Source organism: Panulirus ornatus, chromosome 24, assembly GCF_036320965.1.
Source record: "Panulirus ornatus isolate Po-2019 chromosome 24, ASM3632096v1, whole genome shotgun sequence".
Lineage (NCBI taxonomy): Eukaryota > Metazoa > Arthropoda > Malacostraca > Decapoda > Palinuridae > Panulirus > Panulirus ornatus.
In genome coordinates, this window is record NC_092247.1 from 13799508 (window position 1) to 13871596 (window position 72089).

At 41.2% G+C, this 72089-nt stretch overlaps 1 pseudogene; it reads left to right on the forward strand.

Annotated features, from left to right (window-relative positions):
* Positions 1-41924: 41924 nt before the first annotated feature.
* LOC139756982 (solute carrier family 35 member C2 pseudogene) lies at positions 41925-42778 on the forward strand (annotated as a pseudogene).
* Positions 42779-72089: the final 29311 nt, after the last annotated feature.

The following is a 72089-nucleotide window of genomic DNA, read 5'->3' on the forward strand; positions in this document are numbered from 1 at the left end:
GATGGCTATATCTTGGCAGAGCAGACAAGAAGCTTACCTTCGAGAGGCCACACAGGTGTCAGAAGCACTAAGAGGTCAGGTCACAGACGGTATGTAGCCACCAGCAAGCAGGTGATACACACCCGGCCAGCTTACAGTAGACCCTATGCCAACTGGTTCATTCGATACGTTTCCATATCTAGTCATACCAGTATAGAAACTGACTTTGGCAAAGAGGAAAATTTACTTCGTGTCACCAAGGCTTACAGCTGATACCTTCCTCCGGGATCGATATTCACCCAACTTCTATGATTGCAGCAGTGGTTTGTTATGTAAGGGAAAACATTTAGCAATGCTAGTAGTGTTAATTGTGTGGGCGTGATCGCTAAGTCCATTATGGTGCCTCCCTGGAGAATCAACAGGGTTGTTCACTGGTGTGAGACCAAATTTAGTGGATATCTGACGTAAAGATTGAAGCTGTCCTTCCAATGAGATTACTGTCAGTTGCTCAGTGAGATAAATACAGTATACAAGGTGCTGAACCCGTGATTGTGTGCTTTCACCGAGTGAAAGTGTGATTTCATAATCCAACGCTGGAGAATTATGTCGTGACTGAGAGGAAACAGATAGCGCCACTACACTCTATTCTGTGACCTGGTGTACTGCCTGTGTGCTGGAGATTGGAACCGTCTGATTTGGTGAGTGCTACCTTGTGCGCTGCTTCCTGTTGCCGTCTGCTGGTAATGTGTATGGTAACATCGTACCGTCTTTGTTTGATATTACTTCCATTGATGTGTGGTACTCTGTCAGCGTTGGTTGCTAGCTAAGTTCTATCTGCATTATCTATGGTCTTGTCAGCATTAGTACCTAGTCTGCTTTTCATAAGTTAAAGTCATGATGGCATCTTCTTTTGTTCATGTTGGTGCCTGAGTACTCTCTGGCTTTGTTGTTACCTATGCAAAGTGCCTGATGTTAGCTATGTTGGTGTCTGGTATCCTTTACGGTTTAAGGACGGTAGCTAAATGTCGCTATACACACCCCCTACAAGAGCTCTCTGCCAGCGACCTAAAATGATGGCGAAATCAGTTACAGCTCACGCACACCTGGCCATTGCAATTGGTCCACCGCAAACATATAAAATATATAACCTTTCAAGTTATATTCAATGACACGAGTAGGTAGACGACACTGATCAACACAATGAGAGGTGTAGCCACGTCGGACTTCGGCTCAGCAAATCACGGATGATCAATGATGCTACACAGGTAATGGCATTATCAAGGCCTCTCCTATTCGGCAAGGGCCTAGCGTACGGCTCATCGTTATGGGCTTTGTAATCACGCCCATAAGATTAACACTACTGACATGGTCGACCCATCTTGCACCATTTATACCCAAGCATCTCTGAAGAAAGTTAGTCAAGTGCGTCACTGGTGCCTGACTGAACGCTTATTGGTCATATGACTTCAGGGTCCGTGAACCAGTTAGATTTTCTCCATTATCATTAGCATCCTCCACCCCACTCCACCCTCAAGGTGACGAGGATCCAATGAATAACGCCTTCTGCTGCAGTTCCCTCAGAGCCTCAGCTATACCTCTCCCCGGCCACTATCGTGTATTCTCTGAACAATAGAACCTCAACCGCTTCTCATCCACCAAACTGGCAGCAAAGCTAAGTGACCTCGGTAACTTCTCTTTCCTTCTGCTGCAGAACTTCGGGACTTCGGCTCACCGCCTCTCCAGTAATTACACCAAGAGACCCAGGCAACAACCACTTCCACAGCGGGACTCCTATACCACACTTGTTCCACCAACAGTGCTACGGGATTTTTGCCTGCGTATATAAGCATACATTACCTCACCTCTTTACCAGACCCTCTATCTGTTTATATCAGCTTGTCACCTGTATACTTGACCAGTAAATCATTGTGTTTTTACCCGCGTTTCCGTATCCTAATCTCAATCCTCAACATTACAAAAGAAATTAGGCACAATCGGAGCTTCTCCTAATGAATTATGAGCTGTAGCATCACTCACCTCCTTCACTTTACCACAGCAGATTAAACAAAAAATCCAGTGACACACCCTCGTGTGATGACGCAGGTCGTCCTTCTACTAACTCCGAGTGTTCCTGAGCTCCAGATATCAATGACAATAATGTGATTTGCATATCTACTGTCACCTCCCCCTTGTCTGGCTATTCATTCGTTCTCCGAATGTGAAAATCATGAGTCACGATAGTTAAAGCAGGGCTGGTGTTGGCTCGCACACAACCCCAAAAGTGAGGTTAAAGCATGTGCTGACTGTTTACAGTACAATCCCCGAGCCTTTTATGAGGCTGTGTCGAGAGATCAACATTACGTGAGGCATTCCTTTAAGAGCGAATATCTTCGCAAAGCCCCAACCATAAACACGACCTTTGGAAGTAGAGAAAGAAGAGTGTTGATGCTCCCGCTGACTCACAGTTATCTACGTTCCCGGTGACAGGGACTGAGAGAACCGACTACATGCCAGTTAGGCTCGTCGCTGTTGACTTTAGATTACCCGCTGGGTAATGTGTTGTCGCTTGCTGTCCTTGGCTGCCATGAAGGTTGAGGAGTAAGAAACAAACTCTACCTGCTTGGTTGTGTTGGTTGTTGGTCCTTGTTGTTGTCTGTGTCACATCTTGTCTCTTCTATAACGTACTAGAGCGCATCATCCTCAACAGACTCACGCACATCTCTATACCCTCACCTCTCTGGTTACCAGCCAGGTAAGGGTCCACACCACACACAGCCTCCACACACCTCAAGTCTGCCTTTGATACGGCGAATAGGGACATAAGGACACAGGGACTTGGACACAAACTGGTAGCCAAACGTTTTACCCCGAATGAGGTGGGGAACGTTTTCCTCAGCAGAACTGTTAACATATAGAATGATTTTCCAGTTAGAGCGGATGAGAGCAATACCGTAGATACGTTCAACAATAGGCATGATAAATATTTCGCTTCAAATCGACGACTAACATTATTTGCACCTCCACAATTACATGTAAAGTTTACGATACATCTTTTCCTTCGATATATCTGTATGTCTTTCTCCTTTTACTACACTGATCTATGAGTTTCAGATCTCTTCCTTTGTCACACACACCCTCGAAAAGATCCCAATTGTCTATTAGTATTTCAATTCCTTTGCACTGATCAAGCTGTCATAAGTAGCTCGACCTTCTCCGACTTCAACTATAACCACTACGGCAACTACCACCAAGAGATCCTATACTAATATCCTTGCAGGCTTCGCATACAGGACCACTCCAAACTGATGATGTAAATTGTCATCGGAGTCAGCTCAGTCCTCATACCTTGTAAGACTTAATATGTGAACAGCTAGATCATCACTTCTCAGCCGGATTTGCCCAGCGACCTCCGCGTCCGGGTCTTTGTTCACCGCGACCTACAATCATTCCAACAGGCGTTAACAGACAGGCGTGGGTATTTCTGTCCATAAATAACACTACACAAAGGAGGAGGAAGTCTGAAGATTTCGCCATTTCTATTTCGTTTTTTTAGACACGTTCCTCCTAGATGAAATAGAGTCTCCTAGCTCAGCATGGATCTCATATAAATCATCTGGATTCCTCTTTGTGACCCTCCTGAAAGGGAGGCGACCTCCTGCTTGGGAAACATGCAACTAGATCGCGTGCCAACCAACATGCCTAACAATACACTGCTTCGGTTTATACGATAATAACCTCATTCACTCTCAAGCAAGAAAAACTCAGCTCTACCCACAACAAACCATATTAGCAATCTCGAGGCACTGAGAACATCTTATCCTGTACCGAGCTACCTCCTGCAACACTGGAGATACTGACCCATAAGAAACTATCCCTTCCATCACTCACCTCCTGCTTACTGAAGCCTACACCAGTGGTCCTACATACTTCCATGTGCTGGATATGATTATCATAACGATGTAGATAGCCTCACTACACACACCTGCTTGCTCCCAAGCTCTCACGTCAGACTCGGTCTGTCTCAAAGTATGACCCGTTCCAACCATAATGACTTTGCCCAGGAGGAAGACAACCTCTTGAGAGATGCTGAAACACGAGGCAACAGTGGCACTATTCACCATGATCGTTATAAGGTTAGAGAAACATCAAAATGGAAAACACACTAGCCGCGCTAGACAATGGTATACAGCAACTGATGAGCGCGTCTCCGGCCCACATACATATTGCAAGCCGTGGGAAACTCCATGGTCCTGAACTGTTCAAGCCCCAGCTCTGCTCTGCACCAGGTGGACACAAGATGATACTTTATATACAGCGACCGCCGCAACATAATCGACTTCAGACCTCAATGCCTGATGCTTCCACAACTTTGTGACTATTTTCTGGGTCCTTCATGTCCTCGTTGAAGACAATCTGTTACGATATTCAGAATTTGCCTTGGCCTAAGCCAGACATCATGCACGTCAATCTATTAATCTTATCAATCATCCATAAGTTATGATCAGGAACAAATATGCCATGTAAACTATCCCAGACCCATGATATAAGTCCATGTCAACTGACCCACATTGTTTACCGATGCATCATAACTACACAGTCAGCTAACTCTTGTATATGGACCTCCGTAGTGTAGCAGTCAACGTCACTAAGCGTGACACTTTATCACGGTTCGCCAAGGGTATGGCATAAAGGTTCGAATCCAGGACGGGGCAGCCGGTCCACAGCTGACCATAGCTGTTCATCCTCTGCCTTAGCGTAAGTACAGGCAACTGAGGCTATCCCATTAACGATACATACATACAGATATATATATATATATATATATATATATATATATATATATATATATATATATATATATATATATATATATATATTTATTTATTAATTCATTTATTTATTTATTTTGCTTTGTCGCTCTCTCCCGCGTTTGCGAGGTAGCGCAAGGAAACAGACGAAAGAAATGGCCCAACCCACCCCCATACACATGTATATACATACACGTCCACACACGCAAATATACATACCTATACATCTCAATGTACACATATATATACACACAGACACATACATGTATACCCATGCACACAATTCACACTGTCTGCCTTTATTCATTACCATCGCCACCTCGCCACACATGGAATACCATCCACCTCCCCCCTCATGTGTGCGAGGTAGCGCTAGGAAAAGACAACAAAGGCCCCATTCGTTCACACTCAGTCTCTAGCTGTCATGCAATAATGCCCGAAACCACAGCTCCCTTTCCACATCCAGACCCCACACAGACCCCACACACATATATATATATATATATATATATATATATATATATATATATATATATATATATATATATATATATGTTATAGTTGTGTTACTGGAGTGATAGTTTTCATACATGGTGCTTTGACAAGAAAATAGTGAAATTGGAAAAAATGTAGACATTGAAGCTTATTGATACAGTGGTCAAATTGATGAGAACTACTATTGACGTTTGTGTAAATAAATTATACATTTCCTTTTTCCATAGCCAGAGGTTGAACCATTATGTGACATCCATTTTTTCATTTCATTTCAAGCTAGAAGTTTCAGTTTTCTAAATTGTTTCTTACATTTTTCATATGTATATATATGTATGTGTGTGTGTGTGTGTATATGTGCGTATGTATGTGTGTGTGTGTGTGTGTGTGTGTGTGTATATATATATATATATATATATATATATATATATATATATATATATATATATATATATATATATATATATATTATCCCTGGGGATAGGGGTGAAAGAATACTTCCCACGCATTCCTCGCGTGTCGTAGAAAGCGACTAGAGGGGACGGGAGCGGGGGGCCAGAAATCCTCCCCTCCTTGTATTTTTTTTTTTTTTTAACTTTCTAAAATGGGAAACAGAAGAAGGAGTCACGCGGGGAGTGCTCATCCTCCTCGAAGGCTCAGATTGGGGTGCCTAAATGTGTGTGGATGTAACCAAGATGTGAAAAAAGGAGAGATAGGTAGTATGTTTGAGGAAAGGAACCTGGATGTTTTGGCTCTGAGTGAAACGAAGCTCAAGGGTAAAGGGGAAGAGTGGTTTGGGAATGTCTTGGGAGTAAAGTCAGGGGTTAGTGAGAAGTCAAGAGCAAGGGAAGGAGTAGCAATACTCCTGAAACAGGAGTTGTGGGAGTATGTGATAGAATGTAAGAAAGTAAATTCTCGATTAATATGGGTAAAACTGAAAGTTGATGGAGAGAGATGGGTGATTATTGGTGCATATGCACCTGGGCATGAGAAGAAAGATCATGAGAGGCAAGTGTTTTGGGAGCAGCTGAATGAGTGTGTTAGTGGTTTTGATGCACGAGACCGGGTTATAGTGATGGGTGATTTGAATGCAAAGGTGAGTAATGTGGCAGTTGAGGGAATAATTGGTATACATGGGGTGTTCAGTGTTGTAAATGGAAATGGTGAAGAGCTTGTAGATTTATGTGCTGAAAAAGGACTGATGATTGGGAATACCTGGTTTAAAAAGCGAGATATACATAAGTATACTTATGTAAGTAGGAGAGATGGCCAGAGAGCGTTATTGGATTACGTGTTAATTGACAGGCGCGCGAAAGAGAGACTTTTGGATGTTAATGTGCTGAGAGGTGCAACTGGAGGGATGTCTGATCATTATCTTGTGGAGGCTAAGGTGAAGATTTGTATGGGTTTTCAGAAAAGAAGAGTGAATGTTGGGGTGAAGAGGGTGGTGAGAGTAAGTGAGCTTGGGAAGGAGACTTGTGTGAGGAAGTACCAGGAGAGATTGAGTACAGAATGGAAAAAGGTGAGAACAATGGAAGTAAGGGGAGTGGGGGAGGAATGGGATGTATTTAGGGAATCAGTGATGGATTGCGCAAAAGATGCTTGTGGCATGAGAAGAGCGGGAGGTGGGTTGATTAGAAAGGGTAGTGAATGGTGGGATGAAGAAGTAAGAGTATTAGTGAAAGAGAAGAGAGAGGCATTTGGACGATTTTTGCAGGGAAAAAATGAAATTGAGTGGGAGATGTATAAAAGAAAGAGACAGGAGGTCAAGAGAAAGGTGCAAGAGGTGAAAAAAAGGGCAAATGAGAGTTGGGGTGAGAGAGTATCATTAAATTTTAGGAAGAATAAAAAGATGTTCTGGAAGGAGGTAAATAAAGTGCGTAAGACAAGGGAGCAAATGGGAACTTCAGTGAAGGGCGCAAATGGGGAGGTGATAACAAGTAGTGGTGATGTGAGAAGGAGATGGAGTGAGTATTTTGAAGGTTTGTTGAATGTGTTTGATGATAGAGTGGCAGATATAGGGTGTTTTGGTCGAGGTGGTGTGCAAAGTGAGAGGGTTAGGGAAAATGATTTGGTAAACAGAGAAGAGGTAGTAAAAGCTTTGCGGAAGATGAAAGCCGGCAAGGCAGCAGGTTTGGATGGTATTGCAGTGGAATTTATTAAAAAAGGGGGTGACTGTATTGTTGACTGGTTGGTAAGGTTATTTAATGTATGTATGACTCATGGTGAGGTGCCTGAGGATTGGCGGAATGCGTGCATAGTGCCATTGTACAAAGGCAAAGGGGATAAGAGTGAGTGCTCAAATTACAGAGGTATAAGTTTGTTGAGTATTCCTGGTAAATTATATGGGAGGATATTGATTGAGAGGGTGAAGGCATGTACAGAGCATCAGATTGGGGAAGAGCAGTGTGGTTTCAGAAGTGGTAGAGGATGTGTGGATCAGGTGTTTGCTTTGAAGAATGTATGTGAGAAATACTTAGAAAAGCAAATGGATTTGTATGTAGCATTTATGGATCTGAAGAAGGCATATGATAGAGTTGATAGAGATGCTCTGTGGAAGGTATTAAGAATATATGGTGTGGGAGGCAAGTTGTTAGAAGCAGTGAAAAGTGTTTATCGAGGATGTAAGGCATGTGTACGTGTAGGAAGAGAGGAAAGTGATTGGTTCTCAATGAATGTAGGTTTGCGGCAGGGGTGTGTGATGTCTCCATGGTTGTTTAATTTGTTTATGGATGGGGTTGTTAGGGAGGTGAGTGCAAGAGTTTTGGAAAGAGGGGCAAGTATGAAGTCTGTTGTGGATGAGAGAGCTTGGGAAGTGAGTCAGTTGTTGTTCGCTGATGATACAGCGCTGGTGGCTGATTCATGTGAGAAACTGCAGAAGCTGGTGACTGAGTTTGGTAAAGTGTGTGAAAGAAGAAAGTTAAGAGTAAATGTGAATAAGAGCAAGGTTATTAGGTACAGTAGGGTTGAGGGTCAAGTCAACTGGGAGGTGAATTTGAATGGAGAAAAACTGGAGGAAGTGAAGTGTTTTAGATATCTGGGAGTGGATCTGGCAGCGGATGGAACAATGGAAGCGGAAGTGGATCATAGGGTGGGGGAGGGGGCGAAAATTCTGGGAGCCTTGAAGAATGTGTGGAAGTCGAGAACATTATCTCGGAAAGCAAAAATGGGTATGTTTGAAGGAATAGTTGTTCCAACAATGTTGTATGGTTGCGAGGCGTGGGCTATGGATAGAGTTGTGCGCAGGAGGATGGATGTGCTGGAAATGAGATGTTTGAGGAGAATGTGTGGTGTGAGGTGGTTTGTTCGAGTAAGTAACGTAAGGGTAAGAGAGATGTGTGGAAATAAAAAGAGCGTGGTTGAGAGAGCAGAAGAGGGTGTTTTGAAATGGTTCTGGCACATGGAGAGAATGAGTGAGGAAAGATTGACCAAGAGAATATATGTGTCGGAGGTGGAGGGAACGAGGAGAAGAGGGAGACCAAATTGGAGGTGGAAAGATGGAGTGAAAAAGATTTTGTGTGATCGGGGCCTGAACATGCAGGAGGGTGAAAGGAGGGCAAGGAATAGAGTGAATTGGAGCTATGTGGTATACCGGGGTTGACGTGCTGTCAGTGGATTGAATCAAGGCATGTGAAGCGTCTGGGGTAAACTATGGAAAGCTGTGTAGGTATGTATATTTGCGTGTGTGGACGTATGTATATACATGTGTATGGGGGTGGGTTGGGCCATTTCTTTCGTCTGTTTCCTTGCGCTACCTCGCAAACGCGGGAGACAGCGACAAAGCAAAAAAAAAAAAAAAAAAAAAAATATATATATATATATATATATATAAATTCTATTCATTTATCATAATTAGTCGCTGCCTTCTGCGTTAGCGAGGAAGCGCAAGAATAAAGCATTAAGGGCAAAACAAAAGAGGAAAAACGAAGATCAATCTAAATTTTCTAAAAGGAAGAAGACCTGTCTTAAAGAAAATGGGTAAGTAGTGAGTGTTGGGATTTGCACGTGAGGGTAAAGTGTTGCCCATCACCTGCTGACCACCACACAGTAATCATACAGCGGCTTGACCAGTGCTCTGTGGTGCAGCTCATGACGGAGACACGCGAGCTGCCAGCTGTTGGGAGGTGGTGGAACAGGAGGGGCAGAAAGCCAACACACATCGCTTCCAAAACCAAACAACACGACCACTTTCACGACTACCACCACCACGACTAACACCACAGCTTCTACCAACACCACAGCTTCTACCACCACCACGACTAACACCACAGCTTCTACCACCACCACGACTAACACCACAGCTTCCTCCAACACCACCCGCCAGCACCATCACCACACCAGAACACCCCAACAACACCATCAACATCTTCCACCACCACCATCCTACTACTACCACAACTACCACCATCACTGCCACCACCAATACTACCACCAACAACCACTACACTACCATCATCATCGCTACCATCATCAACCATAGCAAACACTTCTCACCACCAACGCTGTACCATTGCATGAGTCCTGAGGTAGAGAGAGAGAGAGAGAGAGAGAGAGAGAGAGAGAGAGAGAGATGACGGTAATATGGTGGTTAAAAAAAAAAACTATAATTTTGTTGTCTTTAAGTGAGAGTGGAACTCTCTGCTCCCCTCCCCTCACCACCGTCACTTCTCATTATAAGGGCCTCATGTCTGGTCATGTGTGTGATTACTGTTTGTGTGGTACGGGGAGAGAATCTTACACTCGTGTTGCCCCGTCTCTTAACCTTGTATACACGAACCACGTCTTTATCCCTGTGTATGTACACACGCATACACACCCGCCAGGCACCCATTGATAGACCTGTCCCAGGGGAAGGATGAACAACTTGGACTGGCTGTGAGCCGACTGCCGCGCCCTGGCTTTAGTCCAATGTACTTACTTAATGACTCAATAAAAAGATAAATAAAGATTTATTGAATATAGGCAGCCATTTGGCTGATAAATACACAGTAGAAGTATAACAGATATTACAAGACTGGGAGGGTATGATATTAACTCCTACTCCTTAACTAATCATTTAAGAGCTCAAGATCCAGGTGAGGCTGGGTATATCCATGATCTGGATAAGCACGTGAGTGAGACATGTACACAGTCAGGGTGACATGTATACAGGAATGTTTACACAGTCAATACAACGGTTTATACATTATACACATTAGGCGATGATATACGAGTTGACCTACCACGTAGCCTGATGTTACGTCATGATATAGTATTTGACATACGACGTAGCCTGATATTACGTGATGATATAGTGGTTGACATACAACGTAGCCTGATATTACGTGATGATATAGTGGTTGACATACAACGTAGCCTGATATTACGTAATGATATAGTGGTTGACATACAACGTAGCCTAATATTACGTGATGATATAGTGGTTGACATACAACGTAGCCTAATATGACGTGATGATATAGTGGTTGACATACAACGTAGCCTAGCTACAACAGAAAGCTGAGCTGTTTACTTGTTTAATAATGCACTTCTTCAAGGACTGTATGTGATGTTCACACTGACATATATGGGAATATTCTTACATCGATCTGATCGGGCTCTGATTGGTGCTTATAGCTATTAACGTGTGTGTGTGTGTGTGTGTCTGTCTGTCTGTCTGTCTGTCTGTCTGTGTTCAAAGCAAAAAAAACATGATGTACGTCACATGCAGTGTTTCACACGCGGCACACAACCATAAGAAAATCAATGACAATTCTAAATAAAAGGTGATTTGCACTGACTATTTATCTTACGTTAATATGTTACACTGGAGAATTACGGAGTAAAATTAATTGACTCACTTAAAAAAAAAAAAACAATAGAACTGTTGAAAAACTCACCTGAAATCACATTGGGGTCAAGATTCACCTTAATTTTCAATTGTATCTAACCAGAATATACCAGTAACACTGACGTCACCAACCGTGCGCCATGTTGGTTGCGCGCAATAGTAGTAAGTAAACACAGCCAGCAATCAAATTTCTCAGTGATCAGTTCCAAACGAAAACAAAACATGATACATATCGTTTCCAGATAACATCACAAATACGGCAAACTTAGGTTACTAGAGGAAATTCGGTTGATTTCGTAAGTTCATTGGATTTCTCTTTCATCATCATCATCAATTATTGCAGGAAAAAAGAGATATATTGCAAATCAGTTTCCTCTGGTCTCCATCATTTCTACCAGCATAGCCTCATCAAAACCCGTATGTTGCTTCTATGGTGTCCCTAAATTGAAATTGCCAAAGAAAGGTTTATAGTAATATTCTAGAAAATGTTGTAATAACCAGCATGCAATAGTTCAGTATCATCTGAGACTACCAAGCATATGTTTTGATAAATATTACGACAGTGTCGTTAACTAATAATAGTTACTGTGATATGTCTTACATCTGTGGACTCTTCATAGAACGATATTCTATCTCTTTTGTTTAGTTGAGTTTCTTAAGGCCACTGCGCCTATTAGTGTGCACTGGAGGGGATTTTCACTCTGCTATACGCTGCTGAAGGTGCTCGCTGAATCTTGTGGTAGTTGGATATGCGTTTGCAGGATAATCGATGCGTGCTATCAACGTATTCGCTAAGCTCTGCTTTGGTGATATATTTGATCAGTCAGTACATTTCTTTTTTATTAACTTTATATATATATATATATATATATATATATATATATATATATATATATATTTTTTTTTTTTTTTTTTTTTTTGCCGCTGTCTCCCGCGTTTGCGAGGTAGCGCAAGGAAACAGACGAAAGAAATGGCCCAACCCCCCCCATACACATGTATATACATACGTCCACACACGCAAATATACATACCTACACAGCTTTCCATGGTTTACCCCAGACGCTTCACATGCCTTGATTCAATCCACTGACAGCACGTCAACCCCGGTATACCACATCGCTCCAATTCACTCTATTCCTTGCCCTCCTTTCACCCTCCTGCATGTTCAGGCCCCGATCACACAAAATCTTTTTCACTCCATCTTTCCACCTCCAATTTGGTCTCCCTCTTCTCCTCGTTCCCTCCACCTCCGACACATATATCCTCACTCATTCTCTCCATGTGCCCAAACCATTTCAAAACACCCTCTTCTGCTCTCTCAACCACGCTCTTTTTATTTCCACACATCTCTCTTACCCTTACGTTACTTACTCGATCAAACCACCTCACACCACACATTGTCCTCAAACATCTCATTTCCAGCACATCCATCCTCCTGCGCACAACTCTATCCATTGTCCACGCCTCGCAACCATACAACATTGTTGGAACCACTATTCCTTCAAACATACCCATTTTTGCTTTCCGAGATAATGTTCTCGACTTCCACACATTCTTCAAGGCTCCCAGAATTTTCGCCCCCTCCCCCACCCTATGATCCACTTCCGCTTCCATGGTTCCATCCGCTGCCAGATCCACTCCCAGATATCTAAAACACTTCACTTCCTCCAGTTTTTCTCCATTCAAACTCACCTCCCAATTGACTTGACCCTCAACCCTACTGTACCTAATAACCTTGCTCTTATTCACATTTACTCTTAACTTTCTTCATTCACACACTTTACCAAACTCAGTCACCAGCTTCTGCAGTTTCTCACATGAATCAGCCACCAGCGCTGTATCATCAGCGAACAACAACTAACTCACTTCCCAAGCTCTCTCATCCACAACAGACTGCATACTTGCCCTTCTTTCCAAAACTCTTGCATTTGCTTCCCTAACAACCCCATCCATAAACAAATTACATATATTTTTTTTTTTTTTTTGCTTTGTCGCTGTCTCCCGCGTTTGCGAGGTAGCGCAAGGAAACAGACGAAAGAAATGGCCCAACCCACCCCCATACACATGTATATACATACGTCCACACACGCAAATATACATACCTACACAGCTTTCCATGGTTTACCCCAGACGCTTCACATGCCTTGATTCAATCCACTGACAGCACGTCAACCCCGGTATACCACATCGCTCCAATTCACTCTATTCCTTGCCCTCCTTTCACCCTCCTGCATGTTCAGGCCCCGATCACACAAAATCTTTTTCACTCCATCTTTCCACCTCCAATTTGGTCTCCCTCTTCTCCTCGTTCCCTCCACCTCCGACACATATATCCTCACTCATTCTCTCCATGTGCCCAAACCATTTCAAAACACCCTCTTCTGCTCTCTCAACCACGCTCTTTTTATTTCCACACATCTCTCTTACCCTTACGTTACTTACTCGATCAAACCACCTCACACCACACATTGTACTCAAGCATCTCATTTCCAGCACATCCATCCTCCTCCGCACAACTCTATCCATAGCCCACGCCTCGCAACCATACAACATTGTTGGAACCACTATTCCTTCAAACATACCCATTTTTGCTTTCCGAGATAATGTTCTCGACTTCCACACATTCTTCAAGGCTCCCAGAATTTTCGCCCCCTCCCCCACCCTATGATCCACTTCCGCTTCCATGGTTCCATCCGCTGCCAGATCCACTCCCAGATATCTAAAACACTTTACTTCCTCCAGTTTTTCTCCATTCAAACTTACCTCCCAATTGACTTGACCCTCAACCCTACTGTACCTAATAACCTTGCTCTTATTCACATTTACTCTTAACTTTCTTCTTTCACACACTTTACCAAACTCAGTCACCAGCTTCTGCAGTTTCTCACATGAATCAGCCACCAGCGCTGTATCATCAGCCAACAACAACTGACTCACTTCCCAAGCTCTCTCATCAATAACAGACTTCATATTTGCCCCTCTTTCCAAAACTCTTGCATTCACCTCCCTAACAACCCCATCCATAAACAAATTAAACAACCATGGAGACATCACACACCCCTACCGCAAACCTACATTCACTGAGAACCAATCACTTTCCTCTCTTCCTACACGTACACATGCCTTACATCCTCGATAAAAACTTTTCACTGCTTCTAACAACTTGCCTCCCACACCATATATTCTTAATACCTTCCACAGAGCATCTCTATCAACTCTATCATATGCCTTCTCCACATCCATAAATGCTACATACAAATCCATTTGCTTTTCTAAGTATTTCTCACATGCATTCTTCAAAACAAACACCTGATCCACACATCCTCTACCACTTCTGAAACCACACTGCACTTCCCCAATCTGATGCTCTGTACATGCCTTCACCCTCTCAATCAATACCTTCTCATATAATTTGCCAGGAATACTCAACAAACTTATACCTCTGTAATTTGAGCACTCACTCTTATCCCCTTTGCCTTTGTACAATGGCACTATGCACGCATTTCGCCAATCCTCAGGCACCTCACCATGAGTCATACATACATTAAATAACCTTACCAACCAGTCAATAATATAGTCAGCCCCTTTTTTAATAAATTCCACTGCAATACCATCCAAACCTGCTGCCTTGCCGGCTTTCATCTTCCGCAAAGCTTTTACCACCTCTTCTCTGTTTACCAAATCATTTTCCCTAACCCTCTCACTTTGCACACCACCTCGACCAAGACACCCTATATCTGCCACTCTATCATCAAACACATTCAACAAACCTTCAAAATACTCACTCCATCTCCTTCTCACATCACCACTACTTGTTATCACCTCCCCATTTGCGCCCTTCACTGAGGTTCCCATTTGCTCCCTTGTCTTACGCACTTTATTTACCTCCTTCCAGAACATCTTTTTATTCTCCCTAAAATTTAATGATACTCTCTCACCCCAACTCTCATTTGCCCTCTTTTTCACCTCTTGCACCTTTCTCTTGACCTCCTGTCTCTTTCTTTTATACATCTCCCACTCAATTGCATTCTTTCCCTGCAAAAATCGTCCAAATGCCTCTCTCTTCTCTTTCACTAATAATCTTACTTCTTCATCCCACCACTCACAACCCTTTCTAATCAACCCACCTCCCACTCTTCTCATGTCACAAGCATCTTTTGCGCAAGCCATCACTGATTCCCTAAATACATCCCATTCCTCCCCCACTCCCCTTACTTTCATTGTTCTCACCTTTGTCCATTCTGTACTCAGTCTCTCCTGGTACTTCCTCACACAAGTCTCCTTCCCAAGCGGCAGGGGAGTGTGATGTCTCCATGGTTGTTTAATTTGTTTATGGATGGGGTTGTTAGGGAGGTGAATGCAAGTGTTTTGGAAAGAGGGGCAAGTATGAAGTCTGTTATTGATGAGAGAGCTTGGGAAGTGAGTCAGTTGTTGTTGGCTGATGATGCAGCGCTGGTGGCTGATTCATGTGAGAAACTGCAGAAGCTGGTGACTGAGTTTGGTAAAGTGTGTGAAAGAAGAAAGTTAAGAGTAAATGTAAATAAGAGCAAGGTTATTAGGTATAGTAGGGTAGAGGGTCAAGTCAATTGGGAGGTAAGTTTAAATGGAGAAAAACTGGAGGAAGTAAAGTGTTTTAGATATCTGGGAGTGGATCTGGCAGCGGATGGAACCATGGAAGCGGAGGTGAATCATAGAGTGGGGGAGGGGGCGAAAATCCTGGAGCCTTGAAGAATGTGTGGAAGTTGAGAACATTATCTCGGAAAGCAAAAATGGGTATGTTTGAAGGAATAGTGGTTCCAACAATGTTGCATTGATGCGAGGCGTGGGCTATGGATAGAGTTGTGCGCAGGAGGGTGGATGTGCTGGAAATGAGATGTTTGAGGACATTGTGTGGTGTGAGGTGGTTTGATCGAGTAAGTAACGTAAGGGTAAGAGAGATGTGTGGAAATAAAAAGAACGTGGTTGAGAGAGCAGAAGAGGGTGTTTTGAAATGGTTTGGGCACATGGAGAGAATGAGTGAGGAAAGATTGACCAAGAGGATATATGTGTCGGAGGTGGAGTGAACGAGGAGAAGTGGGAGACCAAATTGGAGGTGGAAAGATGGAGTGAAAAATATTTTGAGTGATCGGGCCCTGAACATGCATGAGGGTGAAAGACGGGCAAGCTATAGAGTGAATTGGATCGATGTGGTATACCGGGGTTGACGTGCTGTCAGTGGATTGAATCAGGGCATGTGAAGCGTCTGGGGTAAACCATGGAAAGTTGTGTGGGGCCTGGATGTGGAAAGGGAGCTGTGGTTTCGGCCATAATTGCATGACAGCTAGAGACTGAGTGTGAACGAATGGGGCCTTTGTTGTCTTTTCCTAGCGCTACCTCGCACACATGAGGGGGGAGGGGGATGGTATTCCATGTGTGGCGAGGTGGCAATGGGAATGAATAAAGGCAGACAGTGTGAATTGTGTGCATGGGTATATATGTATGTGTCTGTATGGGTATATATATATGTGTACATTGAGATGTATAGGTCAGTAAATTTGCGTGTGTGGACGTGTATGTATATACATGTGTATGGGGGTGGGTTGGGCCATCTCTTTCGTCTGTTTCCTTGCGCTTCGCAAACGCGGGAGACAGCGACAAAGCAAAATAGAAAAAAGATAATAATATATATATATATATATATATATATATATATATATATATATATATATATATATATATATATATATATATATTTTTTTTCATACTATTCGCCATTTCCCGCATTAGCGAGGTAGCGTTAAGAACAGAGGACTGGGCCTTTGAGGGAATATCCTCATATGGCCCCCTTCTCTGTTCCTTCTTTTGGAAAATTTAAAAAAAAATGAGAGGGGAGGATTTCTAGCCCCCCGCTCCCTTCCCTTTTAGTCGCCTTCTACGACATGCAGGGAATACGTGGGAAGTATTCTTTCTCCCCTATATATATTTATCTATTTATTCACTTTGCCCCGTCGCCGTCCCCCGCGCCAGCGAGGTAGTGCAAGGAAACAGACGAAAGAATGGCCCAACCCACCCACATACACATGTATATACATACACGTCCACACACACCACATATGCATACCTATACATCTCAACGTATACATATATATACACACACAGACATATACATATATACCCATGTACATAATTCATACTGTCTGCCTTTATTCATTTCCATCGCCACCCCGCCACACATGGAATAACAACATCCTTCCCCCTCATGTGTGTGAGGTAGTGCTAGGAAAAGACAACAAAGGCCCTATTCGTTCACACTCAGTCTCTAGCTGTCATGTAATAATGCACCGAAACCACAGCTCCCTTTCCACATCCAGGCCCCACAGAACTTTCCATGGTTTACCCCAAACGCTTCACATGCCCTGGTTCAATCCATTGACACCATGTCGACCCCAGTATACCACATCGTTCCAATTCACTCTATTCCTTGCACGCCTTTCACCCTCCAGCATGTTCAGGCCCCGATCACTCAAAATCTTTTTCACTCCATCTTTCCCCCTCCAATTTGGTCTCCCACTTCTCCTCGTTCCCTCCATCTTTGACACGTACATCCTCTTTGTTAATCCTCCTTACTCATCCTCACGAGTCCAAATCATTTCAACAAAGCCACTTCTGCTCTCTCAACCACTCTTTTTATTACCACACATATCTTTTACCCTTTCATTACTTAGTCAATCAAACCACATATATTTTATTTCATATATATTTGTCATTTCCCATATTAGTGAGGTAGTGTTAAGAACATGAGGATAGAGGACAAAGAGGATATATGCATCAGAAGTGGAGGGAACAATCACCCCGCCAATTAATACCAATTTCTCAACTGCCCATATCCCATATCTCTTGCACATGCTATCACTGCTTCACTAAATATCTCCCATTCCCCTTGCTTCATTTGCTTACAACTTTAGCTATTCTATACCCAATCTCTTCTAGTATTTCACACACACACACACACACCTCTTTTTTCCAAGCTCATTTCTTTCTCACCCTCTTCTCATTCATATTAGTTTCCCCTCCCAACACATTAACATCTAGGAGTCTATCTTTTGCACACCTATAAATTTGTACAGAGTCCAACACTTCTCTCTGACCAGGTTCCCTACTCACTGATGTATATTTATGCATGTCCCTTTAAAAAAAAAAAAAAAAAAAAAAAAAGGATCACAATTTTCCGCGTGATCAAGATATTCCTATGAGTCCACGGGGAAAATGAAACACGAAAAGTTCCCAAGTGCACTTTCGTGTAATAATCACATCATCAGGGGAGACACAAGAGAGGAATATAACAGTCAGTTGATATACATCGAAGAGACGAAGCTAGGACGCCATTTGGTAAACATGTGATTGTCCAATAGAATACTTCCAATGCATTCCCCGCGAGTTGTAGAAGGCGACTAAAGGACACGGGGGCGGGGGGCTAGAAACCCTCCCCTCCTTGTATTTTAACTTTCTAAAAGGGGAAACAGGAGTCACGGAGGAAGTGCTCGTTCTCCTCGAAGGCTCAGATTGGGGTGTCTAAACGTGTGTGGACGTAACCAATATGAGATAAAAGGAGAGGTAGATAGTATGTTTGAGGAAAGGAACAAGGATGTTTTGGCTCTGAGTGAAATGAAGCTCAAGTGTAAAGAGGAAGAGTGGTTTGGGAATGTCTTGGGAGTAAAGTCAGGGGTTGGTGAGAGGACAAGAGCAAAGGAAGGAGTAGCACTACTCCTGAAGCAGGAGTTGTGGGAATATGTGATACAGCGTAAGAAAATTAACTCTAGATTGATATGGGTAAAACTGAAAGTAGATGGAGAAAGATGAGTGATTATTGGTGCCTATGCACCTGGTCATGAGAAGAAATATTATGAAAGGCAAGTGTTTTGGGAGCAGCTGAGTGAGTGTGTTAGCAGCTCTGATGCACGAGACCGGGTTATAGTGATGGGTGATTTGAATGCAAAGGTGAGTAATGTGGCAGTTGAGGGTATAATCGGTGTACACGGGGTGTTCAGTGGTGTAAATGGAAATGGTGAAGATCATGTACATTTGTGTGCTGAAAAAGGACTGGTGATTTGGAATACCTGGTTTAGAAAGCGAGATATACATAAGTATTCGTATGTAAGTAGAAGAGATGGCCAGAGAGCGTTATTGGATTACGTGTTAATTGATAGGCGTGTGAAAGAGAGACTTTTGGATGTTAATGTGCTGAGAGAGGCAACTGGAGGGATGTCTGATCATTATCTTGTGGAGGCGAAGGTGAAGGTTTGTAGAGGTTTTCAGAAAAGAAGAATTTTAGGGCAAAGAGAGTGGTGAGAGTAAGTGAGCTTGGAAAGGAGACTTGTGTGAGGAAGTACCAGGAGAGATTGAGTACAGAATGGAAAAAGGTAAGTGGCGAAGGAATGGGATGTATTTAGGGAAGCAGTAATGGCTTGTGCGAAAGATGCCTCTGCCTTGCGAAAGGTGGGAGGTGGGCAGATTAGAAAAGGTAATGAATGGTGGGATAACGAAGTAAGACTGTCAGTGAAAGAGAAGAGAGAGGCGTTTGGACGACTTTTGCAGGGAAATAATGCAAATGACTGGGAGATGTAAAAAAAAAAGAAGCAAGAGGTCAAGAGGAAGGTGCAAGAGGTGAAAAAGAGGGTAACTGAGAGTTGGGATGAAAGAGTATCATTAAAATCTAGGGAGAATAAAAAGATGTTATGGGAAGGAGGCAAATAAAGTGCGCAAGACAAGAGAACAAGTAGGAACATCGGTGAAGGGGGTAATGGGGAGGTAATGACAAGTGGTGAAATGAGAAGGAGATGGAGTGAGTATTTTGAAAGTTTGCTGAATGTATTTGATGATAGAGTGACAGATATAGGATGTTTTGGTCGAGGTGGTGTGGGAAGTAAGAGGGTCAGGGAGAATGCTTTGGTAAACAGAAAAGAGGTAGTTAAAATTTTGCGGAAGATGAAAGCCGGCAAGGCAGCGGGTTTAGATGGTATTGCAGTGGAACCTATTAAAAAATGGGGTGACTGTGTTTTTGCCTGGTTGGGAAGGATATTCAGTGTATGTATGGTTCATGGTGATGTGCCTGAGGATCGGCGGAAAGCATGTATAGTGCCATTGTACAAAGGCAAAGGGGATAAAAGCAAGTGTTCAGATTACAGAGGTATAAGTTTGTTGAGTATTCCGGGAAAATTGTATAGGATGGTATTGATTGAGAGGGTAAAGGCATGTATAGAGCATCAGATTGGGGAAGAATAGATTGGTTTCAGAAGTAGTATAGGATGTGTTCATCAGGTGTTTGCTTTGAAGAATATATGTGAGAAATACTTAGAAAAACAGATGGATTTCTAGCATTTATGGATCTGGAGAAGGCATATGATAGAGTTGATAGAGAAGCTCTGTGGAAGGTATGAAGAGTATATGGTGTGGGAGGTAAGTTGCTAGAAGTAGTGAAAAGTTTTTATCAAGGATGTAAGGCATTTGTAAGAGCAGGAAGAGAGGAAATTGACTGGTTCCAGTGAATGTTGCTTTGCGGCAGGGGTTCGTTATGTCTCCATGGTTGTTTAATTTGTTTATGGATGGGGTTGTTAGGGAGGTGAATGCAAGAGTTTTGGAGAGAGGGGCAAGTATGCAGTCTGTTGTGGATGAGAGGGCTGCTGAAGTGAGTCAGTTGTTGTTCGCTGATGATACAGCGCTGGTGGCTGATTCGGGTGAGAAACTACAGAAGTTGTTGACTGAGTTTGGTAAAGTGTGTGAAAGAAGAAAGCTTAGAGTAATTGTGAATAATAGCAAGGTTATTAGGTTCAGTAGGGTTGAGGAACAAGTTAAGTGGGAGGTAAATTTGAATGGAGAAAAATTGGAGGAAGTGAGGTATTTTAGATATCTGGGAGTGGATTTAGCAGCGGATGGAACCATGGAAGCGGAGGTGAATCATAGAGTGGGGGAGGGGGCGAAAATCCTGGAGCCTTGAAGAATGTGTGGAAGTTGAGAACATTATCTCGGAAAGCAAAAATGGGTATGTTTGAAGGAATAGTGGTTCCAACAATGTTGCATTGATGCGAGGCGTGGGCTATGGATAGAGTTGTGCGCAGGAGGGTGGATGTGTTGGAAATGAGATGTTTGAGGATATATGTGTCACAGGTGGTTTGATCGAGTAAGTAACGTAAGGGTAAGAGAGATGTGTGGAAATAAAAAGAGCGTGGTTGAGAGAGCAGAAGAGGGTGTTTTGAAATGGTTTGGGCACATGGAGAGAATGAGTGAGGAAAGATTGACCAAGAGGATATATGTGTCGGAGGTGGAGTGAACGAGGAGAAGTGGGAGACCAAATTGGAGGTGGAAAGATGGAGTGAAAAATATTTTGAGTGATCGGGCCCTGAACATGCATGAGGGTGAAAGACGGGCAAGCTATAGAGTGAATTGGATCGATGTGGTATACCGGGGTTGACGTGCTGTCAGTGGATTGAATCAGGGCATGTGAAGCGTCTGGGGTAAACCATGGAAAGTTGTGTGGGGCCTGGATGTGGAAAGGGAGCTGTGGTTTCGGCCATAATTGCATGACAGCTAGAGACTGAGTGTGAACGAATGGGGCCTTTGTTGTCTTTTCCTAGCGCTACCTCGCACACATGGGGGGGGAGGGGGATGGTATTCCATGTGTGGCGAGGTGGCAATGGGAATGAATAAAGGCAGACAGTGTGAATTGTGTGCATGGGTATATATGTATGTGTCTGTATGGGTATATATATATGTGTACATTGAGATGTATAGGTCAGTAAATTTGCGTGTGTGGACGTGTATGTATATACATGTGTATGGGGGTGGGTTGGGCCATCTCTTTCGTCTGTTTCCTTGCGCTTCGCAAACGCGGGAGACAGCGACAAAGCAAAATAGAAAAAAGATAATAATATATATATATATATATATATATATATATATATATATATATATATATATATATATATATATATATATATATATTTTTTTTCATACTATTCGCCATTTCCCGCATTAGCGAGGTAGCGTTAAGAACAGAGGACTGGGCCTTTGAGGGAATATCCTCATATGGCCCCCTTCTCTGTTCCTTCTTTTGGAAAATTTAAAAAAAAATGAGAGGGGAGGATTTCTAGCCCCCCGCTCCCTTCCCTTTTAGTCGCCTTCTACGACATGCAGGGAATACGTGGGAAGTATTCTTTCTCCCTATATATATTTATCTATTTATTCACTTTGCCCCGTCGCCGTCCCCCGCGCCAGCGAGGTAGTGCAAGGAAACAGACGAAAGAATGGCCCAACCACCCACATACACATGTATATACATACACGTCCACACACACCACATATGCATACCTATACATCTCAACGTATACATATATATACACACACAGACATATACATATATACCCATGTACATAATTCATACTGTCTGCCTTTATTCATTCCATCGCCACCCCGCCACACATGGAATAACAACATCCTTCCCCCTCATGTGTGTGAGGTAGTGCTAGGAAAAGACAACAAAGGCCCTATTCGTTCACACTCAGTCTCTAGCTGTCATGTAATAATGCACCGAAACCACAGCTCCCTTTCCACATCCAGGCCCCACAGAACTTTCCATGGTTTACCCCAAACGCTTCACATGCCCTGGTTCAATCCATTGACACCATGTCGACCCCAGTATACCACATCGTTCCAATTCACTCTATTCCTTGCACGCCTTTCACCCTCCAGCATGTTCAGGCCCCGATCACTCAAAATCTTTTTCACTCCATCTTTCCCCCTCCAATTTGGTCTCCCACTTCTCCTCGTTCCCTCCATCTTTGACACGTACATCCTCTTTGTTAATCCTCCTTACTCATCCTCACGAGTCCAAATCATTTCAACAAAGCCACTTCTGCTCTCTCAACCACTCTTTTTATTACCACACATATCTTTTACCCTTTCATTACTTAGTCAATCAAACCACATATATTTTATTTCATATATATTTGTCATTTCCCATATTAGTGAGGTAGTGTTAAGAACATGAGGATAGAGGACAAAGAGGATATATGCATCAGAAGTGGAGGGAACAATCACCCCGCCAATTAATACCAATTTCTCAACTGCCCATATCCCATATCTCTTGCACATGCTATCACTGCTTCACTAAATATCTCCCATTCCCCTTGCTTCATTTGCTTACAACTTTAGCTATTCTATACCCAATCTCTTCTAGTATTTCACACACACACACACACACCTCTTTTTTCCAAGCTCATTTCTTTCTCACCCTCTTCTCATTCATATTAGTTTCCCCTCCCAACACATTAACATCTAGGAGTCTATCTTTTGCACACCTATAAATTTGTACAGAGTCCAACACTTCTCTCTGACCAGGTTCCCTACTCACTGATGTATATTTATGCATGTCCCTTTAAAAAAAAAAAAAAAAAAAAAAAAAAGGATCACAATTTTCCGCGTGATCAAGATATTCCTATGAGTCCACGGGGAAAATGAAACACGAAAAGTTCCCAAGTGCACTTTCGTGTAATAATCACATCATCAGGGGAGACACAAGAGAGGAATATAACAGTCAGTTGATATACATCGAAGAGACGAAGCTAGGACGCCATTTGGTAAACATGTGATTGTCCAATAGAATACTTCCAATGCATTCCCCGCGAGTTGTAGAAGGCGACTAAAGGACACGGGGGCGGGGGGCTAGAAACCCTCCCCTCCTTGTATTTTAACTTTCTAAAAGGGGAAACAGGAGTCACGGAGGAAGTGCTCGTTCTCCTCGAAGGCTCAGATTGGGGTGTCTAAACGTGTGTGGACGTAACCAATATGAGATAAAAGGAGAGGTAGATAGTATGTTTGAGGAAAGGAACAAGGATGTTTTGGCTCTGAGTGAAATGAAGCTCAAGTGTAAAGAGGAAGAGTGGTTTGGGAATGTCTTGGGAGTAAAGTCAGGGGTTGGTGAGAGGACAAGAGCAAAGGAAGGAGTAGCACTACTCCTGAAGCAGGAGTTGTGGGAATATGTGATACAGCGTAAGAAAATTAACTCTAGATTGATATGGGTAAAACTGAAAGTAGATGGAGAAAGATGAGTGATTATTGGTGCCTATGCACCTGGTCATGAGAAGAAATATTATGAAAGGCAAGTGTTTTGGGAGCAGCTGAGTGAGTGTGTTAGCAGCTCTGATGCACGAGACCGGGTTATAGTGATGGGTGATTTGAATGCAAAGGTGAGTAATGTGGCAGTTGAGGGTATAATCGGTGTACACGGGGTGTTCAGTGGTGTAAATGGAAATGGTGAAGATCATGTACATTTGTGTGCTGAAAAAGGACTGGTGATTTGGAATACCTGGTTTAGAAAGCGAGATATACATAAGTATTCGTATGTAAGTAGAAGAGATGGCCAGAGAGCGTTATTGGATTACGTGTTAATTGATAGGCGTGTGAAAGAGAGACTTTTGGATGTTAATGTGCTGAGAGAGGCAACTGGAGGGATGTCTGATCATTATCTTGTGGAGGCGAAGGTGAAGGTTTGTAGAGGTTTTCAGAAAAGAAGAATTTTAGGGCAAAGAGAGTGGTGAGAGTAAGTGAGCTTGGAAAGGAGACTTGTGTGAGGAAGTACCAGGAGAGATTGAGTACAGAATGGAAAAAGGTAAGTGGCGAAGGAATGGGATGTATTTAGGGAAGCAGTAATGGCTTGTGCGAAAGATGCCTCTGCCTTGCGAAAGGTGGGAGGTGGGCAGATTAGAAAAGGTAATGAATGGTGGGATAACGAAGTAAGACTGTCAGTGAAAGAGAAGAGAGAGGCGTTTGGACGACTTTTGCAGGGAAATAATGCAAATGACTGGGAGATGTAAAAAAAAAAGAAGCAAGAGGTCAAGAGGAAGGTGCAAGAGGTGAAAAAGAGGGTAACTGAGAGTTGGGATGAAAGAGTATCATTAAAATCTAGGGAGAATAAAAAGATGTTATGGGAAGGAGGCAAATAAAGTGCGCAAGACAAGAGAACAAGTAGGAACATCGGTGAAGGGGGTAATGGGGAGGTAATGACAAGTGGTGAAATGAGAAGGAGATGGAGTGAGTATTTTGAAAGTTTGCTGAATGTATTTGATGATAGAGTGACAGATATAGGATGTTTTGGTCGAGGTGGTGTGGGAAGTAAGAGGGTCAGGGAGAATGCTTTGGTAAACAGAAAAGAGGTAGTTAAAATTTTGCGGAAGATGAAAGCCGGCAAGGCAGCGGGTTTAGATGGTATTGCAGTGGAACCTATTAAAAAATGGGGTGACTGTGTTTTTGCCTGGTTGGGAAGGATATTCAGTGTATGTATGGTTCATGGTGATGTGCCTGAGGATCGGCGGAAAGCATGTATAGTGCCATTGTACAAAGGCAAAGGGGATAAAAGCAAGTGTTCAGATTACAGAGGTATAAGTTTGTTGAGTATTCCGGGAAAATTGTATAGGATGGTATTGATTGAGAGGGTAAAGGCATGTATAGAGCATCAGATTGGGGAAGAATAGATTGGTTTCAGAAGTAGTATAGGATGTGTTCATCAGGTGTTTGCTTTGAAGAATATATGTGAGAAATACTTAGAAAAACAGATGGATTTCTAGCATTTATGGATCTGGAGAAGGCATATGATAGAGTTGATAGAGAAGCTCTGTGGAAGGTATGAAGAGTATATGGTGTGGGAGGTAAGTTGCTAGAAGTAGTGAAAAGTTTTTATCAAGGATGTAAGGCATTTGTAAGAGCAGGAAGAGAGGAAATTGACTGGTTCCAGTGAATGTTGCTTTGCGGCAGGGGTTCGTTATGTCTCCATGGTTGTTTAATTTGTTTATGGATGGGGTTGTTAGGGAGGTGAATGCAAGAGTTTTGGAGAGAGGGGCAAGTATGCAGTCTGTTGTGGATGAGAGGGCTGCTGAAGTGAGTCAGTTGTTGTTCGCTGATGATACAGCGCTGGTGGCTGATTCGGGTGAGAAACTACAGAAGTTGTTGACTGAGTTTGGTAAAGTGTGTGAAAGAAGAAAGCTTAGAGTAATTGTGAATAATAGCAAGGTTATTAGGTTCAGTAGGGTTGAGGAACAAGTTAAGTGGGAGGTAAATTTGAATGGAGAAAAATTGGAGGAAGTGAGGTATTTTAGATATCTGGGAGTGGATTTAGCAGCGGATGGAACCATGGAAGCGGAAGTGAGTCATAGGGTGGGGTAAGGGAGCGAAGGTTTTGGGAGCGTTGAAGAATGTGTGGAAAACGAGAACGTTATCCGAGAGAGCAAAAATGGGTGTGTTTGAAGGAACAGTGGTTTCAACAATGTTATATGATTGCAAGGCATGGGCTATAGATAGGGTATTGCGGAGGAGGGTGGATGTGTTGGAAATGAGATGTTTGAGGATATATGTGTCACAGGTGGAGGGATCGAGGAGAAGTGTGAGACCAAACTGGAGGTGGAAAGATGGAGTGAAAAAGATTTTGAGCGATCGAGGCCAAAACATATAGGAGAGTGAAAAGTGTGCAAGGAATAGAGTGAATTGGAACGATGAGATATACCGGGATCGACGTGCTGTCAATGGATTGAACCAAGGCATGTAAAGCGTTTGGGGTAAACCATGGAAAGTTTTTGTGGGGCTTGGATGTAGAAAGGGAGCTGTGGTTTCGGTGCATTACACATGACAGCTAGAGAGTGAGTGTGAACGAATGTGGCCTTTGTTGTCTTTTCCTAGGGCTACCTTGCGCGAGCGGGGTGAGGGTGGGGGTGCCATTTCATGTGTGGCGGGGTGGCGACGGAAATTGATGAAGGCAGCAAATATGAATATGTACATGTGTATATATGTATATGTCTGTGTATATATATGTATGTATACATTGAAATGTATAGGTATGTATATGTGCGTGTGTGGGCGTTTATGTATATACACGTGTATGTGGGTAGGTTGGGCCATTCATTCGTCTGTTTCCTTGCGCTACCTCGTTAACGCGGGAGACAGCGACTGAGTATAATAAATCAATATATATATATATATATATATATATATATATATATATATATATATATATATATATATATATATATATATATATATATATAGATATATATATATATTGCTTTGTCGCTGTCTCCCGCGTTTGCGAGGTAGCGCAAGGAAACAGACGAAAGAAATGGCCCAACCCACCCCCATACACATGTATATACATACCTACACAGCTTTCCATGGTTTACCCCAGACGCTTCACATGCCCTGATTCAATCCACTGACAGCACGTCAACCCCGGTATACCACATCGATCCAATTCACTCTATTCCTTGCCCTCCTTTCACCCTCCTGCATGTTCAGGCCCCGATCACACAAAATCTTTTTCACTCCATCTTTCCACCTCCAATTTGGTCTCCCACTTCTCCTCGTTCCCTCCACCTCCGACACATATATCCTCTTGGTCAATCTTTCCTCACTCATTCTCTCCATGTGCCCAAACCATTTCAAAACACCCTCTTCTGCTCTCTCAACCACGCTCTTTTTATTTCCACACATCTCTCTTACCCTTACGTTACTTACTCGATCAAACCACCTCACACCACACATTGTCCTCAAACATCTCATTTCCAGCACATCCACCCTCCTGCGCACAACTCTATCCATAGCCCATGCCTCGCAACCATACAACATTGTTGTAACCACTATTCCTTCAAACATACCCATTTTTGCTTTCCGAGATAATGTTCTCGACTTCCACGTATTATTCAAGGCTCCCAGGATTTTCGCCCCCTCCCCCACCCTATGATCCACTTCCGCTTCCATGGTTCCATCCGCTGCCAGATCCACTCCCAGATATCTAAAACACTTTACTTCCTCCAGTTTTTCTCCATTCAAACTTACCTCCCAATTGACTTGACCCTCAACCCTACTGTACCTAATAACCTTGCTCTTATTCACATTTACTCTTAACTTTCTTCTTTCACACACTTTACCAAACTCAGTCACCAGCTTCTGCAGTTTCTCACATGAATCAGCCACAAGCGCTGTATCATCAGCCAACAACAACTGACTCACTTCCCAAGCTCTCTCATCCACAACAGACTTCATACTTGCCCCTCTTTCCAAAACTCTTACATTTACCTCCCTAACAACCCCATCCATAAACAAATCAAACAACCATGGAGACATCACACGCCCCTACCGCAAACCTACATTCACTGAGAACCAATCACTTTCCTCTCTTCCTACACGTACACATGCCTTACATCCTCGATAAAAACTTTTCACTGCTTCTAACAACTTGCCTCCCACACCATATATTCTTAATACCTTCCACAGAGCATCTCTATCAACTCTATCATATGCCTTCTCCACATCCATAAATGCTACATACAAATCCATTTGCTTTTCTAAGTATTTCTCACATACATTCTTCAAAGCAAACACCTGATCCACACATCCTCTACCACTTCTGAAACCACACTGCTCTTCCCCAATCTGATGCTCTGTACATGCCTTCACCCTCTCAATCAATACCCTCCCATATAATTTACCAGGAATACTCAACAAACTTATACCTCTGAAATTTGAGCACTCACTCTTATCCCCTTTGCCTTTGTACAATAGCACTATGCACGCATTTCGCCAATCCTCAGGAACCTCACCATGAGTCATACATACATTAAATAACCTTACCAATCAGTCAATAATACAGTCACCCCCTATTTTAATAAATTCCACTTCAATACCATCCAAACCTGCTGCTTTGCCGGCTTTCATCTTCCGCAAAGCTTTTACTACCTCTTCTCTGTTTACCAAATCATTTTCCCTAACCCTCTCACTTTGCACACCACCTCGACCAAAACACCCTATATCTGCCACTCTATCATCAAACACATTCAACAAACCTTCAAAATACTCACTCCATCTCCTTCTCACATCACCACTACTTGTTATCACCTCCCCATTTGCGCCCTTCACTGAAGTTCCCATTTGCTCCCTTGTCTTACGCACTTTATTTACCTCCTTCCAGAACATCTTTCTATTCTCCCTAAAATTTAATGATACTCTCTCACCCCAACTCTCATTTGCCCTCTTTATATATATATGTATATATATACATATATATATATATATATATATATATATATATATATATATATATATATATATATATATATATATATATATATATATATATATATATATATATATATATATATATATATATATGTATATATATATATATATATATATATATATATATATATATATAAATATATATATATATATATATAAAGCGTCAGCGCTTTAACCAGGGTAGCAATTAATCACTGATCACCCAAAAAGTCACAAATATGACAAGACATCTATCAAGAAAATGGAAAAGCCTACACACATAAGATGAAGTAAATTAGGTAAAATAAGAAATTTTACCATGAAAAAGAAAATTATAGAGAGTATATGCAAATCACGGAATTTTGACAATGAAATAGGATATATCCGAGAACAAATATCATATACTTACTAAGTGGTCATGTTTACAGTGTCACATATTGCTTGTTTCGAACATGTACGAACCCCTAGCAATGTAGGTACATGAACTGCAAATATCATAGATACAGTTAACAGATTTGTTCTAAAAACAGTTACAATCTACGAAACAAAATATGATGTAATAAATAAGAGTTGAAACGTTTATATACAGTGTTCAGTGCAGATCGTTTTGCATTCGTTCGAATCATCGGAAACAAGATATTTACATAAACAAGTAGCCTATCACAAGGCTATAAGTTTCATTACCGCTAGCGCATAGTGTTCAATTTCTAAACTAAAATGATAGGCCATTCGGTCATATATCATCAGAAAATGCCTGTGTATTACACAAATAAACTTAACATTATACAAATCATACAGTTACGCTATCAGCTTCATAAACACATTCACTTTGTCGACATTTATCATTGTCACGAAAAGTTTTATTGCATGTTGCATGTTGGATCAGGCAACCCTGCTCACCTCAGCGGCAATTCTCGCTATGATGTTAACAAATCCACTGGACGAATGAATGATGCGGGTAATCATTATGATCCCGTAACTCTCTCACCTCAGTAAACTCATCCACTCCTTCGCCATACGCCACCGTTAGTGGCAGTTCAACCGACACCTGAGACGATGCGTGTTCGATATGCATTTGAACTTGAAGCGAAGGTTTCCGGATTGTCGGAACCGGTTGATGAGTATCTATTTTCCTCGTCTGTAGCCTGATGTCTCGTATTTTCCCCCCCAGCGACGAGGTTGCTGGATATTGCATGCCAGGAGTTGTATGTACCTGAGCTCCTGTTTGGAGTTGGTCGCTTTGTACTGTTGTTGACCCTGGACTGGCGTTGTCTGCTGCATTGCTTACGTTCTTCTGAGTTGGTCTCTGGTCGCAAGCGGCTCACTGGGTTTTTCCTCATTCTTGTCTTCAGTTCCTCAGACTCTCGTTGCATGCGGCCAATTTCCTCTGATGGAACTTTCACCAGTTGTTTCATTTTGATCGATAGGTTGTCACTCTCTTATGTTCCTTACAGGGATGCGAAACATGAGGGCGTCTCCAGGAAGGTGGTCTCGTGGTGTACTTACTGTGTTACTTACAAAGCAGATTAACGATCTTTCTCGTTGAACCAAGAGATCTGAAGCAGTTTCGTTATCCATTAGGAGGATCCTCTCCTGATGTAATAATTGCGTATTTCCCATTTTACCGTTTGTCAATTTCTAGCGTAATACCAATATCTCTGCAGAATATATTTCATAAAGTTCTTCCCACAAGAACTGTCTGTTTCTCGTTCTTCGTCTTCGTAAATGTTCTATAAACTGAGTTGTAATATCAGGCTGTGAAGCCTCATTCCTCTGGAAGGTGGTTACGGGATCTTTTGTTCCTGTTTTTCTTTGTTGAAAGAGGTGGGGAGTATTGTATATTTTGTGAGTCCACAAGAATCTGCTGGTGTGGATTGATCCAAGCCAGGGTTGGAAGCTGTGTAGCGGGGACGAACTATTGTCTCATGGGGTCTCCGTTCCCTCTAGAGCTTCAATCGAGGCCTCAGTAGACTGTTTCGGTTCCACAGAAGACAACCAGTGACTACTTGATCAGTTGAGACAAAAGTCTGCACCGCTTCCCCACTGGTCACCTCCTCCATGTAATGTTCTCCCGCACCTCTCCCTGAATATAAACCTGACTCTCACGTGTCCACACCTCTGACATCTTCACTCACTCTGGCACCTCTCCTTCCCAGTATCGTACCTTCATTCCCTCCAGCACCTCTCCTACGCAGTGTACGACTTTCACTAACTTTAACACGTCTCCTACCCAGTGTCCTACCTTCATTCACTCTAGCACCGCACCTACCCAGTGTCCTGCCCTCGCTCACTTTGGCATCTCTCCTACCCAATGTCCTACTTTCACTCACTCTAGCACCTCTCCCAGAGTCCTCCCTTCACTCACTCTGGCAACTTTCCTACCCAGTGCAGGATGGACTCGTTGCTAGGGATGTTGTCCTGGGCCACAGTCCTCCTTGCAGGCCGCGCCACCAGAGGCACTGTCTCCACTACACCGATGGCATGACCCACATTGCGTCCCAGCAGTATTGACTGCGTCATCTCCTCGCTGCTCTTTACCTTCACATGAGAACGTCCATCCACCCACTTCCCGCTCCTTGTGTAGCGCATTCTAGCTTCCCTGGTCAGTTGTGTTGTTATGACTGCCTGACCCTTGAGGTTGGAATGCATAGAAAAGTTTACCTTTGCATAAATAGGTATGGATCTGCATGGTGTATCGATTAGCGGTGCTGACTGTCTGACCTGAATGTATTTAAGGGTCACCCGTGGTCGAGCGCATAGGTTCAAATTCAACACAGCTCTTCATCCTCTCGAAGGGGTTGGTCGATAAATTGGGTACCTGGCTCAGGCTAGGTGGATGTTTGTAGTGTTAATGAAATGGTCTTGATACAGGCATTCACTTGTCCGTGTTGTCTCAGCTAACTTGGAAGAATGAATACACCAGACATTTTGCCCAGTATCCTTCATCAAATTCTTCTAAGATCTTGAATTTTACCACGGACAGAGCTGTTGACTCCACCTGTGCCAGCTCTTCCTCCGGCTACAAAAGAACCATCGTCTTGCCTGTCTTCACCCCCTGCATCGTCTACCAACAGCATGTGTCTTAAAAAGATGTCATCTAATGAGTTCAACTCAGTCCGGTAACTTGCCAGCGCCGGGGTGCCCCACAGGTTAATCGGAGCTAGAGGTAAACAGTGTTTGCCGATTCCGTGGCCATGAGGCTTCCTCGTCCTCGCTGTACAATTGTCCAACACAGATACAACACAGTTACTTCTTGCTAAGATGTTCAATCATGATATGGTCATAATGCGTGTTAGGTGTTGTATAGTCGGTAATTTGCAACATGAGATTGAAAAATGCAACTGGATTGCAACTGCTACGTCCATGCACTGCTAGTCCATCTCTTTTTAACTCAAATCCTCTATTATCAGTCCTTTACCACCTGTGAGAAGCGCCTGTCTTACCGTTTTATTCACCAACCTGATTGTTCCTTCACTCGTATCACCGATTCAGTAATATATTTGATGTACCACAAACCTCCTTTTGTATTCCGGCTTCACCCTGTATATTGTACACTCACTGTGTCATGGGCTGTCACTTCCCGACATAATGTTTGTACTTGTATCTAGACGAGACCCTCATTCTTTATATATACCTTGCTTTGTGTAAACCAGTGACATGACAACCGTGCCTCCCTCTCTGAAGGGAAGAGGACTCACTGGGACTCTGGGCCCACTCGAGCAGAGGAACCCTCTGGGACTCTGGGCCCACTCGCGCAGAGGACCCTCTAAAACCCTTGGCCCACTCGAGCAGAGGACCCCTCTGGTACCTGGGCCCACTCGGGCACACTTTCAACCCTCCTCTGTTGATGTATTAGCATGATCATACCCATGATCCTGTAGGTATGATAGTTCACGGCATGAAGCTTGAACATTTGCTGAACTAAAGGTCAAACAGTGATTTCAGACTTCTGAAACACCTAGTTATGTGCCCAGTGTACGCTCTACACTTCAGCCATCTACCCTGTAGCCGCGTAGCCTTCACTCATGATCTCACTCAAATGCTGCAGATAATTCAGATCTAAGACTGAAAATGAAATTAGAAAAATTATGATTTAAAGTATTAAAATCAAATCAGATTTTAATTAGATATGGAAAAAGATATATAATCTTTGGGAAATAGTCGTAGACGAATGGCATATGCTGTTAAATGATATCTGGATCTCGAAGACACTGGAAAAATTCAAATATAGTATGACAAAATACGTGAAACGGGCAGAAAGGAGAAATAAAATCGAGCCACCTTGTCTAAACAGGAAAAATTACTTACATATTTGATAATGTTATCAATACCCGTTTACCGATTACTGGTCAGTACGGTATCCGGTGGTAAGGTGATGTGTGGGAGCAGCACCTGCGCCGCGTGAGCTGAAGGCGTGGTAGGCTGGTCCTGGTGCGCGCTGGCTGCCGGCCACGATGTAGCCCATGAGCTCTGCTCAGTCGGTCAGCTGCTGGCGAAGGCAAGGTAACGAACGAGCCATGTTCTCCTCTCCACTATAACCACTAGATTTGCCCTGGTGTCGAGATTTCTCCTTGCAAAACTGTATATACATATCAACTATATGACTGATACACTCGTACGTATTAACAAGAAAGAACGGAGGAAGAAGAGGCGAGTGGAAAACAAAGAATGATACTCGACAGGATGAAACGAAAATGGGAGAATGTAGAGCAGCCATTTGGACAAACACTGCCATAAATCTAGTGAAGCTGGGTTCGCTGGCTGGGGCTGTCGTCAAGGGAAGGCCGTGTGCTGGGTTATGTAGGACGCCGCGGACCAGGCGAGGATAACTCAAGTGCTGTCCAAGGGTTTCCCTTTTTCTATACGTATATAAACTCTGCCGGGACGGAGTGAGTCATCATCCAATCAGCGTAGCACGACGGTTGCCACTGAGGAACGCGCTATCTTAGAGCTTAATGAATTTGATGAATTTGATCAATAATCTCAACTTCGTGATTTAGTGGAAAATGTAATTTCGAACGTGGAATTCTCACGAAAATATCATCAACTAAACTGCTGATTAGAAATTCTGTATGTAAATGATGGGCATCGGTAGAAATATTCAAATACGGTGATATTAACAAAATATATTTTCCAATCGTTGATAATAATAATAATGACAATAATGGTAATAATAATAATAATAATGATAATAATGATGATAATGATAATAACAATAATAATAAGAATAAATAACTAATGATAATAATGATAATAAATAACTAATGATGAATTACGCTAACCCTTGTATTCAAAATACGTACGTATTTTCCCAAGTGAATTATGTACATGTTACTATGTGTAACATACAAATCATTTAGTGCGATTGCAAAACTTTCCAAATATTTCATTTTCTTTTTTTCTGTTAGCTGAGACGGCATGGAGAACTTAAGCCCTAATTGGAAGAGATCACAATTGAGCGCGTGACGGCATTTGGTAAACGAGTGACTACCCGAATTAAGGTTGGATGGGTTCAAGTCTGGCAACATGCGTATCATAAGTTCATCATGTAGACAAGATTGGGAACTTTAAGAAAAAAATTCTACTATAAAGCTATCCAATTTGTATAGAAGTTCACTGAATTAATGTTACAATTCTTTGTGTAATTAATGATAGAAGATTCAATGATATTTCTCGTGGTACAGGAGTTAGAGTTAAAAACTCAGATGGCATTACTCCAATCAATACATTGATTATGATTTTTAACATGATAATACAAAGCATTTGATTCTTGTCCTGTTCTTGTACTATATTCATGTTGCTTAAGTCTAACGGAAAGATCCTTACCAGTCTGCGCTACATAAAACTTATCACATTTTTACATGGTATTCTATAAACTCAGCCTGCGGAACTTTCTGGCGAGTTCCTGATTAAGATATTCTTAATAGTATTGTTGTTGCTGAAGGCAACATTCACAATGAAGGATTTAAGCAACACGGGAAATAAAGTAAAATCATTATTAAAAGGGAGAACCTAGCCGGAGCCAGGTACTCATTTTATCGACCAACCCCTAGGGATGGATGAACAGCTGGGTTGACTGTGGATCTTTGCGTTCGACTCTGTGCAGTCCGTGAATGCGTCACAGCCAAGAACTCTCACTATCCATCTGTCTGTCTATATCTCTGACGCCTGTTCTCACCTGAAACTCCCTCACTGGGGTGGCTACGGCAATAGAGTCTCCATAACTAGTGAACTCCAGCGCCGCTTCTCAGCCCTTAGTGCCTCACTCTTAACAAGCCACTGGCAGATGGCAAGTCACTAATCCTTCCGATACCCAGGCCGATAGTACCGGTAATATGCCTCCCGCGACACAAAATCTTTATGTCTAGCTCGAAACACCAAACATCATCATCATTACATTCATAAAATATTCCCGGAAACCATATTGGCAAACAGGCCTTGTTACGTTTAGAGCTCCTCAATCTAAGTATAGATATGAGTTCTTAAACCTAAAGAAAACCCGGATGTGATATCGATAACTTGTTACTTGTGTGACATGTCTCAAGTTTGCTATGGTTATCCCAGCAGCCACCGCTACTTTAGTCTGTTGACATTGCTATTGTCATCGTTAAAGTCTATCCCATCTTGTGCACAAATTATAGCGGTGAAAGCCTTTAGAATTTACGACCTGATATGGATTCTATTACATGTGAAACTAACGTGTTTTCATTATGTAGGCATACCATTACATCGGGGCCTGAACATGCAGGAGGGTGAAAGGCGTGCAAGGAAGAGTGAACTGGAACGATGTGGGGTCGACGTGCTGTCATTGGATTGAACCAGGGCATGTGAAGCGTCTGGGGTAAACTATGGAATGTTTTGTGGGCCCTGGATGTGGAAAGGGAACCGTGGTTTCGGTGCATTATACATGACAGCTAGAGCTCAGAGTGAACGAATGTGGCCTTTGTTGTCTTTTCCTAGCGGTACCTCGCGCGCGTGCGGGGGGAGGGGGCTGTCATTTCTTGTGTGGCTGGGTGGCGACGGAAATTAATAAAGGCAGCAAGTATGAATCATGTAAAGTGTATATATGTATATGTCTGTGTATGTATATATATGTATACGTTGAAATGTATAGGTATGTATATGAGCATGTGTGGACGTGTATGTATATGCATGTTTATGTGGGTGGGCTGGGCCATTCTTTCGTCTGTTTCCTTGCGCTCCTCGCTAACGCGGGAGACAACGACAAAGTATATATATATATACTTGGATGGTATTGCAGTGGAATTTATTAAAAAAGGGGGTGACTGTATTATTGACTGGTTGGTAAGGTTATTTAATGTATGTATGACTCATGGTGAGGTGCCTGAGGATTGGCGGAATGCGTGCATAGTGCCATTGTACAAAGGCAAAGGGGATAAGAGTGAGTGCTCAAATTACAGAGGTATAAGTTTGTTGAGTATTCCAGGTAAATTATATGGGAGGGTATTGATTGAGAGGGTGAAGGCATGTACAGAGCATCAGATTGGGGAAGAGCAGTGTGGTTTCAGAAGTGGTAGAGGATGAGTGGATCAGGTGTTTGCTTTGAAGAATGTATATGAGAAATACTTAGAAAAGCAAATGGATTTGTGTGTAGCATTTATGGATCTGGAGAAGGCATATGATAGAGTTGATAGAGATGCTCTGTGGAAGGTATTAAGAATATATGGTGTGGGAGGCAAGTTGTTAGAAGCAGTGAAAAGTTTTTATCGAGGATGTAAGGCATGTGTACGTGTAGGAAGAGAGGAAAGTGATTGGTTCTCAGTGAATGTAGGTTTGCGGCAGGGGTGTGTGATGTCTCCATGGTTGTTTAATTTGTTTATGGATGGGGTTGTTAGGGAGGTGAATGCAAGAGTTTTGGAAAGAGGGGCAAGTATGAAGTCTGTTGGGGATGAGAGAGCTTGGGAAGTGAGTCAGTTGTTGTTCGCTGATGATACAGCGCTGGTGGCTGATTCATGTGAGAAACTGTAGAAGCTGGTGACTGAGTTTGGTAAAGTGTGTGAAAGAAGACAGTTAAGAGTAAATGTGAATAAGAGCAAGGTTATTAGGTACAGTAGGGTTGAGGGTCAAGTCAATTGGGAGGTAAGCTTGAATGGAGAAAAACAGGAGGAAGTAAAGTGTTTTAGATATCTGGGAGTGGATCTGGCAGCGGATGGAACCATGGAAGCGGAAGTGGATCATAGGGTGGGGGAGGGGGCGAAAATCCTGGGAGCCTCGAAGAATGTGTGGAAGTCGAGAACATTATCTCGGAAAGCAAAAATGGGTATGTTTGAAGGAATAGTTGTTCCAACAATGTTGTATGGTTGCGAGGCGTGGGCTATAGATAGAATTGTGCGCAGGAGGATGGATGTGCTGGAAATGAGATGTTTGAGGACAATGTGTGGTGTGAGGTGGTTTGATCGAGTAAGTAACGTAAGGGTAAGAGAGATGTGTGGAAATAAAAAGAGCGTGGTTGAGAGAGCAGAAGAGGGTGTTTTGAAATGGTTTGGTCACATGGAGAGAATGAGTGAGGAAAGATTGACCAAGAGGATATATGTGTCGGAGGTGGAGGGAACGAGGAGAAGTGGGAGACCAAATTGGAGGTGGAAAGATGGAGTGAAAAAGGTTTTGTGTGATCGGGGCCTGAACATGCAGGAGGGTGAAAGGAGGGCAAGGAATAGAGTGAATTGGATCGATGTGGTATACCGGGGTTGACGTGCTGTCAGTGGACTGAATCATAGCATGTGAAGCGTCTGGGGTGAACCATGGGAAGCTGTGTAGGTATGTATATTTGCGTGTGTGGACGTATGTATATACATGTGTATGGGGGTGGGTTGGGCCATTTCTTTCGTCTGTTTCCTTGCGCTACCTCGCAAACGCGGGAGACAGCGACAAAGCAAAAAAAAAAAAAAAATATATATATATATATATATATATATATATATATATATATATATATATATATATATATATATTATCCCTGGGGATAGGGGAGAAAGAATACTTCCCACGTATTCCCTGAGTGTTGTAGAAGGCGACTATCAGGGAAGGGAGCGGGGGGCTGGAAATCCTTCCCTCTCGTTTTTTTTTTTCTTTGTATTTTCCAGAAGGAACGGTGAAGGAGGCCTGGTGAGGATGCTTTCTCAAAGGCCCAGTCCTCTGTTCTTAACGCTACCTTGTAACGCGGGAAATGGCGAATAGTATGAAAGAAAAAGAAAAAAAAAAAATATATATATATATATATATATATATGTATATATATATATATATATATATATATATATATATATATATATATATATATATACATATATACATACATATATATCGTTTATGAGATGGCCTTGATTAGAGCCGTAGATGCCAGTGACGTGTTAGCTAACGTAAAGTGAAAAATATATATATTCCAATTACGAACATGAGTTTCGTTTTCTTTGTGGGTCTCTGAGAAAAAATTCACTTGAATGATTTACGCATATTGGAGGAAACGACACCACAATCTGTATCACTGTTCCCCACCTCAAACACTCCTGAGAAGATCGCCCTTTGATAAAGCTACGCTTGTGACTCATTAATTTAGCTGTTTTTCATGGTGACTACATAGTGAATTACGGGTCCCTGTTTTTGCTCCTAGAGAGTTCTCCACTACATTGACGATAAACTAATTAGCTTATAATTAGAGGCAGGCAATATTTCCTCCCTTTTAAGAAAACTGGTAGTACATTATTTTTCACGCTTCGGGTAAGACAGCGAATCTCATTGGTTGCCAAGTACACTTTTTGGGAGGCAGACTTCCATACGTTCAAGCTAACGCAACTTCTATACTTTTGAATCCTATCTGATTATGGACATTTCTCTTTTGACCTACCTGTTTTCTTTTGTCTATATTCTACTCAAAGAATGGAGATGGGAAGTGATTATTATCAAAGGTTGCTCTTCTCTTCGTATTCACTTTTTTTTTTTTTTTGTTATTTTTAGACTCATCAGGAGGTATCTAATGTAATTTTTAACAATGGAATTACCTTCATCCAATAAACAAGCACATTCCTTTTACAGTTTCATATTATTATCTCAAACTATTTCTTCAAACTTAGCAACTCCCCCACGTTGAACTGAATAAGAATAGGTTTGTAGCGTAGCTCGTTAGTTCAGTGACTGTACAAATCTCATTCTCTCTTGATTACTGAATTATAAAATCGTACATACCTATGGCCTTCCCGACACCTTGTGTGATCTTAGGAAACATCATTTATCGGCGTGGCCGGCAAATCCTATCTTATACATACCAATGAACCATTGAGAGATGTTTATTCAGTCCACTGGCCCTCGGACACCGAAAGGCGCCCTACGTCATGTAGCTCTTTGTTCATCACCCTCCAGCAGCAGCAGGCTCTGTGCTGATCCAACCCTCATGGCAGGGCCCCCTTGTGGGATATTGTCATCGCTCGACGCCTACAACAGTTCCTAAAAGATCTCAGCCACTCCATTACCCCCTCGCAGAGAAGCTCGACCAAGGTAATCGCTGTACACTTCCCGAAATACAGAATTTCAACCGCCTCCCATCTGCCGCATGGCAGCAAGGCTACGAAACCTCCTCCCTTCTGCTGCACAGCCTCGGATCTTATCACACTCGCTCTCTCCTGTAGCTGCACCATGAGACCCGGACAGCGACGCGCACCTGCTCCTGATGATGAAACTGGTTGACTGATGGTCTGATTTTACAAATCTAGGCTTTGCTTGAAAGACAATGAAGGCTGCGAAGGTGGGTTGCACTGTCGGATATCCGATATGAACACGCGTGTGAGTCAAGTTGTTTATCGAAAAACATTCGCTCCGATGTTTACACGCAATAATCTGGTCCTGACCAACAGGAGTAGTATCTGGCAGGGTGTTGTGACCGCGCCAGTCAGCTTAAACTGTTGATCTCGGCCGAGATGGACGACTTCAAGTGTGTGTGTGCGTGTGTGTGTATGTGTGTGTATATATATATATATATATATATATATATATATATATATATATATATATATATATATATATATATATATATATATATATACATATAGTTTGTTTTCTAAATTATTTCTTACATTTTCCATATGTATATATATGTATGTGTGTGTGTGTATATGTGCGTATGTATGTGTATGTATATATATATATGTATATACATGTATAAGTTTGTTGAGTATTCCTGGTAAATTATATGGGAGGGTATTGATTGAGAGGGTGAAGGCATGTACAGAGCATCAGATTGGGGAAGAGCAGTGTGGTTTCAGAAGTGGTAGAGGATGTGTGGATCAGGTGTTTGCTTTGAAGAATGTATGTGAGAAATACTTAGAAAAGCAAATGGATTTGTATGTAGCATTTATGGATCTGGAGAAGGCATATGATAGAGTTGATAGAGATGCTCTGTGGAAGGTATTAAGAATATATGGTGTGGGAGGCAAGTTGTTAGAAGCAGTGAAAAGTTTTTATCGAGGATGTAAGGCATGTGTACGTGTAGGAAGAGAGGAAAGTGTTTGGTTCTCAGTGAATGTAGGTTTACGGCAGGGGTGTGTGATGTCTCCATGATTGTTTAATTTGTTTATGGATGGGGTTGTTAGGGAGGTAAATGCAAGAGTTTTGGAAAGAGGGGCAAGTATGAAGTCTGTTGTGGATGAGAGAGCTTGGGAAGTGAGTCAGTTGTTGTTCGCTGATGATACAGCGCTGGTGGCTGATTCATGTGAGAAACTGCAGAAGTTGGTGACTGAGTTTGGTAAAGTGTGTGAAAGAAGAAAGTTAAGAGTAAATGTGAATAAGAGCAAGGTTATTAGGTACAGTAGGGTTGAGGGTCAAGTCAATTGGGAGGTAAGTTTGAATGGAGCAAAACTGGAGGAAGTAAAGTGTTTTAGATATCTGGGAGTGGATCTGGCAGCGGATGGAACAATGGAAGCGGAAGTAGATCATAGGGTGTGGGAGGGGGCGAAAATTCTGGGAACCTTGAAGAATGTGTGGAAGTCGAGAACATTATCTCGGAAAGCAAAAATGGGTATGTTTGAAGGAATAGTGGTTCCAACAATGTTGTATGGTTGCTAGGCGTGGACTATGGATAGAGTAGTGCGCAGGAGGATGGATGTGCTGGAAATGAGATTTTTGAGGACAATGTGTGGTGTGAGGTGGTTTGATCGAGTAAGTAACGTAAGGGTAATAGAGATGTGTGGAAATAAAAAAGAGCGTGGTTGAGAGAGCAGAAGAGGGTGTTTTGAAATGGTTTGGGCACATGGAGAGAATGAGTGAGGAAAGATTGACCAAGAGGATATATGTGTCGGAGGTGGAGGGAACGAGGAGAAGAGGGAGACCAAATTGGGGGTGGAAAGATGGAGTGAAAAAGATTTTGTGTGATCGGGGCCTGAACATGCAGGAGGGTGAAAGGAGGGCAAGGAATAGAGTGAATTGGATCCATGTGGTATACCGGGGTTGACGTGCTGTCAGTGGATTGAATCAGGGCATGTGAAGCGTCTGGGGTAAACCATGGAAAGCTGTGTAGGTATGTATATTTTCGTGTGTGGACGTATGTATATACATGTGTATGGGGGTGGGTTGGGCCATTTCTTTCGTCTGTTTCCTTGCGCTACCTCGCAAACGCGGGAGACAGCGACAAAGCAAAAAAAAAAAAAAGATTATATATATATATATATATATATATATATATATATATATATATATATATATATATGAGATATATATGAGATCTATATATGGAAATGAGATGTAGTGTGGTAATCCTAGTGGTGTTCATCACAGGCGGGCTCTTCCTCTTCACGTACAAGTATACACAGTTTAACCTCTTCGGCTTCATTCTTGTTTTGTTATCACAGCTTCTTTGCTAAGTGGTCTTCGATGGACGTTATCACAGTTGGTGATGCAGAAGGCTGAGCTAGCGCTTAGCAACCCCATCGGCATGGTTTATCACATACAGCCATGGATGACCATGTCTCTCCTTCCCCTAGCTGTTATCATGGAAGGCACAGCAATTGCAGCAAGTGAATATGGGTTTAGGTTTACAAGTTCATCAGATACTTTGTATATGTGGGGTAGAGTCATGTTTGGAGCTGTCCTTGCATTCTTCATGGAGGTTTCAGAGTATCTTGTTGTCTGCTATACATCATTCCTTACATTCTCCATATCTGGTGTTGCCAAAGAGATCATGACTTTATCTCTTGCCGTTTATGTCTACAGTGAACATCTGTCTTCGATCAATTTAATGGGACTTGTTCTCTGCATCATTGGTATCACATTTCACGTTGTCCTGAAAGCCCTTCATCCACTCATCCACCACAAGAGCTCAACCCATTAACTCCAGCTGAATCCCATCAGAAGGTACCACTCCTGTCAGACACAGAAGGGGAAGAACTTGAATTGTACTCTCGATAGTTCATTGTGAAAATGTTGGTTAAAACAAGTGTGGATGTTTAGTTGGTACACTTCCAGTACATGTATACTTGTTGAAATAGTGAGGAAAGTGATAACAGTTGCAGTTGTTTGATTACTAATCTCTCGCCATTTACCAGTCATGGGGAGTTTTAGTGGGGTGATAGTTTACATATGTGTTCATCTTGAATTTATTAATGGCTGTGTGGACAAAGCTGAATGTACACAGTTCTCCATTTGCTGAAATTTTTGTGAATTATATTTATCTTGAAAAGCAAATTCCAATGATCCATTCTGTTTAAGCAGCTTTGTCTTCCATATTTCATTACCGACCATTTGTCAGAAGTTCTCTAGGAAATCGTCACACTTATCCATTCCATAAAAGCAGATTTCGTAGCTTTTTTTATTTTTCATTAAGATGTTACCAGCAAAAGCTTATCTAATTTATTCATCCTGTTGGAAAAGTTTGTCATAGTTTCTCAAGAAGACAGTTCATTCCATTAAAGCAATTTTTTTAGCTTGTACGTTTCACTTTTTTTGTTTTTCCATTGGGATGTTTCCAGGAAAAACGTGCTAATTTATTCATTCCATTAGAGCAATTTTTGTAGCTCTATGTTGCACGTTATTTACCTCATTTAGATAGAATGAAAGATAGTTGTTATATCTGTAATACATTTCTTGGTCTTTATTTTTTTTTTAACCACCTATGCAGTCAGTACCATTTCATGCTGACACATTAGGTTTTCAGGTGCAGGATTATTCTTTGTTTAGTTGTTCCTTTGTCTCTCATCATATTGAAGACCAAACAACAGTGTTAAGAATATTTTTGTATTTGACACCCATTCCCTCTGGGAACTCCCATGAAGGGGGTGGCCAAAGCAGGAGAGCCTTCACGTATCCCTGTCCATACATGCCTCCCTTGCATACACCATTCCATATATTCTTCCATTAATGTCCCTCCCTCCAGTACTCTTCCACTAATGTCACATGTGGTCTCACAGTAACCCCTTTAATAGTACTATTGTAAACTCCATCATGCATTCCTTCCAAATGTTCAAACCAAACTTTGAATACAGCAGTACCTTTCACCCACTCTACTTTTCCACTATTCATTCCATTTACATATTCATCATATGTTGATGTTGCAGCGGCATAATCATGTTTAAAAGACTATACTGTCCCTTAATCCTTTACTGGCTGTTCTTACTAAGAATGTAATTTTCTTGTAATGATGGCTCTGGTTGATTATAGTTTCATGGAACTTAACAAAATAGTTTATATGATTGGATTGCATATATGTTTCAGATCACGTAGTAAGAAACCTTATAGAGAACTTATTGTCACAAGATTTGGTAAGCATCACTCCAATTTAACAGTTACTGTTTTTGTAATATACTTATCGGAACAAGTTATTTTTTTATATTTTTTGGATTATACTTTGGAATGTAAATAAACTGGGATATATTTGTTTAATTTCTTTTATTTGAGTACAGTGTATCCATAAAACTTTTTTCCAGAGTACCATAGTGTAGTACACTTCCTATACGAGTACACTAGATTAGGGATTGACCAGGAGACAGATAGATAATAAACAAATTCATGGAGTATCAAATCACACAGTATTGTGAAAGCCTTTTCCCTGTAAATAAGAGGTTTGGAATTGTCAAAAAAAGAGTAAGGGCTTAAAACATTCTGTAGATAATGTTACAAATATTAATCAAACAATGAGAATGATGGACTTACCTGACTATCTGTCACATACACATTTATTTTAGATAGGCTTGGTAAAGTTTTATCTTGTACTCTCTCTAAATATGTATATAATTACAAAGTTCATACATTAGTATATAATTACAAAGTTCATACATTAGTATATAATTACAAAGTTCATACATTAGTATATAATTACAAAGTTCATACATTAGTATATAATTACAAAGTTCATACATTAGTATATAATTACAAAGTTCATACATTAGTATATAATTACAAAGTTCATACATTAGTATATAATTACAAAGTTCATACATTAGTATATAATTACAAAGTTCATACATTAGTATATAATTACAAGTTCATACATTAGTATATAATTACAAAGTTCATACATTAGTATATAATTACAAAGTTCATACATTAGTATATAATTACAAAGTTCATACATTAGTATATAATTACAAAGTTCATACATTAGTATATAATTACAAAGTTCATACATTAGTATATAATTACAAGTTCATACATTAGTATATAATTACAAGTTCATACATTAGTATATAATTACAAAGTTCATACATTAGTATATAATTACAAAGTTCATACATTAGTATATAATTACAAAGTTCATACATTAGTATATAATTACAAAGTTCATACATTAGTATATAATTACAAAGTTCATACATTAGTATATAATTACAAAGTTCATACATTAGTATATAATTACAAAGTTCATACATTAGTATATAATTACAAAGTTCATACATTAGTATATAATTACAAAGTTCATACATTAGTATATAATTACAAAGTTCATACATTAGTATATAATTACAAAGTTCATACATTAGTATATAATTACAAAGTTCATACATTAGTATATAATTACAAAGTTCATACATTAGTATATAATTACAAAGTTCATACATTAGTATATAATTACAAAGTTCATACATTAGTATATAATTACAAGTTCATACATTAGTATATAATTACAAAGTTCATACATTAGTATATAATTACAAAGTTCATACATTAGTATATAATTACAAAGTTCATACATTAGTATATAATTACAAAGTTCATACATTAGTATATAATTACAAAGTTCATACATTAGTATATAATTACAAAGTTCATACATTAGTATATAATTACAAAGTTCATACATTAGTATATAATTACAAAGTTCATACATTAGTATATAATTACAAAGTTCATACATTAGTATATAATTACAAAGTTCATACATTAGTATATAATTACAAAGTTCATACATTAGTATATAATTACAAAGTTCATACATTAGTATATAATTACAAAGTTCATACATTAGTATATAATTACAAAGTTCATACATTAGTATATAATTACAAAGTTCATACATTAGTATATAATTACAAAGTTCATACATTAGTATATAATTACAAGTTCATACATTAGTATATAATTACAAAGTTCATACATTAGTATATAATTACAAAGTTCATACATTAGTATATAATTACAAAGTTCATACATTAGTATATAATTACAAAGTTCATACATTAGTATATAATTACAAAGTTCATACATTAGTATATAATTACAAAGTTCATACATTAGTATATAATTACAAAGTTCATACATTAGTATATAATTACAAAGTTCATACATTAGTATATAATTACAAAGTTCATACATTAGTATATAATTACAAAGTTCATACATTAGTATATAATTACAAAGTTCATACATTAGTATATAATTACAAGTTCATACATTAGTATATAATTACAAAGTTCATACATTAGTATATAATTACAAAGTTCATACATTAGTATATAATTACAAAGTTCATACATTAGTATATAATTACAAAGTTCATACATTAGTATATAATTACAAAGTTCATACATTAGTATATAATTACAAAGTTCATACATTAGTATATAATTACAAAGTTCATACATTAGTATATAATTACAAAGTTCATACATTAGTATATAATTACAAGTTCATACATTAGTATATAATTACAAAGTTCATACATTAGTATATAATTACAAAGTTCATACATTAGTATATAATTACAAAGTTCATACATTAGTATATAATTACAAAGTTCATACATTAGTATATAATTACAAAGTTCATACATTAGTATATAATTACAAAGTTCATACATTAGTATATAATTACAAAGTTCATACATTAGTATATAATTACAAAGTTCATACATTAGTATATAATTACAAAGTTCATACATTAGTATATAATTACAAAGTTCATACATTAGTATATAATTACAAAGTTCATACATTAGTATATAATTACAAAGTTCATACATTAGTATATAATTACAAAGTTCATACATTAGTATATAATTACAAAGTTCATACATTAGTATATAATTACAAAGTTCATACATTAGTATATAATTACAAAGTTCATACATTAGTATATAATTACAAAGTTCATACATTAGTATATAATTACAAAGTTCATACATTAGTATATAATTACAAAGTTCATACATTAGTATATAATTACAAAGTTCATACATTAGTATATAATTACAAAGTTCATACATTAGTATATAATTACAAAGTTCATACATTAGTATATAATTACAAAGTTCATACATTAGTATATAATTACAAAGTTCATACATTAGTATATAATTACAAAGTTCATACATTAGTATATAATTACAAAGTTCATACATTAGTATATAATTACAAAGTTCATACATTAGTATATAATTACAAAGTTCATACATTAGTATATAATTACAAGTTCATACATTAGTATATAATTACAAAGTTCATACATTAGTATATAATTACAAAGTTCATACATTAGTATATAATTACAAAGTTCATACATTAGTATATAATTACAAAGTTCATACATTAGTATATAATTACAAAGTTCATACATTAGTATATAATTACAAAGTTCATACATTAGTATATAATTACAAAGTTCATACATTAGTATATAATTACAAAGTTCATACATTAGTATATAATTACAAAGTTCATACATTAGTATATAATTACAAAGTTCATACATTAGTATATAATTACAAAGTTCATACATTAGTATATAATTACAAGTTCATACATTAGTATATAATTACAAAGTTCATACATTAGTATATAATTACAAGTTCATACATTAGTATATAATTACAAAGTTCATACATTAGTATATAATTACAAAGTTCATACATTAGTATATAATTACAAAGTTCATACATTAGTATATAATTACAAAGTTCATACATTAGTATATAATTACAAAGTTCATACATTAGTATATAATTACAAAGTTCATACATTAGTATATAATTACAAAGTTCATACATTAGTATATAATTACAAAGTTCATACATTAGTATATAATTACAAAGTTCATACATTAGTATATAATTACAAGTTCATACATTAGTATATAATTACAAAGTTCATACATTAGTATATAATTACAAGTTCATACATTAGTATATAATTACAAAGTTCATACATTAGTATATAATTACAAAGTTCATACATTAGTATATAATTACAAAGTTCATACATTAGTATATAATTACAAAGTTCATACATTAGTATATAATTACAAAGTTCATACATTAGTATATAATTACAAAGTTCATACATTAGTATATAATTACAAAGTTCATACATTAGTATATAATTACAAAGTTCATACATTAGTATATAATTACAAAGTTCATACATTAGTATATAATTACAAAGTTCATACATTAGTATATAATTACAAGTTCATACATTAGTATATAATTACAAAGTTCATACATTAGTATATAATTACAAAGTTCATACATTAGTATATAATTACAAAGTTCATACATTAGTATATAATTACAAAGTTCATACATTAGTATATAATTACAAAGTTCATACATTAGTATATAATTACAAAGTTCATACATTAGTATATAATTACAAAGTTCATACATTAGTATATAATTACAAAGTTCATACATTAGTATATAATTACAAAGTTCATACATTAGTATATAATTACAAAGTTCATACATTAGTATATAATTACAAAGTTCATACATTAGTATATAATTACAAAGTTCATACATTAGTATATAATTACAAAGTTCATACATTAGTATATAATTACAAAGTTCATACATTAGTATATAATTACAAAGTTCATACATTAGTATATAATTACAAAGTTCATACATTAGTATATAATTACAAAGTTCATACATTAGTATATAATTACAAAGTTCATACATTAGTATATAATTACAAAGTTCATACATTAGTATATAATTACAAAGTTCATACATTAGTATATAATTACAAAGTTCATACATTAGTATATAATTACAAAGTTCATACATTAGTATATAATTACAAAGTTCATACATTAGTATATAATTACAAAGTTCATACATTAGTATATAATTACAAGTTCATACATTAGTATATAATTACAAAGTTCATACATTAGTATATAATTACAAAGTTCATACATTAGTATATAATTACAAAGTTCATACATTAGTATATAATTACAAAGTTCATACATTAGTATATAATTACAAAGTTCATACATTAGTATATAATTACAAAGTTCATACATTAGTATATAATTACAAAGTTCATACATTAGTATATAATTACAAGTTCATACATTAGTATATAATTACAAAGTTCATACATTAGTATATAATTACAAAGTTCATACATTAGTATATAATTACAAAGTTCATACATTAGTATATAATTACAAAGTTCATACATTAGTATATAATTACAAAGTTCATACATTAGTATATAATTACAAAGTTCATACATTAGTATATAATTACAAAGTTCATACATTAGTATATAATTACAAAGTTCATACATTAGTATATAATTACAAAGTTCATACATTAGTATATAATTACAAAGTTCATACATTAGTATATAATTACAAGTTCATACATTAGTATATAATTACAAAGTTCATACATTAGTATATAATTACAAAGTTCATACATTAGTATATAATTACAAAGTTCATACATTAGTATATAATTACAAAGTTCATACATTAGTATATAATTACAAAGTTCATACATTAGTATATAATTACAAAGTTCATACATTAGTATATAATTACAAAGTTCATACATTAGTATATAATTACAAAGTTCATACATTAGTATATAATTACAAAGTTCATACATTAGTATATAATTACAAAGTTCATACATTAGTATATAATTACAAAGTTCATACATTAGTATATAATTACAAAGTTCATACATTAGTATATAATTACAAAGTTCATACATTAGTATATAATTACAAAGTTCATACATTAGTATATAATTACAAAGTTCATACATTAGTATATAATTACAAAGTTCATACATTAGTATATAATTACAAAGTTCATACATTAGTATATAATTACAAAGTTCATACATTAGTATATAATTACAAAGTTCATACATTAGTATATAATTACAAAGTTCATACATTAGTATATAATTACAAAGTTCATACATTAGTATATAATTACAAAGTTCATACATTAGTATATAATTACAAAGTTCATACATTAGTATATAATTACAAAGTTCATACATTAGTATATAATTACAAAGTTCATACATTAGTATATAATTACAAAGTTCATACATTAGTATATAATTACAAAGTTCATACATTAGTATATAATTACAAAGTTCATACATTAGTATATAATTACAAAGTTCATACATTAGTATATAATTACAAAGTTCATACATTAGTATATAATTACAAAGTTCATACATTAGTATATAATTACAAAGTTCATACATTAGTATATAATTACAAAGTTCATACATTAGTATATAATTACAAAGTTCATACATTAGTATATAATTACAAAGTTCATACATTAGTATATAATTACAAAGTTCATACATTAGTATATAATTACAAGTTCATACATTAGTATATAATTACAAAGTTCATACATTAGTATATAATTACAAAGTTCATACATTAGTATATAATTACAAAGTTCATACATTAGTATATAATTACAAAGTTCATACATTAGTATATCAGCCGGTGTTGACAGCCGATGTTGACAGCCGATGTTGACAGCCGATGTTGACAGCCGGTGTTGACAGCCGATGTTGACAGCCGATGTTGATCGCCGATGTTGACAGCCGGTGTTGCAACAACACACAGACAAAATATACCATGCCAAGCGATAACGAATGATATGACACTATACAGAACAAAAAGATAAAAGGAAACTACTTTTATGTTGTCTTTAGTGTGAAATAATGTAATTCGTGTCTGGTGAAGATCTAAAATAATATAACTAGTGGCTGGTGAGGGTCTGAAATAATGTAACTAGTGGCTGGTGAGGGTCTGAAATAATGTAACTAGTGGCTGGTGAGGGTCTGAAATAATGTAACTAGTGGCTGGTGAGGGTCTGAAACAAAACGCCACAGAATAAAGACGAGGCATTGTGAGTTGGCCTCCACCTGTCTCCGCTCTCCAGTGGAAATCTATACATCTGAGAGAGAGAGAGAGAGAGAGAGAGAGAGAGAGAGAGAGAGAGAGAGAGAGAGAGAGAGAGAGAGAGAGAGAGAGAGAGAGAGAGACTACGAGAATACAACAAAGGAAACACCGACAATTATTGCGTTAAGGAAAAAAAAACGACACCGGGTCATAAACGTTTCATCAACCATTGTAAACGAGGCGGTGGCGAACGTCATTAGACGTTGCTTAATTGGCCAGCAAACGGACCAGTAAGGGTTGGGGGGGGGGGTTAGAGTAGCAGGAGGGGGAGGGGGAGGTAGGAACAAGATATATGACACATAATGGCCACCAGTGCCTTATGAGGAGACACTGGAGAGCCTGGGAGGGTTTCACCTCCTGGTGGCTGGGCAGAGAGGCAGAGGGACGACAATTCAAACTCAACGAAAACGGTTGGTTTTAACTCAACTCAGTGTTGCCGTATTATTGGCGCCGACTTTATCTCTTAAATATATCCAAGAAAGCGTACACAGCATTTCTGATTGACATTATATAACCGGGTATGGGAAGTGTTTCATCAGCGGGTAATGATAATCTCTATACTTTATTTGGAGATGATTAAAGTGCTCAAGGAATCGTTATAATGCTATTGATAAAGCTGAAGTCCTTTGCTATCAACACAAGGGTCATATATTTCATTACCAAATTATACTTAACTACTCGGGCTGTGTGGGTAAGTGAGGAGGGGTGGGTGAGAGGGTTAAAGAATATAATCATTTCGATCAGTAGTTAAGGAATGACGTCGTCGTAAAGTCAGTATAACTAACCAGGTGGGAAACAGTCCCTGGTGAGAGACGCTCAGTGAGGATCAAACGTTTCCATGGTAAAGGTTATGTTGAATATCGGGGTCAGATCTCGGAATGTGTGTACAACTGTACATCCCTGGATGGTGATACACATTTCATCTTATTACAATATTCTTCACTCCTCTCTACACACTACAATCTGGACTTAAACATAACGTAAACTTTTATGATAGGGTAAAACAGAACACAAATCTCCACCTTACAACAACTATATTTCAGAATGTCTGACGTGGAATGGTCAACAGTGTAACGGTGATACCTCACGAGGGTCCAAGTGTGGGAGACGAGACTTAAGAGAGTGTGTTGAAGATCAAGGAGTTCCCAGAAACGAGAAGCTGGTATCACTCTAGCAACGAGTCAAGATAATGATCATTGTGATAATGATATTGGAAGTGTACTAAAGAAAACCTGCATGGCAAAGAAATCATTTGTTGTCTGTACCAAGAAGTAACAAGAGGCCACGTACTGATCCATATGACGGTCATGAATGATCATGACCGTCTGTACTGATGCATGATGGTCTGTACTGGTCCATGACCGTCTGTACTGATGCATGATGGTCTGTACTGGTTCTTGACCGTCTGTACTGATGCATGATGGTCTGTACTGGTTCTTGACCGTCTGTACTGATGCATGATGGTCTGTACTGGTCCTTGACCGTCTGTACTGATGCATGATGGTCTGTACTGGTCCATGACCGTCTGTACTGATGCATGATGGTCTGTACTGGTTCTTGACCGTCTGTACTGATGCATGATGGTCTGTACTGGTCCATGACCGTCTGTACTGATGCATGATGGTCTGTACTGGTTCTTGACCGTCTGTACTGATGCATGATGGTCTGTACTGGTTCTTGACCGTCTGTACTGATGCATGATGGTCTGTACTGGTCCTTGACCGTCTGTACTGATGCATGATGGTCTGTACTGGTCCATGACCGTCTGTACTGATGCATGATGGTCTGTACTGGTCCATGACCGTCTGTACTGATGCATGATGGTCTGTACTGGTTCTTGACCGTCTGTACTGATGCATGATGGTCTGTACTGGTCCTTGACCGTCTGTACTGATGCATGATGGTCTGTACTGGTCCATGACCGTCTGTACTGATGCATGATGGTCTGTACTGGTCCATGACCGTCTGTACTGATGCATGATGGTCTGTACTGGTTCTTGACCGTCTGTACTGATGCATGATGGTCTGTACTGGTCCATGACCGTCTGTATTGATGCATGATGGTCTGTACTGGTCCATGACCGTCTGTACTGATGCATGATGGTCTGTACTGGTTCTTGACCGTCTGTACTGATGCATGATGGTCTGTACTGGTCCATGACCGTCTGTATTGATGCATGATGGTCTGTACTGGTCCTTGACCGTCCTTACTGATGCATGATGTTCTGTACTGGTCCATGACCGTCCTTACTGATGCATGATCGTCTGCACTGATCCATGACTGTCTTCACTGGTCCATAACCAATGCAGTCGGTAAGATCATCACGATCTTAACATAGTTCAGCTTTGTTATGGATGAACCACACGAGAACACACGATAGCACCATAGCAGGTGCCTTGAAAATCTTCAACACACCAGACCTTCTATACACGACCATCTCGACACCAGTCCACGATCCCAGTTGGTTCTCCCTGTCTTACCCTGTTATCCAGTCAGATGATGCTGACAGATTCATCCCGTCCATTCTAATCAGTCCCTGTGTCTTTATCAGATACAGGGTGTATGATCTACGAGATGCGTTGTATTACTGACGTTACTTATGATTATTGAGATGATCATTGCTATGTGCAATACATAGACAAACAGTTCCTATATACGATAGAATGGGCGAGGTGTATACATACTTGGAGATATGTAAAAGCACATATGTAAAGGCGTACATACTCGGAGATATGTAAAAGCACATATGTAAAGGCGTACATATGGTTTGTGTTACTCATTAACACGGGTGACATAAGACACCATGTGTGCCCTGGCACATAGACAGTTTCTGCTACATGGGAAGAGAGAGGAGTCAGAGTTGAGTGTCTAGTATGATAGAGAAGGAGATAGAAAATAGAGACAGATGTATATGTATAGATATAGACATGACGAGGGTATATAGCTTAGGTCTTGGTAATCTTGGGTATACTACAGTGATATACTGGAGCATATCCGTGTCTCAGGTTCCTGTTACAACAGACCGTTGAGGCCTGGAAACACACTACGGGCGAGACAACAGGACCCCAGGTCAACCTTTCCCTCTTCCCAGGGTGTTACATGACCTGTCCCACTGGTGGGAGCTGGTGGCTCAGAGAGGAGAGGAGGGGTAGTGGGAGGGAGGCTGGCGGATCGGTGGGAAGGGGAGGTGTGGCGGGAGGGAGGCTGGTAGTTCAGTGGGAGAGAGGACTGTGAGCTCAGTTGCAGGTCGCTGGTGAGAGGGAGGCTGTACGTTCAGTGGGAGGGAGGAGGACTGTGAGCTCAGCTGCAGGTCGCTGGTGGGAGGGAGGCTGGTAGTTCAGTGGGAAGGAGGAGGACTGTGAGCTCAGTTGCAGGTCGCTGGTGGGAGTGAGGTAGGTGGCTCAGTTGGAGGGCGAAGTAACAGACAAGACAACAATGATACAAATTTCACATAGATACGAGATTCGGACAACAGTACAAACGTGGAACACCCTTGGTTCTTTCGAAACCTCAAAGCAACTCAGGGACGCCCCAGTCATCCAGCGATGTACAAAGGGAACAATGTTCACCTTAGCTTACTGATTCTCCTCATAAAGATAACAAAAGATACACAGGAATACATATACAACCCCAGCCTACCGGAGGTGGGTAGATAGGGTACCAGAAACTCCCATCCAGATAATCAGTCACATGTATCAAAAAGCTCACACCATACTCTTGTACACACTTTAGGCCTCTCTTCCATTTCTAACTACTCTTTCCCCTGTCCCATTTCTTATTCGTATCCCCTAACCATCCAATGGAAATTGGGGTCCTCATGGGGTATGATAGATGAATTTCAACTGGTATGCTTGTATGTATGCCTGGATGCTGGCCAGTCTCTGGGGTATGAGTGGGTACTGGCCAAACCCTGGGGTATAGTTGTATGCTGACAAGCCTATGGGATATGGATGGGTGCTGGCCAGTCTCTGGGGTATGGTTGTAGGTTGACAAGTTTCTGGATATGGGTGGCTGCTAGCCAGTTTCTGGGGGTATAGATGGGTGCTGGCCAGTCTCTGGGGTATGGGTGAGTGCTGGCCTGTATCCGAGGTAAGGAAGGGTTTTAGGAAATCTCTGGAGTGCGGGCGGGTGTTGGCTAATGTCAAAGATATGCTTGGATGCCAGCCAGTCTCTGGGGTATTGGTGGGTGCTGGCCCGTCTCGGTGGTGTGGGTGGGTACTGGCCCGTCTCTGGAGTACAGGCAGGGGATGGTCAGTCTCTGGGGTAGGGCTAAGGTAAGGTGATAATTATGTTCACTATACCATAGGTCCAACACCAGAGCCCAGGCAGGTCAGGTCATGTCAGGGGTGAGAGATCGCCCCACTGTCCAGCCCAGTGTACGTGTGTGTGTGTGTGTGTGTGTGTGTGTGTGTGTGTGTGTGTGTGTGTGCATAAATATATAGGAGCAGTAACATAGTACATACATACAAGGTTAATCACAAATATGAATCACACACACACACACACACACACACACACACACACACACACACACACACACACACTCAAGTCACTGCACCTAGTGAAGCACAAAGAGCTAAGAGAGAAGGTCCAGAGGGGGACAACAAAGATGATATCAGAGTGCAGAAAGCTAAGTTACAAGGAAAGGTTAGAAGCTCTATATTTGCCCACCTTGGAAGAGAAGAGAGTGAAAGGCGACCTGAACACAACCTTTAGGTTTTTTAAAACAGATCCATGACGTGCACAGCAAACAGTTCTTCGAGAAATATAAGGATAGAGCAACTAGAGACCATAACAAGAACTTAAGCAAAACGCATTCAAAAAGAAGTACATCTTATAGTATAAGAATAGAGCGGCAGATACAGGGTGTTTTGATCGAGGTGGATTGTCTGTAGCATTTATGGATCTGGAGAAGACTTATGATAGATTTGACAGAGATGCTCTTTGAAAGGTATTAAGAGCATATGGTGTGGGAGGCAGGTTGCAAGAAGCAGTGAAAAGCTTTTATCAAGGATGTAAGGCATGTGTACGAGCAGGATGAGAAGAAAGTGATTGGTTCCCAGTGAATATCGGTTTGCGGCAGAGGTGCGTAATGTCTCCATGATTGTTTAATTTGTTTATGGATGGGGTTGTTAGGGAGGTGAATGCAAGAGTTTTGGAGAGAGGGGCATGTATGCAGTCTGTTGGGGATGAGAGAGCTTGGGAGGTGAGTCAGTTGTTGTTCGCTGATGATACAGTGCTGGTGGCTGATTCGAGTGAGAAACTAGAGAAGTTGGTGGCTGAGTTTGGTAAAGTGTGTGAAAGAAGAAAGCTGACAGTAAATGCGAATAAGAGCAAGGTTATTAGGTTCAAAGGGTTGAGGGACAAGTCAATTGAGAGGTGAGTTTGAATGGAGAAAAACTGGAGGAAGTGTAGTGTGCTAGATATCTGGAAATGGACTTAGCAGCAGATGGAACCATGGAAGCAGAAGTGACTCACAGGGTGGGGGAGGGGGCGAAAGTTCTGGAAGAGTTGAAGAATGTGTGGAAGGCGAGAACGTTATGTCGGAGAGGTAAAATGGGTATATTTGAAGGAATAGTGGTTTCAACAATGTTATATGGTTGCGAGACGCGGGCATAGATAGGGTTGTGCGGAGGAGGGTGGATGTGTTGGAAATGAAATGTTTGAGGACAATATGTGGTGTGAGGTGGTTTGATCGAGTAAGTAATGAAAGGGTAAGAGAGATGTGTGCAACAAAAAGAGTGTAGTTGAGAGAGCAGAAGAGTGTGTATTGAAATGGTTTGGTCACATGGAGATAATGAGTGAGGAAAGATTAACCAAGAGGATATATGTGTCAGAGGTGGAGGGAACAAGAAGTAGGAGACCGAATTGGAGGTGGAGAGATGGAGTGAAAAAGATTTTGAGTGATCGGGACCTGAACCTGCAGGAGGATGAAAGGCGTGCAAGGAATAGAGTGAATTGGAGTGATGTGGTATACCGGGGTCGACGTGCTGTCAATGGATTGAACCAGGGCATGTGAAGCGTCTGGGGTAAACCATGGAAAGTTCTGTGAGTCCTGGATGTGGAAAGGGAGCTGTGGTTTCGGTGCATTGTACATGACAGCTAGAGACTGAGTGTGGCGGGGTGGCGACGGAAAGGATGAAGGCAGCAAGTATGAATATGTACACGTGTATATATGTATATATCTGTGTATATATGTGTATATATACGTTGAAATGTATAGGTATGTATATGTGCGTGCGTGGGCGTTTATGTATATACATGTGTATGTGGGTGGGTTGAGCCATTCTTCCGTCTGTTTCCTTACGCTCCCTCGCTCACGCGGAAGACAGCGACTAAGTATGATAAAAAAATCATATATATATATATATATATATATATATATATATATATATATATATATATATATATATATATATATATATATTTCTTTCTTCTTTTAAACTATTCGCCATTTCCCGCGTTAGCGAGGTAGCGTTAGGAACAGAGGACTGGGCCTTTTTTGGAATATCCTCACCTGGCCCCCTCTGTTCCTTCTTTTGGAAAATTATATATACATATATATATATATATATATATATATATATTTTTTTTTTTTTTTTATACTTTGTCGCTGTCTCCCGCGTTTGCGAGGTAGCGCAAGGAAACAGACGAAAGAAATGGCCCAACCCCCCCCCCCCCATACACATGTATATACATACGTCCACACACGCAAATATACATACCTACACAGCTTTCCATGGTTTACCCCAGACGCTGCACATGCCTTGATTCAATCCACTGACAGCACGTCAACCCCGGTATACCACATCGCTTCAATTCACTCTATTCCTTGCCCTCCTTTCACCCTCCTGCATGTTCAGGCCCCGATCACACAAAATCTTTTTCACTCCATCTTTCCACCTCCAATTTGGTTTCCCTCTTCTCCTCGTTCCCTCCACCTCCGACACATATATCCTCTTGGTCAATCTTTCCTCACTCATTCTCTCCATGTGCCCAAACCACTTCAAAACACCCTCTTCTGCTCTCTCAACCACGCTCTTTTTATTTCCACACATCTCTCTTACCCTTACGTTACTCACTCGATCAAACCACCTCACACCACACATTGTCCTCAAACATCTCATTTCCAGCACATCCATCCTCCTGCGCACAACTCTATCCATAGCCTACGCCTCGCAACCATACAACATTGTTGGAACCACTATTCCTTCAAACATACCCATTTTTGCTTTCCGAGATAATGTTCTCGACTTCCACACATTCTTCAAGGCCCCCAGAATTTTCGCCCCCTCCCCCACCCTATGATCCACTTCCGCTTCCATGGTTCCATCCGCTGCCAGATCCACTCCCAGATATCTAAAACACTTCACTTCCTCCAGTTTTTCTCCATTCAAACTCACCTCCCAATTGACTTGACCCTCAACCCTACTGTACCTAATAACCTTGCTCTTATTCACATTTACTCTTAACTTTCTTCTTCCCAACTTTTTAGGTCCATCACATCTGATTCTGCTCTCTTCAGTTTTGATAAAATATCCACCATTCCCAAAGGAAAAGGTAAATTTGTAGATGATAGTATACATAGAGCTTACATTCATCAGATAAGACGTGCAGATAATTTCCTTTACATTGAAAATCAGTACTTTTTAGGATCGGCTTTTTGCTGGGATGATGAACAGAGTACAAAGGCACACCATCTAATACCACAGGAAATTACTCAGCGTATAGTACCAACTCGTACTCACTCGTACCAACCTTAGCCGAACGGATCAGCTAGAAAAGCAGCGCAGTAACCGCCATGGCACCAAAGAAGGGTCTAAACAATCACTCTTGAAGTAGAACCTTCAGACACAATTGAAAATGTGAAGGAAAATAGTGAAATTGGAGAAAAAATGTAGCTTAGACATTGAAGCTTATTGATACAGTGGTTAAATTGATGAAAACTGCTATTGACGTTTGTGTAAATAAATTATACATTTCCTTTTTTCCATAGCCAGAGGTTGAACCATTATGTGACATTCATTTTTTTCATTCATTTCAAGCTAGAAGTTTCAGTTTTCTAAATTGTTTCTTACATTTTTCATATGTATATATATGTATGTGTGTGTGTGTGTGTGTATGTGCGTGTGTATGTGTATGTGTGTGTATGTGTATATGTATATATATATGTATATTATCCCTGGGGATAGGGGTGAAAGAATACTTCCCACGTATTCCTCGCGTGTCGTAGAAAGCGACTAGAGGGGACGGGAGCGGGGGGCCAGAAATCCTCCCCTCCTTGTATTAACTTTCTAAAATGGGAAACAGAAGATATATATATATATATATATATATATATATATATATATATATATATATATATATATATATATACAGCGCTGTTGGCTGATTCATGTGAGAAACTGCAGAAGCTGGTGACTGAGTTTGGTAAAGTGTGTGAAAGAAGAAAGTTAAGAGTAAATGTGAATAAGAGCAAGGTTATTAGGTACAGTAGGGTTGAGGGTCAAGTCAATTGGGAGGTGAGTTTGAATGGAGAAAAACTGGAGGAAGTGAAGTGTTTTAGATATCTGGGAGTGGATCTGGCAGCGGATGGAACCATGGAAGCGGAAGTGGATCATAGGGTGGGGGAGGGGGCGAAAATTCTGGGAGCCTTGAAGAATGTGTGGAAGTCGAGAACATTATCTCGGAAAGCAAAAATGGGTATGTTTGAAGGAATAGTGGTTCCAACAATGTTGTATGGTTGCGAGGCGTGGGCTATGGATAGAGTTGTGCGCAGGAGGATGGGATGTGCTGGAAATGAGATGTTTGAGGACAATGGGTGGTGTGAGGTGGTTTGATCGAGTAAGTAACGTAAGGGTAAGAGAGATGTGTGGAAATAAAAAGAGCGTGGTTGAGAGAGCAGAAGAGGGTGTTTTGAAATGGTTTGGGCATATGGAGAGAATGAGTGAGGAAAGATTGACCAAGAGGATATATGTGTCGGAGGTGGAGGGAACGAGGAGAAGAGGGAGACCAAATTGGAGGTGGAAAGATGGAGTGAAAAAGATTTTGTGTGATCGGGGCCTGAACATGCAGGAGGGTGAAAGGAGGGCAAGGAATAGAGTGAATTGGAGTGAGGTGGTATACCGAGGTTGACGTGCTGTCAGTGGATTGAATCAAGGCATGTGAAGCGTCTGGGGTAAACCATGGAAAGCTGTGTAGGTATGTATATTTGCGTGTGTGGACGTATGTATATACAAGTGTATGGGGGTGGGTTGGGCCATTTCTTTCGTCTGTTTCCTTGCGCTACCTCGCAAACGCGGGAGACAGCGACAAAGAAAAAAAAAAAAAAAAAAAAAAATATATATATATATATATATATATATATATATATATATATATATATATATATATATATATATATATATATATATATATGATCACGACACTGCCTCGCTGAGGCTGCCATCACCACACTGACTGGCTGAGACTATCATGCCTATCATTACAATAGGGGCTGGGACCATCACAACGCTGCTTAGGACTCCACTCACAACACCATCACAACACTGGGGCTAACATCATAACACAACTGGCTGGCCTGGGCTACTTTCGCCATTATGACTGGCGCAATCATCACAACCCTGGCTGGAGTTGCCATCACTGAACAACACTGGCTGGTGCTCCTGTCGTAACATTGGCTAGCCGTGGCTACCGTAACAACACTGGATGGGGCTACCATCACAATAGTGGCTAGCTGAGGCTACGAGAACAACTCTGGCCTGGTTATTATAACATCATTATAATAACCATCACAACACTGGAAGACTAGAGCTACTATCACAACACTGGCTGGCTAGGGTGTATTATCACAACACTGGCTAGCTAGGGTGTACCATCACAACACTGGCTAGTTAGGGTGTACCATCACAACACTGGCCAGGTAGGGTGTACCATCACAACACTGGCTAGTTAGGGTGTACCAACCCAACACTGGCCAGCTAGGGTGTACCATCACAACACTGGCCAGCTAGGGTGTACCATCACAGCACTGGACAGCTAAGGTGTACCATCACAACACTGGACAGCTAAGGTGTACCATCACAACACTGGCTAGTTAGGGTGTACCATCACAACAGTGGCTAGTTAGGGTGTACCATCACAACACTGGATAGTTAGGTTGTACCATCACAACACTGGCTAGTTAGGGTGTACCATCACAACACTGGATAGTTAGGGTGTACCATCACAACACTGGCTAGTTAGGGTGTACCATCACAACACTGGATAGTTAGGTTGTACCATCACAACACTGGCTAGTTAGGGTGTACCATCACAACACTGGACAGCTAAGGTGTACCATCACAACACTGCACAGCTAAGGTGTACCATCACAACACTGGCTAGTTAGGGTGTACCATCACAACAGTGGCTAGTTAGGTTGTACCATCACAACACTGGCTAGTTAGGGTGTACCATCACAACACTGGATAGTTAGGGTGTACCATCGCAACACTGGCTAGTTAGGGTGTACCATCACAACACTGGATAGTTAGGTTGTACCATCACAACACTGGCTAGTTAGGGTGTACCATCACAACACTGGACAGCTAAGGTGTACCATCACAACACTGGCTAGTTAGTGTGTACCATCACAACACTGGCTAGTTAGGGTGTACCATCACAACACTGGATAGTTAGGGTGTACCATCACAACACTGGCTAGTTAGGGTGTACCATCACAACACTGGACAGCTAAGGTGTACCATCACAACACTGGACAGCTAAGGTGTACCATCACAACACTGGCTAGTTAGTGTGTACCATCACAACAGTGGCTAGTTAGGGTGTACCATCACAACACTGGCTAGTTAGGGTGTACCATCACAACACTGGCTAGTTAGGGTGTACCATCACAACACTGGCTAGTTAGGGTGTACCATCACAACAGTGGCTAGTTAGGGTGTACCATCACCACACTGGCCAGCTAGGGTGTACCATCACAACACTGGCCAGCTAGGGTGTACCATCACAACACTGGCTAGTTAGGGTGTACCATCACAACAGTGGCTAGTTAGGGTGTACCATCACAACACTGGCTAGTTAGGGTGTACCATCACAACAGTGGCTAGTTAGGGTGTACCATCACAACAGTGGCTAGTTAGGGTGTACCATCACAACACTGGATAGTTAGGTTGTACCATCACAACACTGGCTAGTTAGGGTGTACCATCACAACACTGGCTAGTTAGGTTGTACCATCACAACACTGGCTAGTTAGGGTGTGCCTTCACAACACTGGCTAGTTAGGGTGTACCATCACAACACTGGATAGTTAGGGTGTACCATCACAACACTGGCTTGTTAGGGTGTACCATCACAACACTGGCTAGTTAGGGTGTACCATCACAACAGTGGCTAGTTAGGGTGTACCATCACAACACTGGCTAGTTAGGGTGTACCATCACAACAGTGGCTAGTTAGGTTGTACCATCACAACACTGGCTAGTTAGGGTGTGCCTTCACAACACTGGCTAGTTAGGGTGTACCATCACAACACTGGCTAGTTAGGGTGTACCATCACAACACTGGCTAGTTAGGGTGTACCATCACAACACTGGCTAGTTAGGGTGTACCATCACAACACTGGCTAAGGATCAATACCCCCGGCTTGCCCGCGACAACTTCGTTGTTTGTTAAGTGATGCAGTGACCTCTGACCTCACCAGACGTGTAGCGGAGAGTGCTTAAAGGACAACTCTGAGAGCTAAGGCAAGTGTGTAGATGTATGTACACGTACACATAGGCACTGCCACACATCTGTGAACGTAGACGGTGTGTGTGTGTGTGTGTGTGTGTGTGTGTGTGTGTGTGTGTGTTTCGGGGAGAGAGTCTTTCTTACACTCATATTGCCCCTTGTATATTTGTATCACGTCTTTATTCCTATTCATTTATGCATACACACGCATACACCCCAGCCTATGCCAGGTACCCGTATATGGACCAGCCTCAAGGCCAGGATGAACACTGAGGTTGGGTGTGGGCCGACCCACAGCGCCAAAGATTCGAACCCATATGAGTCTGAATGCAGGCTGGCTCGCTGTGACTTGTAGTCGGTGTGTGTGTGTGTGTGTGTGTGTGTGTGTGTGTGTGTGTGTTAGCTGAGACGACATGGGCAATTGAAGCCCTAATCAAGGCTATCTCATTCGTGCAAAATATACGTATATACATATATGCATACACCCTTGCCTGAGCCAGGTACACATTTCATCGACCAGCCCTGTAGGAGTGGATGAACAGCTGCATTGACTGTGGACTGACTGTCGCAACCAGGATTCGAACTCATACACTCGTCCCTGGGCGGCCCGTGAAGAACGCTAACTGCTTCACCACGGAGGCTCATATAAGACATACGGTCTTGACTCTTGATGAAGTTTTTCCATATTCGCTGAAGAAGTGTCGGCCATTTGAGATGTTCCAACTTTCGTGTCGTTGAAAGAAGTTGGATTACCAGGGCAGTGGAAGAGGACATATGTCGTCCCTACCTTTAAGAAAGGAGACAGCGAAATTGTGCTGAAGAGTATTTTGACAAGTGTGATCAGTTAGATACGAGAAGAGGTATTCAGAAAGAAAGAGGATGACTATATGATGCCAAAAAGAGATAAAACAAAGGTAGTCATGAGCATAATAAAATTTGAGAGAGTAAACTTCATTTTCGACAAAAGAGATGGATGGATGGCTGTGTGTATCTGGACCACTCCCTTGAAAGCAGTGACCACATCACAGGAGGCTGGTATAGAAGCTGGATGATCAGACAGGATGAAGGAGACTCCTGCAGTGGACAGAAAATGAATCCAGTGGAAGGCAACAAAGCGCACATGGTAGAGGAGCCTTCTCGATATGCGCTGGGATCACCAACAGCGGTCTCAGTCATGAGACCATTGCTCGTCTTGATCTATGTAAATGACTTGAATGTATTTCCAGATGATGCCATGATCATGAGGAAAGTCAAAAGAGGAGGAATTGCATCAACAAACAAGAGGACTTAGTCAAACTGTCGCTAGTTTGAGACCGGTATATAAGACAAACTATCAGCTAACAAATATGAGAATGGCAGTCACATCAATGTATAAGGTAATATTTAATACCTTGTTCATATCGTGCATGAAGCTAGAGCTAAAATGTGATTCTCAAGTTTGGTCGCCGCACTTCAAAGAAACACATAAAACTAACTGAGAAGGTCCAGAGGAGGGTAGAAAGGATTAAAACAGAATTGAGAGAGGTGCGTGACAGTTAGAGGCCATAAATCTGTCTACTAAGGAAGAGAAAAGAGTAAGGAATAACGTGACGACAACCTTTAAATTCTAAACCAGTTTGATGTCAACCAATGAACAGTTCCTTGAAAGATGCAATTGAGCTTGAACCTCCAGGTGATCATAACATGAAATTCAACAACAAACGTGTCAGAAAAAAAAAAAAAGATGGGAAGTACTTGTATGATACAAAAGAAGTGAATGGAATAAGAAAGCAGTGAGACATCTAGAGTTGGGAGGAGGTTTAAGAAAGCACTGAGACATCTAGAGTTGGGGAGGAGGTTTAAGAAAGCACTGAGACATCTAGAGTTGGGAGGAGGCTTAAGAAAGCACTGAGACATCTAGAGTTGGGAGGAGGTTTAAGAAAGCACTGAGACATCTAGAGTTGGGAGGAGGCTTAAGAAAGCACTGAGACAACTTGAAGACAACAACAGAACTCTTTAAAAGGTCTTGACCCATACAAGGCTCATGGTCCTGATGATGTCTCACCATATGTGCTGAAGATGATGCGCTGATACGCTAAACAGGCCTTTTGAAAATGCTGTTTAAGATGTTGCTAGAGAAAGACAACGTGCAAAGGGAGTGGCAAAGGGCAAACATCGTGCCCATTTAGAGGAAAGGAGATCGAGAGGAGGTGCTGAAGTACAGACGAGTGTGATGTAATTAAGTAAGAAACTTGTCAAAGAAAAGATGTACTGAAGTACTTTTGGTTAGTCACGAGAGTGGAGGAAGTGACGACCGAGGCGATGATAGTGTGGCTGTGGACGAGGACGACCGAGGCGATGATAGTGTGGCTGTGGACGGGGACGACCGAGGCGATGATAGTGTGGCTGTGGACGAGGACGACCGAGGCGATGATAGTGTGGCTGTGGACGGGGACGACCGAGGCGATGATAGTGTGGCTGTGGACGGGGACGACCGAGGCGATGATAGTGTGGCTGTGGACGGGGACGACCAAGGCGATGATAGTGTGGCTGTGGACGGGGACGACCGAGGCGATGATAGTGTGGCTGTGGACGAGGACGACCGAGGCGATGATAGTGTGGCTGTGGACGGGGACGACCGAGGCGATGATAGTGTGGCTGTGGACGGGGACGACCGAGGCGATGATAGTGTGGCTGTGGACGGGGAAGATTTATGATAAAGTTGTATGGTTGTAGAGAAAGGTCAGAGGTGGGGTGTGCACAGCACCAGACAACTCCCTCCGCGTGCTGTACACCTCCAGGCCACACACACTTCAGCTCTCGTTATGGATAGAGCTGTTAGACCCTTAGGCAAGACGGTACGACCCTTGAGCACGACGGGATGACCCTTGAGCACGACGGTACGACGCTTACGCATGACGGTATGATCCATGAGCATGACTGTCAGACCCTTAAGCACGACAGTACGAGCTGTGAGCACAACGGTGCGACCCTTGAGAATGATGAAATGACCTGTGAACACGACGGTACGACCGTGGAGCACGACGGTACGGCCCTTGAACACAACGGTACGACACTTGAGAATGATGGAGTGACGATCCTCGAGCACGATCTTTGTCGTACCGACATGATCGAAGTCAGGGAGAACCCCTCCCACGTATGACACACTGTGAAGGTTTTACGAGAGAGAGAGAGAGAGAGAGAGAGAGAGAGAGAGAGAGAGAGAGAGAGAGAGAGAGAGAGAGAGAGAGAGAGAGGTGGAGTCGGAAGAGGTAACCTGAAAGTAAATGAGGGTATTAGTAAAATGATAATCCAATATCTGTAAATCATTATTGTGTTAATCCCCTCTCTCTCTCACGCACACACACACACACACACACACACACACACACACACACACACACACACACACACACACACACACACACAGCTTCTACACCCTCATCTCTTGGGGATGTTACCCCGTACACTCCAGCTCCTGGGATGCTACCCCCATACACCCCAGCTTCTGGAGATTCTACCCCCATACACCTCAGCTCCCGAGGATTCTACCCCCATACACCCCAGCTCCTGGAGGTTCTACCCCCATACACCCCAGCTTCAGGAGATTCTACCCCCATACACCCCAGCTCCCGAGGATTCTACCCCCATCGATCACTGCTGTTGGGAATTTTGTTCCCACGTACCCCAGCCCCTGTAGACTCCAGCCCCTCACACCGCGGTCAGGGTGGGGTTAAGGCGGTAACACTGGATGACTGACCTCGTCTTACCTGACTACGCAGGTGTTAGAAGCGCAGCGAGTGGCAGAGCTAGAGGGTATCCAACCTCTCTCTCTCTCTCTCTCTCTCTGTATATATATATATATATATATATATATATATATATATATATATATATATATATATATATATATATATATATATATATATATATATATATATATGTATATATATTTTTATTTTTTTATTTATTATACTTTGTCGCTGTCTCCCGCGTTTGCGAAGTAGCGCAAGGAAACAGACGAAAGAAAAGGCCCAACCCCCCCCCCATACACATGTATATACATACGTCCACACACGCAAATATACATACCTACCCAGCTTTCCATGGTTTACCCCAGACGCTTCACATGCCTTGATTCAATCCACTGACAGCACGTCAACCCCGGTATACCACATCGCTCCAATTCACTCTATTCATTGCCCTCCTTTCACCCTCCTGCATGTTCAGGCCCCGATCACACAAAATCTTTTTCACTCCATCTTTCCACCTCCAATTTGGTCTCCCTCTTCTCCTCGTTCCCTCCACCTCCGACACATATATCCTCTTGGTCAATCTTTCCTCACTCATTCTCTCCATGTGCCCAAACCACTTCAAAACACCCTCTTCTGCTCTCTCAACCACGCTCTTTTTATTTCCACACATCTCTCTTACCCTTACGTTACTCACTCGATCAAACCACCTCACACCACACATTGTCCTCAAACATCTCATTTCCAGCACATCCCATCCTCCTGCGCACAACTCTATCCATAGCCCACGCCTCGCAACCATACAACATTGTTGGAACCACTATTCCTTCAAACATACCCATTTTTGCTTTCCGAGATAATGTTCTCGACTTCCACACATTCTTCAAGGCCCCCAGAATTTTCGCCCCCTCCCCCACCCTATGATCCACTTCCGCTTCCATGGTTCCATCCGCTGCCAGATCCACTCCCAGATATCTAAAACACTTCACTTCCTCCAGTTTTTCTCCATTCAAACTCACCTCCCAGTTGACTTGACCCTCAACCCTACTGTACCTAATAACCTTGCTCTTATTCACATTTACTCTTAACTTTCTTCTTCCACACACTTTACCAAACTCAGTCACCAGCTTCTGCAGTTTCTCACATGAATCAGCCACCAGCGCTGTATCATCAGCGAACAACAACTGACTCACTTCCCAAGCTCTCTCATCCCCAACAGACTTCATACTTGCCCCTCTTTCCAAAACTCTTGCATTTACCTCCCTAACAACCCCATCCATAAACAAATTAAACAACCATGGAGACATCACACACCCCTGCCGCAAACCTACATTCACTGAGAACCAATCACTTTCCTCTCTTCCTACACGTACACATGCCTTACATCCTCGATAAAAACTTTTCACTGCTTCTAACAACTTTCCTCCCACACCATATATTCTTAATACCTTCCACAGAGCATCTCTATCAACTCTATCATATGCCTTCTCCAGATCCATAAATGCTACATACATATATATATATGTATATATATATATATATATATATATATATATATATATATATATATATATATATATATATATATATATATATATATATATATATGTATATATATATCCCCTGGGGATTGGGGAGAAAGAATACTTCCCACGTATTCCCTGCGTGTCGTAGAAGGCGACTAAAAGGGGAGGGAGCGGGGGGCTGGAAATCCTCCCCTCTCTTTTTTTTTTTTTTTTTCCAAAAGAAGGAAGAGAGAAGGGGGCCAGGTGAGGATTTTCCCTCAGAGGCCCAGTCCTCTGTTCTTAACGCTACCTTGCTAACGCGGGAAATGGCGAATAGTTTGAAAAAAAAAAATATATATATATATATATATATATATATATATATATATATATATATATATATATTGGAAAGGATCACAATTTTGCGCGTGATCAAGATATTCCTATGAGTCCACGGGGAAAATGAAACGCGAAAATTTCCCAAGTGCACTTTCGTGTAATAATCACATCATCAGGGGAGACACAAGTGAGAAATATAACAGTCAGTTGATATACATCGAAGAGACGAAGCTAGGACGCCATTTGGTAAACATGTGATTGTCCAAAACATGTGATTGGACAATCACGTTTACCAAATGGCGTCCTAGCTTCGTCTCTTCGATGTATATCAACTGACTGTTATATTCCTCACCTGTGTCTCCCCTGATGATGTGATTATTACACGAAAGTGCACTTGGGAAATTTTCGTGTTTCATTTTCCCCGTGGACTCATAGGGCTGTGGATAGGGTTGTGCGGAGGAGGGTGGATGTGCTGGAAATGAGATGTGTGAGGACGATGTGTGGTGTGACGTGGTTTGATCGAGTGGGTGGTGGGGGGGTGGGGGAGATGTGTGTTAGTGGGGGGAGTGTGGTTGGGAGAGCAGAAGAGGGTGTTTTGAAATGGTTTGGTCACATGGAGAGAATGAGTGAGGATGGGTTGACCAGGGGGATGTGTGTGTCAGAGGTGGAGGGAGCGAGGAGAGGTGGGAGACCATATTGGATGTGGAGGGATGGAGTGGAAGAGATTTTGAGTGATCGGGGCCTGAACATGCAGGAGAGTGAGAGGCGTGCAGGGAACGGAGTGAGTTGGAACGATGTGGTATGCCTGGGTGGACGTGCTGTCGGTGGGTTGAGCCGGGGCATGTGGGGCGTCTGGGATAAACCATGGGAAGTTATGTGGCGCCTGGATGTGTAAAGGGAGCTGTGGTTTCGGTGCATTATACGCGACAGCTAGAGACTGAGTGTGGGCGAATGTGGCCTTTGTTGTCTTTTCCAGGCGCTGCCTCGGACGCGTGTTGGGGGGGGGGTTGTTATTTCGTGTGTGGCGGGGTGGCGACGGGAATGAGTAAGCACAGACCGTATCAATTTTGTACATGTGTATATATGTATATGTCTGTGTGTGTGTATATATATATATATATATATATATGTAAACGTTGAGATGTATAGGTATGTATATGTGCGTGTGTGGACTTGTATGTATATACATGTGTATGTGTGTTAGTTGGGCCATCTCTTTCGTCTGTTTCCTTGCGCTACCTCGCTAACGCGGGAGACAGCGACAAAGTATGATAAATAAATAAATATATATATATATATATATATATATATATATATATATATATATATATATATATATATATATATATCACGTATTCCCTGCGTGTCGTAGAAGGCGACTTAAAGGGAAGGGAGCGGGGGGCCGGAAATCCTCCCCTCTGGTTTTTTTTTTTTTTTTTATTTTCCTAAAGAAGGAACAGAGGGGGGCCAGGTGAGGATATTCCCTCAAAGGCCCAGTCCTCTGTTCTTAACGCTACCTCGCTATCGCGGGAAATGGCGAATAGTATGAAAGAAAGAAAGAAAAAGATATATATATATATATATATATATATATATATATATATATATATATATATATATATATATATATATATATATATATATATATATATATATATATTCCAGTTCATGACGTTTGGCTGTCTCTCTTCCATTATGGAGAGCACCCACTGCGAGAGTTTGTGCCAGAAGGGCAGGGCCAAAGCGTGTTGGATAGAGCGAGACGCGAACTTTGCCTCCCAGTTTGCCCCCCTCCTTCATACCACACTGTCCCACAGCTTCGTCAGATGTCAACATAGGGGCAGGGATGGCGACTGTCTCCGAATGAGGACTTACGTACGAGTACTTTATTACGAGGCCTTACCTACAGGCGTGGTCAGCGCGTAGCGTTCACCGCAGGAGGATATACAATTACGGAAAAGCGAGTCGTGTGAGTTACGCACAGAAGTGTTGTCGAGGGCGTGGTGTGGGATGGTGAGATTGTGTGTTCTGTGGACTGAAAGCCAACGGCCCACGTGCCTGTGTGGGTTGTGTAGAAAGACACTCGACAAGCACTGAAGTGCTGGGTCAGGGAGAGAGAGAGAGAGAGAGAGAGAGAGAGAGAGAGAGAGAGAGAGAGAGAGAGAGAGAGAGAGAGAGAGAGAGAGAGAGAGAGAGAGAGAGAGAGAGAGAGAGAGCACTACATACCGTTCCCACATTATGACAGCCTCGTCGTGGGTGCTCATGTTAAGGCAGGTAATCTCCTTCTCTAATGACAGCTGACGCAACCACACATCTGTGTGGCATGAAGGTCAGGTCACCGGGAGGTTCAGCCTCCCGTATGGGGCGAGTTCCTCGTCTTGTGTGATTATCTTCTGAGTTAATTATACTGTTTGTTGAAGGTCGGTGATCGCCCCAGTCTCTTAACAATGTACACATACCATATCTTGACCTCATGTATGCACACACATACATGCACACACGCTAATTCAATCCAGGTACATATCCATCAACCAACGGGGGGAGGATGAACAGCTTGGCCGGCTGTGAACGAGCGGGCCTGCCCACGTCCCTTAGTTTGGTATCTGATAACACCAAGCACCGCACGACGGAGGCTCGTCCTACTGTGCTGGCGATGGGGGATCTGTGGCAACGCTTAAATTGGTCATTTCTGGACACTGATCGGCTACAAAGAAATTCTTTCTGTGATGCGATGTAATGGCATGGGTAGTCACTGCAACACACTCCCCATGGGTTGATGCAGAGCAGGTGGGTGGGTCTCCAACCCTCGGACGCGGCGCGGTATATGATATAGGAGCCCGTTCTGTCGACATGGGGCTGACTGGGTCCTCCCCACACAACAAGGATTACTTCAGGAAAGCCTTGGCGCAGTTCTCCTCCAGTAGTCGAGATGGGAAGGGAGGGCGGTATCCAGAGGGACCGACGCGCGGCTCCGGAGTGCCCTGTGGCACGGTGTGGGGGAACTTGGTGTGCGATGCAGGAGCATGTGTGTCAGTACACCTTCCACATGACTGGTACACGGACAGTACTCCTCCTACATGACTGGTACACGGACAGTACACCTCCTACATGACTGGTACACGGACAGTACACCTCCTACATGACTGATACACGGACAGTACACCTCCCACATGACTGATACACGGACAGTACACCTCCTACATGACTGATACACGGACAGTACACCTCCTACATGACTGGTACACGGACAGTACACCTCCTACATGACTGATACACGGACAGTACACCTTCCACATGACTGGTACACGGACAGCACTCCTCCCGCATGACTGATACACGGACAGTACACCTCCCACATGACTGATACACGGACAGTACACCTCCTACATGACTGATACACGGACAGTACACCTCCCGCATGACTGATACACGGACAGTACACCTCCCGCATGACTGATACACGGACAGTACACCTACATGACTGATACACGGACAGTACACCTCCTACATGACTGATGCACGGAGTAACACATCCCACATGACTGATCACCTTAATAGTCAATATCAATGATAACCTTGTCTACATTACTCATTTACCTCGACGTATTTTAGGCCATAGCAGCGAACTTGTCACTCATTATTCCCTTCCCTGCACACACTCATCGTGATACACAAACTCACAGTTACGTCCTGACCCACTCACGCCAACTCTCCCTCACATATCAACGTTCAACGTTTCGGCTTCGAATAATGGTTGAAACAGTGTTGTTCATACGAACTTGGAAAGCAAGGTATGAACGAGGTTTACCTCAATGGTTCGGCACCAGTTTCGAGTCTTGACAGCAGTAGCAAGTTTGTCATCATTGGGAATGGACCGCCTTCACGATAAACTAACTCACAGAGGTAGAATTATTGGCAT